We start from the raw sequence: 60,948 nt of genomic DNA, 5'->3' as shown, positions 1-60,948 counted from the left end.
GTAAGCTGACTGAAAAGAGGAGCAGAGCGAGAAGACAGAGAAGGTGGAGGAGAGATGCACAGCAGAGCTAAAACGGATGAAATTTTAGAGGATGCAGAACAGGAGGAAAGCTGTCAAGAAGGATGAAATATTGCTGACAATGTCCTTCTATGCTGGCCTACTAAGCGTCCTCTATTCCCAATACTGGCTGCCATGCACTTGGAAAGGGTTTTTTTGCTTTTCTAAGAATACTTAATTCCTCAGGTGGGAACAGCAAGAGATCTTTGTTGGAATGTAAAATCATTCTGTTTTTATTAACTGAAAGAGACTTTGAGGGGCTTGATAGATGCTCACCCCACCAAGTGTACTTACCATACGGCTGGGTCGTTGTTATGTAGTAGGCTAGCAATGCCATGACTGATTGTCAGCCCAACACCTCCCATCTCCTTTATGATCAAAATCAGGACAGCCACAAGGGGTTGCAGTAATTCTAAACCTCTAAATAAAGCTTTTTAGATAGAATCAGTGTTGGTAGATACAGATAACTGTGAGTGATTGACCAACAAACAACAGTCATTTCCTATGAAAACTACTATAGCTTATGTAACACTTCCAGGAAAAACGTTGCTGAGTTTATCAGACAGGGTGTACGTATCGTGGCTGTCCTCTCCCTCTTCCAGGGAATGGCCCCATTGGGCGTCCTCCTGGCCAGGGCTGTCTTGGCTGAGGGTACGGTGCCCAAGTGCCTGGTGTCAGTGGCCGTGTCACCAGTACGTGTGGTGGTGGGATGAATGCTGCTCTTCTCCCAGCAGTTATTGGGCTGCTGTTCAGGGCTTCTGTTTTTTCTTGTTTCCCGACAGGGCTGGCTTGACTGGGAGAATCAGTTTTCTTGTCTAAAGTAAAGATTATTAATATTATTTTCCTGAAAGCAAACGCTGCCTTTCTTCCTCTCCCCCACTGGATGCTGTTTCTTCTACATGCAGCGACAGTCTCTGCTATCCAAGTACTTCTTGCATGTTATTACCAATACATTTAAAATACATAATAGTCCTACAAGCCACACTAGCTCACTTGCGCCTTGTCGTGGTTATAGATAATTACTGATTTCAGTCTTTATTTTCAGTGCACCCCCAGTGTTGCAAACCATTTCCATTTAAGTGAATGCTCTGCGTCTGCTCCCTGATCAAACCTGTAACAGGTTGGCCAAAGTTTTCAGCTTGTTTTGGCCTCTCCAGGAAACAGCCACCCATCTAAATGCAAGAGGGCTATGGTGGAATTAATTTGATTTTCTAATCTGCACTGAGATAAAATCTTTTGCATTTGTTGCCCTGCTTTTTACAAATGAGAGCAGAAGATTTTGGTGTTCAAGAAAGCTATGGTTCAAACAGAGTTTGGAGGATCTGTCTGATGCCAATGCCATGTCCTGTGCATTTCTACCTAGACAGGGATCCCCTACCAGAACCTAGAGCATGCATTTATGTAGGTTGCTCTCAAAGTAATGCCTCATACTTGACGTCATGGAGATTACCTCAGATACAAAGAGCACAATAACACTATTTGATTGAGCAAATTCCCATCTACAAAGCACTATTTCTCAACCACCACTCCACCACTGGCTAGGTATTTTCACCATCAAAGAACAAGAGCCTGCCTGGTATACTCGCCAAAATCTGCACCAGCAAAGGTGACTCACTGTCACAGTTGCCACTGCTGAAATGCACCACACACTGCCTTATTTTGCTTACATCCACTATTTGAACTCCATAAACGTTTATTCAATGAATGTCAATGAGTTTCATTTTTTCCCAAGGAGGAATTCAATGACACACCTTTGTTTCAGATGCACTTCTATGTCAGATGCCATTTTGTCAACTTCCCCTCTAATGCCATCTATTGCACAGCAACAAAATGTAATGGACTGTTGGTGGGAAGATTCAGCCTCTGCTACAATACCACCAGCACTGACCTCTAAGATCATGAGTCAATGTAATAAAATAGGAGACATTACTTTTGGAGCAGCCATTTTCTATGCCCTGAGACCAAGGCAGTCTTGAAAAATGCCTTCGCCTCATTCATAACAAGTTTTCCAATGAACATCTCAATTAAAAAAAAATAAAATAAAAAAATTCTGTCTCAACTAATCAGTCTAGAAACAATGCCGTATCTTCAGCATGTTTCTGAATTAATTATTGGTTTCATGACTAGTATGACCAATAGCTGGGAATTGATTTGGATTCCAGTTTCCATGTCTTGATGTGTTTGGCATAATGTAGTCTAAAAGTATGCCCTTCCTGAGTGTCCAATGGACTTCCATAAGGGGACAAAATCTAGTCATATTCATCTGGTCCCACACAAATTTGTATTGTCCTAGTTTCGCTGTATTTCCCAGTCACCACTGTAAGGCAAAAGAGATTTTTTTTCAGGGGAGCTGGGGGGGGTTGTTTAGTTTTTACCTTCTGCTTGTTTGGGAGAGCTTTCACTCTTTGTACTCGGTGCAAGTAAATCCTCTATATCTTGCATCATGGAATTAGTGCTGGCTTTGTTGTTCCTCTTGTTTTTCTCTTCTTCACGTTGCTGCATTGATGAAAATCATGAGTTTAGTATGAAACTGAGGATTTAACCTGTGAAGTGGTGGCCTGGTGTCATGCTAAGTGGCTTTGCTGTGATGAATGCCAATGAATCTTTTTGCCAAGTTCAAAGTACTGCTGAACCTTGGTCTAGTGATCAAGATCTCAAACAATTTTATGGAGAGAAAGTACACCCTGGGCAGGATTGGGAAGCCTTAGAAGAGATGGTTCTGCCTCTGTTAGGGCAAACCATGTGCTGCTAACATAATTTAAATCTGCCTGACTGTGTGTTTCTGCTGCTGCCTAGCTGCCCCCACAGGGCTTTTGGTTTGTTTTAAATTTGTATCTTGGAGGGTATATTGAAGGACTGGTGATGAACACCAGAAGAGGAGGAAGGGACAGCAGCATGGCTGGGGAGCAGTGTCAGGCTGCCTTCAGTTTTACTTGTGCATATTTAGGTCTTGAAAAATTTCCATTTCTATGGCAGAGGGAAAGGAACATCAGGGAGCTGTTTCTGAGCAGGACAAGCACGCTGTTAGGGGAAGGGAGGGGCTTCCTCTCTTACATAAAGAGAAAGCCCAGACAGATGCCACTCCAGCTTCTTCCCTCCTCAAAAAAAGGGCATTTCCTCGAGACAGGAGCCTGCATGCTGGAGCTACGGTATGCAAAGGGCGCTTGTGGTCTTGCTAGAGCTGAGAGATTCCAACCTGCAGAGAGGCCTCTGTTCTGCTGGGCAAACCTTGCAGGCTTTTGGGCAACAGTAGCAGATCACAGTGACCTCAATGGGTTGTCACACTGAGCCTCTTTCAGTCTCCCACAGCTCAGAGAGAAACCAATAGTATCAAGTCAGCAGAGCCATGGCAGTGGGACAGCATTGTTGTTTCTTGTGACACACTATCTGAACAGAGCTGCACTTCTGTGGGTGTTCCTGTTCTGCTTCTAAACTTAATCTACATTACTTTTGGGGTCTCTGCATTGTGGTCCTCTGCATGGTGCAACCTCACTCGGTTCTGGATGCCACAAGGTCCAATCTGACCCTGCAAATTCAAGTCATTACCTCTGTCTGTATCTTGCTTTTCTCATCTGTATAGCAGAGGCAGAGACATCAGCCTCCTTTGTAAAGGGCTTTGAGAATTACTGGTATGTTACTGCCATGTTGTTATTTATGGATCTCTGTTCTTCAGCCTCTACAAAATCAGGCTGCTGTGTTGCTAGGCTTATCATTGTTCCTGGGAAAACTCAGGCTCCAAAACATTACTTGAACTTAGAGGTATTTTATTTTTGTAGGTGGAAAGTGCAGTTTATAGGAAAACTTATTGTAGTTCTGATATCTGAAATAGAAGCCTATTATGGGATGGGACCACTCTGCAGTTAGTCATTAAATGCCATCAGAGAGGAATGAGCTAGCATTAAATGCATCTTCCTCTTGTGTCACTAACACGGTCTGAAGTGAACAGTAGTTTAAAAGCATATGTTGCACATCAAATTTGAAGTGCATGTTATTTCAAGGATGGCTTTGCTGGACAAATACTTACCAGTTGCATTTTCTTCTTCAACTCTGCATTGGCGCGCTGGTATGCTTCAGACACAGCATTTAGATAATAGATAGCGAGGCTACAAAAATAAATGTATCGCTGCAGTAATGGGATCAAGGAGAGAGAAAGTTTCATTGAGAGAGAACATAAAATTCCCAAAGCTGCTGCCTTTCTGAGAGCACAAAGTGAAGCCTAAACTTCAAAATTGGTTTCCTGCAGGATGTGTTGCCCCCCCCGTTGTGCATAGTGAGCCTATGCACAAGCATCCCATGTAGGGTTACATATAGGGCTTAATTAAACTTGACTGCTGAGCCTGGACTACACAATCACTTAAAGACTCATAAAATGGTGTGGCTTGGAAGAGAACTTGAAGATCATCCTGTTCTACCGCCAAGAACACAGTCATCTTTCTGAGCTGCAAGTGCACACTGTTGGCTCACATGAAGCTTTTCATCTACCAATACCACTGAGTCCTTCTCCTCAGGGTTGCTCTCAATCCACTCTACTCCAAGCCTGTATTTGTGCTTACGATTGCCCTGACCCAGGTGCAGGACCTTGCATGTGGTCTTGTTGAAATTCATGAGGTTTACACAAGCCTGCTTCTCAAGCCCACCAGCGTCCCTCTGGATGGCATCTCTTCCCTCCTGTGTTTTGACCATGCTGCACAGTTTGGTGTAACCCACAAACTTCCTGAGATTGTACTCAGTCTCACTGTCTGTTTCACCAAAAAAGATGTTCCAGTTCCAATACAACCTTTGAGAGACATCACTTGTCACTGTTCTCCACCTGCACATCAAGTCATTGACCATAATCCTTTGATGTGACCATCCAGCCAATTCCTTATCCACAGAGTTGTCCATCTGTGAAATATGTTTCTCTCCAATTTGGAAACAAGGATGTTGTGTGGTACAGTTTCAAATGCACTGAGTGGGAAGAAGGAGTGGAGAAGGGCTTGAATCTACGGTTTAAATTTTAAGAACCATCCCTTATGCAGTTTTCCTACCAGCTATCTCCAGACTGCCTTTAGATGCTCAAGGCTTAGGAAAAACTCAAGCTGCCTCAGGGCACAGACAGATTAAGTGCCCTGAGCCAGTCCAGCAGCTCAGCTCTGCTAAATAAAAGAAAAACAATCCTTCTGCCTCTGCCTTGTCTGGCTTCCTCTACCTTAGCCTTGGTCCTTGGAACATTAACTGGTGGTGAGACTGGCGTATTCTCTGGGTGAAAACCAATGAAGCAGATAAAACACACAGGTCTTTGCTGTGGCTTACAGGAAACCAAACATGAGACAGAAGAGGTTACTCAGCGAGCTTAGAAAAACATAAGAAACTAGGAAAAACAAGGCAGAGGAAGGCCTTGAACCCATTCCTGTAAGGCACACTGTTCAAGGCACGGTCCGCCAGTTGTAAGTGAGCAGAGATGGGAACTAAGGGCAAGCAGGAGCCAGGCTGGCATAGAAACATTGGCTTTTGTTTAGATTCCTTCTGCAAAAAAGGCATGCCAAAAGGGAGAGGAACCAGCCATGCTGGAAGAAACTGAAAAGTGACTGGGATCAGAGAGGGCATGCTGGCTGCCAGTCTTTGGCACTTGATGAGGTGCGTGCTTCCAAATGTTCCTATGTGTTTGAGGCTGTCTCACCCAGTAATGTTTTGGTTGTCAAAACTGTCTCCTCCAGCTTTTGTAGAGAGCTTTTGTTCTTAATTATAAACATCATCTGCTCAGTGACTTCAAGCCATTCCTGGGAAAAGCACCACCCATTCAAGTTCACTACTATTGTGTGTGCATGCGTGCGTGTGTGTTTTTAATAAGTGGAAAATTCAGGTTAGAAAAAACAGTAAGTGGATTTTTTAAAATCAGGGTTGCCTGTCAGTTTCCTGAATGCAAAGCTCTGGTGCAGGTTTAGCATCCTCAGACTGGGCTAGAGGGTTTTAACAGTGTATGTGCAGCCATTTGGGCTCCCAGGAAGAAGATTGGAAGGGGATGCTTTGGATGGTCTTTCTGGAACCTTTCAGCTTGGTTCTGTCTGGAGGAAACACACTTACTTCTTTTTACCTAGAATTAAATCTACAATCAGTCTTGATGATACAGGCGCTCTGTCTCTCAAAAAAAACATTTTGGATTCTTATTCTTGTTCTTCTGGAGGATTTTTTTTACATATTATCAGACTGATTGCTTGGGAAATATAAAAACAATTAGTAATCCACGGCTTTGAGGCTGCCTGCACCACAACAGAAAGAACAGCAGAAAGAAGGAAAGCCAGGGATTACTTATATGACTTATAGTTAACCTACTTTCTGAATAAAATGGTGAAAGACACAGAAACCTAAGTTTCTGGCCAGTGGTAGCAATCAGTTAAGGACTGCAAGCAAAAAGGAACGTTATCTTGCTCTTCTGGCAAAATCTAAATTGAGATAATTTTATCTCTCTGTATATTTAGGTCATTTCCAGTTATATCGTGAGAGGCTGCTGTGGATTGTTAAATAGGGCCGTGCTTCTAGATAGAGGCATGTGACTTTTGTAGGTGAAGATTGTGTATTAAATGGGATTTCTTCAACTGAAAAGTTTCCAGGATGAGAGAGAGGAGAAAAAGCCTCAGAAAAAGTCCTTCTATGGAGGCTACTTTCTTCCAGGATAACTGGAAGTCCAGTATCTGATATCCTTCAAAGCTGCACAGGCCATGCATCTGGGTAGGAAGCAAGGATGTTTTAGGTGGTATCTCTGTTGGAGCTGGAATCAGGACAGAGACCAAATGGTGTATCTAGGAGAGATGGGCCCATGGGAAGTCTGCAATATATATATGAGGAGTAGCCCAGATGGGGAAGGGCTGATAAAAGGAGCATCTTCAGCAGGTAAATAAGATTTCTGCCATGTTCTGACCCAGCTGTCAGTGGAGTAAAGGGTTGGAGATTGTTGCTGACCAAAACGTTATTTTCAAAGATCTGTCACTTATGTATGTACTTACTTATTCATTATTTTTGCATCGAAGGCCCAAAAACCTGACATATAGCCCTTTTGCAAAGGTTACCCATTTGGGTTGGGTTAGTTCTGCAGTCTTCATACAAGCTGTAACATCTAGTAGTGCTACTGTGAGGCCTGTGGAAGCTCATAGCTTGGCCATACTGGATTTGTGACATTAGACTTCTTGTCTTCTGTGTGATTCATATCAGATTCTTCTAAGTTTGGGATTGGTTTGCATGTGTTACAGTATCTAATAATCTTTATTTAGGTTAAAATGAGTATGGACTTTGAGACAGGGTGAGGGACAATAAGTGATTTTCAGTTTAATTTGGATTTTTCTCAGGCTGTTCCTGTTAGAAACTCTGTAACACATGAACTTACATTTGATTTAATTTAATGGCATTATCTTCAGTGTAACCTACTCACAGTGAATGGCCACAGTGCCCGAGAGAGATCAGACCTGAAGCCAACATGATTGTATGCCAAGGGAAGTGTAGGAGAGGCAAGCCTGTAAAATATGCTTTCCAAACCCTTCACTATCTTCAGCTGTTTAGTCTGCCGTGTTTGAAGCTGCCAGTAAAATTTGGCCACAGCTCTCCCACTCATTTTGATAGCTCTGGAAACCTCAAGAGTAATGCCAAAAGTCTCCTAATGTATATCTGTAAATAAATAAAATGAGAACTGCCCTGGTTCTGATACTGCTGGAGGCATCAGGGATCAAGGATGGCTTCTGATGTAGCTTCAAAGCTGAAATGATCTAACAGCACTGAAACAAATTTCAGATATATTACTCGCAAGAATAGAAGATACTCTCTTCATATTTTTGGAACGTGTAATTTTTGAATGCCCTGGCTTGGCAGTGCTGTGAATACCACCAGCTGTGACAGAAATTGCTTCTCCACAAGGCACCAGGCTGACACTACCCATTTAGTTCCTACTGGCTACTGAAAATTTTTCAAATGGAAGCTGTGACAACTGTGAGGCCTTTGTCAGCAATATGTTTAATCTACAACGTTGTGTTTAATTGGGTTGGGAAATTAAACGTTGGGAAACTGGGTCAGGCAAGGACTTGGGGAGCAGGAAGTGTGTCTGTCTTCATCTAGACTGTTATCTCAGCAGATGTATGTAGACGTTGCTAAAATCCCAGCCATTTTTAGAACTTCTTCCTCACCTCCCACCATATTGTGATTGTAATATTGCAAGGAAAACTTACACCATGAGCAGAATTGCGGGAATGATTAGTCCTGGATTTGCCACATAGCCGAAGATCTTGGCAACAAAAAGTGGGAAATCAAGCTCGATGGTCTCTTGAATGACATCATACATCCTTTTCTTTCCACTGGAAAGACAAATGGTCAGTTAAGGAGTGTGGAGAAAACATAGAGGGACACAGTAACTCCCAATTTAATGATGCTAAGTAGCATGTTTCCTCTCTGTCAGTGAACATCATCTTGCTGTTGATCACCAAGGATTTGGAAGTAAAAATTCTACTGAAATGACTTCATTCCAAATCATCTTTTTGTCCATTCCCCCTTGACCAGCCCCACCACTGATTATAGGAATAATCTCTGCTAAGCCAAGATCCCTTGATCCCAAAGATTGTACATTTATTTCAGTAGGCAGCTCCTTTATGAATTCTATCCATTTACCATTCTGGAATGTATAAAAATCTGCAGATTGCAATAATCATACATTTCTGATCAATATCTTGTTAGATGTGGCCTTCTCACATTAGAGATGACTTTCCTTATGCAAATTCTGCCTTTCTGAAATGATGAACCAACTTGAAGAACTGTTAAGCAATGACAGAAATAGCAAGCTGTGATTATCACTTAATAGGAAACTCAGCAAAAGAGTCATTTCAAATTGGATTGATAAAGCAGATGAGGGTATTCTCTGTGAAAGTAGAACAAAACTGAAAAAGCTGAGAATTTGGCTGGATTGTGTAATTGACCTTCTATCCCAGCACCTGTGAATTCAGCCCATGAGTGCTATTCCTCATTTTTAGGCCTTCTTCCTCCTTGCAGTCCCTTTGGATTCTGCTCAAAAAGCATTGGACTCTGTCTTTATAATGAGAGACAAGATTAACTAGATGGGGTTCTAGCTTCCTTGGCTGCCTTAAGCCTAGGAGAGTTAAGCTTTCAGTCAAGTTATAGGTGGAAAGTTGTGCTGAGGGGGTGAAATACGCTGAGTGGATTTTGAAGAAGAGACATAGAATTAAAATAGCTCTCTCTCTTTTCAGGTTAGTCATCTCCAAATGATAGCATGCAGGCAACTAGCTTCCTGTCAGGTCTTCTGACATTGCTGCTAGACACCTGTCCTCGTTACAGAATAGAGGAAATTTTGGTTTCTTGCCTTTCTCCCTGAGTCTTTTATTATCATTTTCTATCAGTGGATAGATAACCCACAGGAACAATTTGTTCCAATCTGGCTCCGTACTGAGTCAGACTCAGTAGGACCAGGAAATGGTGTTACTCGATCAAATTAGACTTTATTGGCATGTTAATCCAGTCCACTGAATGCTCTGAGCAGTGCTCATCTGGGAGAGGAAAAAAAAATAGGCTTTTCTTTTTAAAAGCAGCCACTCTTCAGACCTATTCATTTCCTGCAATTTTCCATCAAAATTAAGCACAGCTCATGGCATGGGATTTCTTGGTTACGTGGAAGATCTTGGAGGGTTTAGAATCCCGTTCTGCTATCACAATATTGCTGGGAGACTTAAGGCTGTGTCCTGCTGTCTCCCACACCTTTAACTGGTGTGTGATGGGGAAGCACCTTGTAGAGGAGGGGACAAAACACCTGGGCTTGCAATGGAGAAAAGCAGATGAGCTCAGAGGAGGTAGAGTGCTCCCAGCAGACTGTGTACCTCTAGAAGTGAGCAAGGCTTATGGCCTCATGATGGAAATTGAAGGTATTAAACCATCTCTGCTGGAGACCAGGCCTTCAAACTTTGTGGAAATAATCCTTTGCACCAAACAACAAACAGGTATTTTTGATATTTTGCTACTACCTGAATGGTCCGCAGTCAAAGGAAGGAGGCAGGGACATGATGGTGTAGGCCACAGGTAGGAGGCTGAGGAACAGGATCAACAGCAGCAGTCCCATGTAAAAGTTGTTAGACTTGGATGCTTTGAATACTCGTGCATGAGGAACATTGCTACTCATGACAGCCCAGCACTGAAAATACATGGAGGTTAATAAGCGCAGCACGTTTATACCCACGAGCCCTGGTGCATAAAAGGATCCCATCCTGAAAAGGAAACAAGAGGAAAAGGTACCAATTTTTGACAGACTGGAAGGTTTTTTATTTTCAAAGGAAGAAAAAATGTTGTTAATCTGGTGGAAGTTTGCCCACAGCTAAAGCCTGAGTGGGCTGGTTTGTGATATCCTTGTACTTTTCGAGCAGAAGTGCCTGTGACCATTTTATAGTGACCACACAATGAGCACCAGACGGGTCTCAAACCTTGTTGGCTGCAAAGAAGGATTTGCAATTTGTGGCAAAAATTGCGTGGGGATAGCTTAGAAAATGTCAAGTGGATGTACTCAGCAGGGAGGCATCCTTGAGTCTGCAGAGATGTTGAAGTAGAGGAACATTGAACCCTGGCAAATGAAATCTTGTTCCCAGAGGAAGTGAAGGTCTTTGCGTGGTTGCCTTGTGCTGTCAAAAAAGCAGCTCTAGTTTGGGGCGATTTTGGGCTGTGCCTCTTTTGCCTGACGTGCTCAGCTGGCTCCGTGGCCACCCTTGTGCTGACAAGGTGAGCTTGCAGCTGTCCCAGAACCCTTCGTAATCTCTTCCTCCAGCTCTTAAGTCATTTTGAAAGGATGAGGAAATTACATTTTTACCAAAAAATGACCTTAGAAAGTGAGACTAGGGCAGAGTTTCCAAAACGGTTCCCTGTTTCAGTAGACAGCTGTTCTTTGGCAACTAAACTGACAGTTTTAAATTTCTGCTTTTGTAGCCAAGCACAGAAGGCAAAACAGTGAGAGAAACTGAAACCCAAACATTCTAACTCCACAGGATAGCTTTTTTTCAATAATTCAAAAACAAAACATGAAATTATCTTACCAAATCATTCCTTGATTGAAGACCAAACCCAAAACATTGCCACTGATGTCAAACTCTGCATAGGAAGGCTGTGTGGGAAGAGAAAAGAGTGCAAAAAGAAATGAATATGTTGTTGCCTGCTTATTGCTTGCTATTGCTCTGGATGTAAGGACACTTATTCAGACACGCTATGAAGGGATTTCTGGGAGGGCTCCCACTGTGTGCATGCTGCTTGAGAACAAGAGCTATGAAAGCAGAATTGGAGTGATTGTGTCGTGGGCCGCTTCTCTTCTTTTGGCATGCTTAAAATCGCATAGATGTATGGAAGTTCTTAGAGTTGCTCCATGTTTGTATCTCCTCCTTACTAATAGAGGCAATTCCAAGTGAAGGAGTCATGGCACAGGACTGGATTTTATGCCAGCTGTTGTATCTGGCTGCAGACTTGCAGTTTCACCACAGTAAGATATTGAATATTTAACCAGCCATAGTGATGAGCTGGCAAGCAAATGATACACCAGATATGTATATGCGTGTCCTTAGATCTTGGGGTAGCAGGCTGCTGTAGAGGAGAAACACAGAGCATGAGAAGGGAAAACTGGAGGAATACTTAACCTGGTCAGTATCAGGTGTTGCACTGTGTTGGTCAGTAGTTAAAATACTACCTTCTGTGAAGTGACCTGTTTGATATGAGTGCTAAATTCAGAACAGGCAGCTCTAATCTACTGATAGTACTTGTCATTTTATGTTATTGTTCTCCCAGGTTTGCTGTCATATAGCTACTGTTCTTCATGGATATGCTTTAATACATACAAAACTCAGGTCAATTTTGGCAATTTAAACTATAGTAAAGTTCTGTTTTCATGAGCAACATTTATTTTTCTATTACAATACAGAACATAGTTCTGAAAAAATGATGGGTAATGACCTCGTGTTTGAAAAGTCCAGTGTAGCATGTCTGCTTTTGACCCACTTTGCATGTACTTCATACTGTTATGTTTTATAAAGTTGAGTTTTAACAAGAGTGACTTTTATGTTGAAAACTCAAAAGAAGCTTAGTCAGAGCCGTGCTGAGTTGAATGCTCACAGCTTTGGGAAGAAATGGGTACAAATATTACATTTTTTTCTTTCTTTTGATTCTGGCCCACTTTGACCTTAAACCTTTGGTTAGATATTGATACTTGCTTGTTTTTTTTGACATGAAAGTAACGAAAGTTTTCAATGTCTCTTGGCTTCTGCTTTGAGGGAAGTAAAGTCTCTGTAGGAAGGCCAGATTAAGCAAAAGCCCTATTCACTTCATGCATTAGAAAACACGTATATAATTGTGCAGTATCCCATAGGTTGGTTTAGATGGCTGCTGCCAAAACATCCTGTTTCATTCCTGAGCAGGGGGGTGAAAAGGATAACCCTACTTCAGCTCTGATGGAGTTATATGTGTAGCACCAGGAGTAATCTCCCAAAGACGTAGGAGAAAAAAAGAACAGTAAGATCACTGTAATTCTATATTTCTGTAACTACGATGGGAGCCACATGGCATGAAAGGAGAGTTTATCTTCTGCCAGATTGCACTGCAAACCCTCTAGCAGTGCTCCATGTTAAGGGCTGCAACATTATTCTGCTGCTTAGTCCTAGTAAGTAAGGGCCTTGCCCTGCTCCTTCTGAGCTTGAGTGGATTAGATGGCTCATTTGCAAAAGGCAATCTGCTGGAGCATGTTAGTTGGCTCATCTCCTGGTAGATGCTGGATGGGTCTCCTATCTGAGTGCAACATCACCTCGCAGCTTGCTTGGGCTGAAAGCCAGGGAGAAGGAGAGGGGGAAGTTCTGAAACAGATCTTTTCCATTTCACTGAAAGGTAGAAAATGGATAGCTATGTTTGTTATTGTTATTATTATTTTATTATATATATAAATCAAGGAATGCCTGCAGTAAGAAGAGACTTCCAGCTATTTGTAAAATGGGAATCTTCTTAAGAATGAAGAAAACCCTTTGTGGTATTTCCAAAGGTTGTTTTGAGGAAAGAATAAAAATAAAATATATATATATATTTTTTTTAAAAAAAGGTGTTTAACAAAGAGAGGCAAGGGGATAGATAGCCTGGAGGAGGAAAACAGAAGCTTACATGAGAACAAGATCTGTGAGCACATGCAGAGGGAGCTGTCAGGAAGCTCTGAATTCCATTGTCCACCAGAGGAAATGTTCTCTGCCTCCTCCAGAATAAATTCAAAGAGCCCCACAGGCAGCAAAATGCCCACTCCCAGTTCTTCTTGTCTTACAAAGGCCCAGTAAGCACTTGCAAATCTCACCTCATCGCTCTTCTCTAGACCTCTCCTGGAAACCCTTCCAGCAGGATGGGTAGCCTGGTGCTCTTATATAATTGCATTATTTCCAGGTATTTGCTTCTCTGTCTTAATCCATCTGTTTTTGTTTGTTTGTTAATAATGTGAAACAATGGACCTTTTTTCTTGTTTTTCCTGTTTTTTCTGTTTTTCCTGTTTTTCCTTTTCTCCTTTTCTCCTTTTCTCCTTTTCTCCTTCTCTCCTTCTCTCCTTCTCTCCTTCTCTCCTTCTCTCCTTCTCTCCTTCTCTCCTTCTCTCCTTCTCTCCTTCTCTCCTTCTCTCCTTCTCTCCTTCTCTCCTTCTCTCCTTCTCTCCTTCTCTCCTTCTCTCCTTCTCTCCTTCTCTCCTTCTCTCCTTCTCTCCTTCTCTCCTTCTCTCCTTCTCTCCTTCTTCATTGTTTTCCTTTGTATTTGTGCAGCTCCAGTGCTGGCACTTTTGGTAATGTAGCCTTTATGAATATAAAAGGGTTCAGCATTCTTGTGTGTTATGCATGTGGAGAACAGAAGGAAGAGTTCCTTGTTCTGCTGCAGCAGAAATAAGGCCAACCTCCAGCACAGATCAGAAAACTGTGTTGTGAGTAAAGCATCCTACTTCTTACAGAGTACAGGAAGATATGAGGCGTTGAGAATTGGAACTTAATATAGATGGACTCAAAGTTTTGGGGTTATAATGACTGTATGAATAATAAGTTATTTTTTTTCAATTCATCTTCATGTTTTCAAGTTCTGCTATGGGAGAAAGAACCCTATTTTTGTAGGGTATTTTCTCGGATCAAACCGACTGATCCAGAGAAGTGATGCAGAGACTGCCTACATCACTTATCAAGAAAGACCAGATAAAGGCTGGAAGCATTCAAAATCAATCCATTTGCCATATTTGAACATATGGCCCTAAATTACTTCTGGCTTCTCAGCTATAAGACCCAACAGGACATTGACTTACAAATCCGGCCTCTAGGTCCCAGCACCAACAATAATTCATGAATCTCACGAAGCAAGCTCGGACGAAATCTCCCACCAGGATGGTTACGAAGGTCACTAGGATATCAGACACAGTGAGCCTTACAATCTCCTGCAATTTAAAGCAAGGAAAGAAACCATTTAGCTCTTATAATTTCAGTAGCGCATTCAGGACCACATTTTTTATTAAGACATTTCAGTTTTTATGACAGTAACCTTCAGAAAGGCATGCTGTGTGCAGATGCCCTACTTGTTTTCAGGCACTCAGCAGTGCCTAAACTTCACCTCTGTGGTTGGGAACAACGAGCTGTGTTATGGCTGTTCGCCCTAATAGTTGATTTAGTGTTATTGACTGCGCTCTGTGTTGTGGCAGCACGTAAAATGAAAGCACAAAGCCAGTGCTGCAATAATGCTGGTGTAGAATATACATATGTGGAGTATAATTTCAATTGTGCTGTCAAAAAATCTCTGTATTACTATGGTTTGATGTCTGTGATTGATGTCTATTCTTGCTGGAGTTTCTATTCTGAAGAACTGCAGAACTTCTTGGTGCCCAAAGCAGAAGAGTTGAAGGGTGATTTCTTTGTGGAAAGTGCTACAGATCTGTGTGTGTTGGAGGTTTCATGGCCATAGATTGAGAACCGTGGCCAAGGATTTTTGTTACCTTGGAGCTACTATGTGAGAGTTGGGAAGGACAATGCCATTTGCAAGGAAAACATCGCTTCTGGAAACATCAAAAACGTCAACCAAAAAAACCTGTCCTGAAAAATCCCAGAGATTTACTACATAACAAATTGCTTACAATGCCTACGGTTGTCTCCCAGCAGGGTCCCCTGGGCACGTCTGCAGGGTCGAGGGGAGGAGGGGTAGCTGTGCTGTTCTCCGTGGATGAGTTATAGTGGCCAAACAGTGTCCAGCGCGTGATGTTCTTCACGACGTCCTCTTCAGCCAGCTGCAGTGGAGACACATCTCAGCCAAAAATAAGTATATGGGATCTCCAAAGGATGCTAACGGGTTCCCCTCTCTTCTCTGCTAGTTACTACCCCTAATACAAGAAACTGCTTACAACAGAGTTGCACCAGAATGTAAACTAACAGCCTTCCAGACCAAAAGCAGTGAGTTTTGGGGAGCCAGCAACTTGTTCCCTGCACATGGAAGAGCCATGAGCCACGGTGTGGGGGCCACAGCAAAAAAGAGAGCAGGACTGTCAATAGGTATGTGGAGGGACCTCTGTGCAGTCCTTTCCTTGCTTTGTTCATTGTTCTTCAGGGCTGAGCAAACCTTCTCGATTCCTCTTATTCTTCTCTGTTTAAAATGGAGTCATTTTTTTTCTGTGGATCAGTTAGACATTTATCCTTTCCACCAGTTATCTGCCTGCAACACTCTACCGGGATCATGCTAAGGAGGGGAGGGCAGGGGAAGAGGATTATAAATCATATCCTTAGGGTCTGCATTAACAGAAACTGCAAATGGTGTCAGAGAAAAAAGTCAAATTACCTTATTAGTCTGTGATTACAGAAGACTATAGCACCTCTTTTTTTTGTGTCTATAAAAAGAAATTGGAGGCTGATTGGAGACAGGCCTATGAATTTGTCCTTGAATCCCTGACCTTAACCTGGTATTCCCAAACCCAACTCAGCCCCTCTCTGGGATAAATAAATGTTTGAGAACAATAGGGAAGAGAGAAGGAGTTGCTGCAAAGACGAAGAGATGGGCTGCGATCACCCTTGGCTCCAGAAAATGCTAGGAAACTTGGCTTCTCATCCCAGCCCTTACTTTTTCGTTGACATCATCCATCAAGGCCAGAAGGAATGTGTAGAGGTTTCCCAGGAAAAGGGCAAAGATGCGCCCCAGCTGCCACTTCAGACCGATGCGTGGATGGTAGTTTTCGAGTGTGGCAATAGTTTCAAACAGGGGAGGGCAAAACATACCCAGCAAGGACATCACAATTTCAACCTGTCAGATGAGAAGGTTACTGCTAACAGCAACAAGAACGACTACGTTAGTATGAGCTGTTATCAAAATTAGGTGTGCTAGCTGTTCCTACAGCAAGGCCACTGCTTCCACCAGGGAGAAAGCTGACAAACATCTTTACCATCAGCAAATGACTTTCTATTAGAGCAGTGTAGCAAAAGTGGGATAGGCATGTAATGGGGAGAAAGTTGTGTTATGTGATAGCGTGCCACCAAATGAGTTTCTGCTCTTTCCTATTAACAGCAACCAATTACAGTAATAAGGTTTAGACCGAGGAACACATGGAGCTGCCAGCAAATTGTCAGCAACTCTCTGGGGCTTCTTGAAGGTTTTATGAAGGAGAGGGAGCCAGAATGAGTTCAACTCCCAGCTTGGCTTAGTGTGTCAGCTGCACAGCTCCTTTGGGAGCACTTTTGCCCTTATCTCAAAGGGATGAGCTCTGAGGAGTTTGTTCTTGGTCAGTCCAAGCTCATGCATATTTAGTTTCCTCACATCCTTCATGCTATTGCCTGCATCAGCTCCTAGTTGCTTATTTTAGTTTCAGAGGAAGCATGAGGCTTGGCTTGTACTTGTGCATAGAAATAATTAGTTGATGCTAATGCTTATTTGCTGCATTCAGCACCTGTGCTTTTTTGATAGGCGGTTATAAATGTGAATGCAAGTGCATCAAGGACTCAATGCTGCAGTCCAAGAAAATATGTCCTAATCTCATTTTCGTTTGCCTGTGAGGTGCAAAGCATTGGGTCGCTGTGGTCAGAGAGGTCACTGACACGTCAGCATTAGCTGAGGCATGACTTGCAGGCTCTGTCTTCTTTTTTTTTTTTAAGCCATCCAGTGCCTGTTGGCCCACAGAGGACTCTGTCTGTACAAGCAACAGCAGGTTCTATCTCAGTCACTTGTTTTTTTTTTTTTATTTTTCTTCCCTGGATGGGGAACAGTACCCAGCATTGTGTATGTGCAGATCTTATCAACAGGAAAGTTGCAGTTCCTAGTAATTTGTTTTTCTTTTGGAAATGTTGGCTCAAATAAATCAAAGCATTTTGTGACCTGTCTCAGAGTTTTCTGAGGGAATTAGGGGAAAACATTATTTTGAATTTGATTTGACTTTGATATATAGATACATGGTAAGAAATTGTGCATTGAAATTAAGCCTTTCAGTAGGTAGAAACAACTTTTGTATTTCATTCCAAAATCAGATACAGAAAGATTTTTGACGACTGATTTTTTTTCTGCAGGTTGTAAAACCTTTTTCTTGTTATTCAACAGAAATGAAAAAGATTTGCGTTTAACTTTGTCTGATCTTGGATGTTTTCAACACCCAGAGAGCTTTCTAGTACAATAGGCTTTGTGAGCATTAATATGCAACTGGAGATTGAGGCATTTATATTAGTAATGTGATTGCTGAAGTTGCATTTTTATTGCTATTTATTGTGAGAGCAGTTTCCCTGCCTGAGTTGTAGATTTGCCCCAGAAACTCTCAACGAGAGCAGTCTTCTTCCTGGCTAACACAAGTATGAAGTTACAGAGGGACTTCAGGGCATGGAATCTCTCTGCTTTGGATGCCATCTTCAGGCTGGTGCAAAAATTATGCTACTGTTCAAGGAATGTCTTCATAGCAGTAAACTGGAATTAAATTTTCCATACCTCATTTCTTTCATACCATCCAGCATTCTGCATTTTTGAAAACGTCTGGGAGCGTTTCACCACAAAATAAATGAGGTAGCCGCTGCCACACAAGCAGCATATGATGAGGACGTTGGCCAGGACCCGCAAGAACCTCCTCAGATGGATGTTCTCGTCCTTGTTGCTTTCTTGCTCATCCACAATAGATTCCTGGAAAACCAGAGATGCTCACAGAATTGGAGTGTGTATGTCATAACACTGAGCCTAAGGCAACATCAGGTTGTTTCCTACCCTACAAAGTGTAAATTAGAAGTATGATGACTATATTGAAGATGGTACTTTAAGAGAAATTTCTACAGCTAATGTCTACTCAGGATCCTAAGCCTTAGCTGTGTTACACTCCCAAATTTTTTTCATGCATGTTAGCAAAAATCCTTCTGGTTTTATCTGTGTGCAAGGGTGCCATCAAGTCCTTATTCTCTGGCGTTTTACACGGAGCATTAGCTCTGAATGAGGTTAAACTGGATGAAGTTACTTTCCAGATCAAGTAGCTAGATGCTGACTGACGGCTCTTTTATTTATTGCTTTCTCCTTACATGAGCTGGTATGAATGTGTAAAGGAAAGCGTGGAGCTGACGGTTGTTGGACCAGCTATTCATGCTTTCAAGAGATGCTGGGAGCATTTCCAGAAGTGAACAGAGAAATGCTGGTTAGGGATTACCTTGAAGCTGGTGGTGATGGATGCAAACTTGTTGTCTGCTGTCTCTGGGTTGCCAATGAGGTAGTCCCAGCTCGTGAACATTTTCCAGCTGAAAACAAAGTTGTCATCATCCCCATCTGCTGTGCTTTCATTGGCATTGCGTGCCATCCTGTGAAGATTTAGGACAATCTGAACTGTCTGTTGGGGTTGTTGGAGGTACACAACAGTAACAATAACAATATTTAACAATATAATAATAATAATATTTAACAATATTAAAATCTGTATTGTGTAAAAACAAACAAACAAACAAAAAAAGACAACAAAAAAAAAAACCTACTCTGGATAAATGAAAGCGGGCTAGGGATTGCTTCCACCACCTAGTGCATGAAGAAAGTCTATTACAGCACCTCTGGGCCCTGGGGTAGGGTTAATGATAATGACTACTTTTGGCTAGTTAAATTTAGTCAAAAACCACTGCTGTTGTCTAGTATGCTGATTGAAACACAGCATTTTAGTGAGATTTTGGTAGCTGCATACAGTTGGAGTCAAAATCGCTTGCAGCAAATCATGCAAGGAGAAGCAAAGGATTATTCTTACTAATCAGCGTAGGAACTGATATGGCTTCTGTTGTTTCCTCTCTGTTGTTTGGTCCTTGAAATCCTTGTGTAACTCCTGCTAGAGCTCCTAGCACCAACCCCTCAAGAAAGATGAGACAACAGATGCTGCTATTTGGTGGTAAATATACGGCAAATCCCCATGCCCTGCTCCAGCCAAAGGCTCATGTGGCTCTTTCTGCTGTATAGCAGTAGGGCTTGTTTTGTTAGCAATACAAATCTTTTGGCTTCTCCTTTCTTGCAAGGGAAGAATAACCTTTCCACAGTGTGGCATCCATACAGACAGAGGGGTTTATTTTTGGCAGAGGCAGGCTCAGCAGCAGTTGCAGCTGCATCCCTGCTGCCCTGGCACCTTCATGTACAACTTCTGTCAGCGAGGCAGCCCTGTAGTAATGTTGGAGGAAGGGATGAAGCAGACTAAAGAGGAACCCAGCAGGCATGAAGCTGCTTTTTGTGCTCTACGTGTAGAAGCTGGACCTGGCTGAGGGCTGTGCTGTGCTGCTGGAGGAGCCCAGCTTGGAAATACTCCCAGTGGGCAGTGCAGGGGGGCAACTCTGCCATACTTACGATCTTATAACAACCATCAGGCTGTAGCCAAACACGCTGATCCCAACCATGAAATACGCCATTGGCAGCCTGTATTTTAACCAGCCAATTGTCCGTTGGTTGTTGTAGTAGCCATAAAAGAGAGCTGAGTATTTGATGTACCCCTAAAGGAAAAGCAAACACAAAACTTTGTGAAAGCCATGCGGCTGTTGCTCTGTATGAAAGAGGTTTTTGGTGAAAATTGAAAACTTAAGGCAAATCAGCTTGGCAGATTTTTTTTTAGTGTATCATTTAGAGTTGTTTGCTGCCCCGTCATCTCTGAGAACCACTGATGTGCCCTGCTTACCTTCCTCCAAGAGAGAAAAAGAGAGGGGTTGCGTCAGAAGATACTGGATCAAAACTAACATCCATTTTTTTGTCTATTGCTGTTTCATCCTTACCAGAAAAACCTCCTTATTGCTCTTTGTGTCTTAGCCCACCTGCTTCTCTAAGTCGGTATCAAACACTCAAATCTTGTAGAAATGCTGTATTAAAGGGGCTCCCCACCATGAGATGGAACTTTTCCTGTCAGCTGGGAGGCAGCAGATGCTCGGTACCCTGCAGATTTAATTCCTTTTACTGGCCACCACCTGCTGGGCAAATTCAACTAAAGACTAAAATCAAAGTATTTCTTTTCTGCGCAAAGCAAGGCTCAGACACGATAACAACCACCTTGTCTCAACTAGACCTATTTTTTACTGCACAAACTATGGGACATTCAAAGAGTATGCAGATCTCCTAACCTGATTTCTCCCCGTTTTTCTGTTGTATCTTGTCCAACTTGGTATGTATCACTGCATATTTTGCCTTTCAGCTTGTAAGTTAAGCGTAGATGATTAATCTGCCCATGATAGTTGTGCAGGCTCTCTTCCAATCAAGGTTTTGGAAAATGCAAAATTGAGACATCGCTTGAAAAGTGTATAGAAGGCTGTGCACTGGACCTAGTTTAGAGGTGTCTCCGGTATCCCTGGGTGCAACATGAGCTGCACATTTGTCCTGCACCAAGTGAAATGTCACAGGAACAGGATAACTTCACGTGTTTTTCTTCTGGTGCTGCTGACTGCAGCTGCAGGAAATAGAGCACACCTGTGACTGACAGACCCTCAGTACATCTCCTTGGGATTTGGAGCATGTTATGTATAGTGTACGCTAGGGAGCTGTAGTGAAAAAATCTCCATGAAACATAAAGATGATGTTTCTGAAAGGCACTAGTGAAGGTTTTTCTCAGCTTGGAACTCCTAACCTTTATCTTTTTGGTTCATCAAATTGTGGGGACTAAAAAATGAATCTCTCTACACATCATCCAGCATGTTCTTTAAGCTCCATTTGTGAAGCATGGTGTCAAGGGAGATTTATTCCTTTTCTGTCTGGAAATGCATGATATGATCTCCTCCAGCCAAAGCATGCTTTTTCCTGGCTCCTCTCAAAATGTATATTTCAGTTTCACTGTATTGGCTCATCATTTTACACCTGCTCTGAAATATGTTTCCTCATTGCACCTCTTCTATGGACCACGCTGGACTAAGCATCCATTTATTTTCAAAGGGCAAGCATCTGTTCAAGGGCTTAATTTGACATCTTCAGACTGCAGAGGGTTCAGCTGTGCACCGATAGCCCATAGTTGAAGGTTGCCTTTCAAGCTTGCCAGGCGTAGCTGTACAGCAGGGGTTGGCAGGACCAAGAACTCAGTGTCAGCATGGCCATGCAGGTGGGTGTACCCAGCCACAGGAATGAGGTGGGCACGTCTTGGTAGCTACTCCTTAATGTGATGGTACAGCCTCATCCAAGATAACTTTTTTTTTACTTATTGTATATTTCATGGACTCTCAGTTAAAGTCAGCAACATCCCTTCACCCTGGCACATAGGAATGGCAATAAAGAGGAGATAATTCCCTTCCAAAGGCTGTGAGCACGATCTCACGTAGAGGGAAGAATTCAAGCCCATATATATATGTGCCTGCATTCTGGAGATCTGTACTACCTGCCATTCATAGCAGCCAGCATCTCTTCATCTTCTAAAAGAAACAGTTGTATTAGTGATTCAACTTGGGACAAATTCATTTCTGTATCTCCTTTAGCTTCGGAAGGGTTTTACTATGTACTCAACTGGTCTCTTGTGATTAACACTCTTGTACTTACCTCAAAGTCCCAAAGAACAGAAAAATCCATAGCTGTTGCTTGTTCAGCCCGAGGTACAGTTTTTCTTGGCATGCTCCCATACGGCATTCCCATCAGGACCTGGTAAACATTAATAACAGCAATGCATGTTCAGTAAGACACTGTACAGATTTTTATTTTTCCAGTATTTTTTTTCATTAACAAATCCCCTTTGATTTTATTTTGATTGGTTTTAGTATATATTTTATTTCTAAGAACCCGAAGAGCAGTTTAAAATATTCATAATTAATTACTAGAGGTATTCCCTTTCCTTGGTCACATCCATTGCACAGGAAATATTTTGCCAATGAATTACATCCCTCCATGAACGCTTCCAGTTTAAATGTCCTTAGTTTAGCACAAGGCTTCTTTGCTTGAATTTCATGGGTCTAATGCAATAAAGGGATTACTTTTATCTATTTATGCAGGACTCTTCCTTAGAGAGAAGTCAAGAGCATTGGGTCAAGCTTGCGGTAGATTCTCTGTTATAAAGTCTGGAATTGAAAAAACGGTTTTGAGGTGAAATGAAGGGCAATTAGGTTTGGGGAAAGAGAGTATGACAGAATGACACAAAGAACAGTTTTCATGACACAGCCTTCCTGATGGCACCATGCACATCAGGCCTTGCAGCAACTTCAGCAGCTAAGTCCACAAAGAGAGTATCAAGGGCTGTGGAGAGTTAGTAACATATTTACTAGCAGACTCTGGTGCCCATGCCAAAATATCTCAGCATTCTTAGCCCAGAAAGATCCTAGCATATCATCTATCACTTAGTTTTTAGGGCTATCTAGTTAATTTAAATCATTTATGATTAAATGTTTATTGCCCAGCTTCTCTCTATATTGTAACAGCTCTGTAGGCAGTGAGTAACGGTATGCATTCTTTAAAGACAAATTACGTAAAGCTATTTAGCGTTCAACCATATGCATATTTCTCCAGAAAATACATTTGTATTTATCAGTGCTAATAGCTATATCTCTTCATTTTGTGAGGAAACAGAGCTTTAGCTTTTGCTAGTGGCGAACAACCACATCAAGGAGAACAAAAGCATGGTACTCAGGAGGGACTCTGTGCTGCATTTTACTCCTAAAATTCTGCATTGAACGGAACAGATGCCACTGTTTGTGAATTGCACAGCCTTGAGGACTGTACCAAATAATTTAACCAGAACTATAATGGCTGTATTAAAAAAGTCATCAAGAAATGATCATATACAGTTGGCTATGAAATCCATTTCCTTCTCCAAGTACAGAGAGACATGCAAGAATCTAAAAATGGAACTCAGTCTTGTGAATCATCAGAATTAGAAATATAGAAAAGAGTTCCCATACAAAGGACTTGGTAAAGTACTTGGGACATCAATTTTTCTCCTTTTTAGTGGCTCCTGTTTCAGGACATTGTTGTGGTCATCATCTTGGGGTTGTGCCCCTCAGAGAGCCGAAAGGACTCCTGCAAGGGCTTTGCCATTGGCTCTTTTCATCAGAAACCTGGGCAGTTTTCCACAGTGATCCTATGTTAGAGCCTGTGAACGCTTGTGCCAAGGCACATTTGTCAAAACTGGATTCAACACATCTAGTGAGGACCGCATTGTATGTGATGGCTCTGATCTTTCATAATTACACAGGAATAACTGATCCTACATTGTTATTCTACCACAGTTTGTACAGTGCAAAGAGGTGAAGGAAATATTTGGAAGATTCCATACTGTCACTGAGATTTTCTTAATCTGTTAAAGATCGCAGTTGATTTCTTAGGGCACTTGCAGATCTGAGCTTGCAGCTAGGAGGATTCCTTGGTCACTTTAATCAAAATGTAAAAGTAGCCTCATGCTAGGTCTGTGAGTTTCTGTGTTAGCTGCTGGATGGGCAGAATCTTGAGTAGCATTTTAGGGCTACTGATTTCAATGCAACTTTTGCTCCTATCTCAGTAGCTTCCTTAGAAGTTTTTTTTTTTTTTTGTAAATAAACATCCTTGAGCATTTTGTTGTTCTAAAGCTTTGTCTGTTACAAACCCTTATTTAAGCCATCAATCTCATGTTCATATTAAGCAATTGGCAAGATATTACAGACAGAATTAAGCACTTACCTCTGGAATTATAACCAGTCCAAATATTAATCCAAAAAGGACAAGATTTACACCGTACATCCATCGCAGAAATATGAAATAGGAAGCAACAGAGGATCCAAAGTGACCTTAAAACAAAAGACACTTTATGGTTAGTAGTTTAGGAGGGTTAAACTGTCTTCAGCAAGACCTAGAGCTATCTACCCACAGTTCTTCCTCCATGTATTGCCAAAGACCCTCCAGATGGTGAAAAGAAGAAATGAAGGAGAAGGCTGGCGCTGTTCATGTGCTCATTTTGTGGCACCAGGGCCCATGGTGAGTGAGGACCTATGGACCAGAGAGTGGTCTGAATGAAAGAAAAGCTGCCTTACAAAATGCCTCATTGCCATCACAAAACATGAAGTGACTTCTACTTACTCTCCACTTCTTTTATCTTCATCTCCCAGGGTATGCACTGAGTTTTAAAGTTGTCAAAGTCTCTCTTAAATTTCACCCATTTCTGAAAAAAGACAAGACGGCTGTGAGCAGAGAGGTATGAAGAGGGAGGCTGCTTGGTCTGGAGGGAGTTTATAATGCCAGAACTTGCAAGCACTGCTAAAAGTGTGTGTTTAAAGTCCTGAAGTTGAAAGCAAAATCTATTCTGATTCTGATCTTTTGGACTACTTCAGAAACTGCTTTTAAGCCCAAAGCCCCCTAAATGTTCATGTTCGTTATCTGGATTTTTCCCCTTCTCAGCCTTTTAGAAAATCATGGTTGCCCTGTGATTTTACCATAGGAGTGGAAAATTCAGATCAAGCTCTAGACAGAAAGAATTAATGCAGAACCAACCCTGTTTAAAACAAATTTTAGTTTGATAAAATACTGCGCTTGGATCCTTCCTTATCAAACCAACAACAAAACTCCCATCAGCTCAAGCCTGGCTTCCTTTTGCCCTTCTCAGTATAATCTCCATGACAACGTGCAACTTGGTTACCAATACAGTCTTAAAATACTGTCCGCATTAACCAGGGGGATGACGTTTCACTGGAGTCCATGGGGTAATGCAGGGGTTTTGCATGGCCCCTCTTGTCTTTAGGGGTCTCACAGTTTAACATTTTTGGAGAATGCAAGCAAAAGGGCCGTGCTTTTTGCTTCTCTTCCAATCCTTCCTTTACTTCAGGGAAGGTGGCAATGAGATTAAGGCAGGGGAGATTTCCCTCTATTCTTTCTATAATCACCACAGATTTGAAGCTGGCTAGTATTTTTCTGAATGTGGGCAGGAAGATTGATCCATACATCTTTGTGTTTCTTTTGCAAATTGTGAGTTAAAAAACTGATGATAGTATGTTGAATATATAACCAGTTTGCACACTTTACAATCATTTCAGTGCTTACCTTTGCCATCATCATTTTATATGCATACAGCTTTTTGCCTTTCCCTTTTCCCAGGGCTCCCTCAAACTTTTCAACAAAAGCTTGTGCCTCCCTAGTTGGAAAATAAAAAAATGCAGATTATTGAAAGAGCAAAGGAGGTCTATAGCTTTTCACCTCTACCTCTCCAATCCCAGCATGTCTATGACAGTTCCTCTAGCCTAGTGCATTGGTCAAGAAGAAATTAACAATTTCTATTCAAATGACCCAAAGAGAACACAGCATTTCCCTCTGTAAACACCTCCACAGTCATACGGAAATGGCCCAACAGTATCAGAGAAATGAGTGTATGCTGGTCTGGAGTAAAGTCAGATTGGAAATTTAAATCAGCTTTAGAAGAGGTTTCCAAGGAAAACAGAGAGAAACAAACAGGGTAGATGGTATTGGGGTATGATGAGTTTATGAACAAAATTATGCTGTATATTGGTGCATTGAAAAAAAAAAACAACAAGAAGAAATTAAACTTAAGGACTTGGGAGAGCCTTTGCAATCCTAGGCTTGTGAGAAAGACAGACTTCTACCTGGTAGAAACCATCAGCTAGTTCAGTTCACAACCTTTGAAAAACCACTTGTGACTTTAATTGCAAACCTAATGTCAGATTTGGAAATGTTGAACACATTGTTTCACTCTCTCTATGCATTGCATTCCTCATCAGCACAATGAGGTTAATCCTTTCTTGTCTCATGGATGAGTTTATGCAACCAAAATGACTATGGATAATGCAGCCCTCAGAGAGCCCCCTGCACAGGCAGTGCAACAATTTTGGTTAGGTTTGTTGGAGGGAGGCAGTGATTACCATTATCCAGGGATAAGATGGAGGTACAGTGCCAAACGTGATCCTTGGCAGAATTTTAGATAGGGTCTTACCCCAAAGGTAGAATATGCCAGAATTAATACTCCTGTTTTTATTTGTTTGTTTGTTTTCTTTTCTTGCAAAACTTTAGACTCTGAGGTGTACAGAGCTTTATCCAGAGTTTTAGAAATAATTGTTGGTGTTCACAGCTCCTGATGCTAAGGGAAGATGGAACAGCTCTTGGCCTTGGGTGTGTTAAAGAGAAGCAGAGGCACATGGGGATTGCCCTCCTTTGCAGCCTATCACAGCAGCTCTGGGCAGCCTCTTGTCAAGCCCCATGTCCCTGTGGGGCTGCATGTACCTTACAGTTTCATTTTGGAAGCTGAAATTATTTCCTGGTGGAAAGGGGATTTCAAATCAGAAGACCTGGGATTTGCCTTTACATAGGAACCATTCATGATGAGCCCCTTCCTGTTGACCTGTGGGCAGCAGTTATCTTTGTTTTACAAACATCTGCAAATAATGCATTATTATTATTATTATTATTGCAAGCAGCACCATCTCAAACTCTGAAGTAACATGTCACCCTGCCGCTTTGATTTCTGTCTAACAATGGGCATGAATAAGCAAAGCAGGGCGCAGTTTGCTTTAACAAGTAGACTGACAGCAGCGAGTCATTTGGTTTTAAATACAAGGGTAGAATGACCTGGCAGTGGATATCAGTTGAACGGATTTGCACCTCGTCCATTCTCTGGTTACAGAGACTGAAAATCAAATTCCACATTTTAACTCTGATCCTTTAATCCCAGATAAGGTGAGCAGGTTCAGCGGTCACTTTTCCAAGTCTGGAGTGTTATGGTAAAATCAGCAAAAATGCCATGTTTGGGAGAAGCAAAGTGCAGCTGACAGCAGCTGAGGATGGGTCCCAGTACCTGAGCACAGAGAGCTTCTTCATCATTCGCCAGGGCTTGTTTCTCATGGTGGAGATGAGTTTTTTCTTTTGCTCCACTTCCTCCATCAGCATTGCAAGCTCTTCCTCTGACAGCGATTCCTCATCGGATGAGTTGGAAGAGTTGGAAGAGGCACTGAGAGAGACATAAAATTAAGGGTACAAAATGGAAAAACTCACAGGAGTTAGCATTGCCTAATGCTAGAGTTGGCTCTGGAGAAATGTTTTTCATGCTTTGGATAAGCCAGATGTGGCTTGGAATAGCACTGAAAATGTGAGAGATGCCTTTTAACCTTATTGTTTCCATAGAGAAACAAAAAATGTACCCTGATGTGAGACATTTAAGCTGTCTTGTTTAAGAGTGCTTTACTTGTAGTGTGAGTCTGACCCTGGCTGAGAAAGAATAATAAGAGAAGAACTTGGAAAGGGTTTTGCCACATGGCATTTCAAACTGTGCTTCCCTTTTGGGAAGCAGTAACATGTTTGCAGTTCATTGGTTTTGCTGTTAGGACCCGTATGCCTTGCGCTGATGATGTGCCCATAGAGCTGCAGGTCTGTCACCCAGCACTACTCAGGGATTGATGAATTACCTGTTTTTCCTGCCTTTCTTCTGTTTGTTCTCTTCCTCCTTTCCTTTCGTGTTTATTTTCTTTTCCTTATTTTCTGACTCCTTTTCATCTTTGGAAGAAGCCTTTTTGTCTCTCTCTCTTCCCTCGCCTTCCTTTTTCCCATCATTTCTTTTCATTCGGTGATTTTTCCTCCTAGAAGCTCTGCTTTGTTGAGGACAATCATCTTCCTCTTTGCTCTCATTTTCTTCTTCATTTTTCTGTGACTTTTTCCTTTCAAGTCTGTTTGCTCTGACTATTTCCCTGCGGGTCTGTTTCTTGGATCTCTTGTCCTTTACTTCATCTTCTGCAAGGGATAAAAACAAACAAACAAACAAAACAAAAACAAGGAAACAACGAGGACTTTGGGAAACAACTTTCTGTGCTGACACCAAGAGGATTCACCAGAGAAGTGCCAGCAGGATGCCTGGTGCAAACCCAGGGAAGTCATTGTGCAGGTTCCCATTTACTTTGGTGAACTTTGCATTATGCCCTGCCCACGGCCACATCCTGCACCCTTTTAAGACAGTGAGGCACATTTTAGCATGTGTGACCATTAGAAAATTGGAAATTAGTTACAAAAGCAAAAGACAATCCATCAGAGTACATGAGCACAAATATATCTTCTTGTCATGTAAGCGAACCTGGGCAGTGGAAACAGAAACTGCAGTCAGTTAAACAACGTGCTACTGCTTGATGAGAGGTCTTTCAGAGATATTTACTTTAAACTAGAGAAAAGGTACAGCTTAGGCAGGATCACCTTTTGGTTCTCTGAGTTTTTCCTTCTATAGGAAGTCTATATCCAGAGAAGAGAAAAAAGAAGATACACTTTTTGTTCTCTCTGGCATTGCAAGCTAAGAATCTAATTGGTACAAATTCTGAAGCACTTCCATTTTGAAGGGTTGAAGTGGAATTTGATTCAGTTGCAGAATATAATGGAAACGGGAAAAATAACTTTTAAAAAATTCCATCCCTTTTGCTACCAAGGAATTAAAATCAGTAGTAAGGTTTTCAGATTCTTTTGGTTTCTAGTTTTCCAAAACTTAACTTACGAAAATAGAATGTTCACATCAAAAATGGAATTTGTAGTTTTGGCATGGATTTTTTCTTCACAGTTGGAGAAATTGTGATGGAAGAGGGAAATTGGTTTAGGGTGGGATTCGGAGTAAAAGATGAGCAGCCTAAAAGGAGAAGAAAATGGAAGGAGAGGATTTACATTTTTTCTTTTGATGATTTTACATTTACATTTAATTTACAATAGCTTACATTTTTATTTTGGTTAACAGTTAGAAATTAATAACAAGCAAATCATTTTTGCTTGATAGTCATAAAAAGATAGTAGGAAATGGTAGTCATACTTGTCATTGAGAATGAGAAGGATCTTTCAACTTATTTCTTAAGGGCCAGTAGTTAGATTTCACTTACTATGTGGTAGTAAGTCTCAGCTAATCTAGATCAAAAGACAAGTACCCTCTTTGAAAAGTTGTTCATTTTGTGTAGTCAGATATCACTGTTTTCATTTGCAGCCTATCAATTACTTGGGTAAATGTGGAACATTCATTTGTTGCTTCTATCTTATTTTCTGGTTTGCCTGTATGGGAAAGGTGAATATGATTTATTAAAAAAAAAAAAACACAACACAACACTGTCTGTCATTTTCTAATTAATTCCTCATGCTTAGTGGATAGTGCAGACTGCACAGACATGACTGTGGGCCATTTCTGCAGTTGTCTATCCATTCATATCATCTATGCTGTTACGACCTTACCTCTCAGCTATCTCTCTTTATCTAGTGTTATAATCCTACTCCTTAGCTATTTCTCTTTGTTAGCCTCTCTCCAATACATTCTCATTTTTATCTTCTTGTGGTCAGGACTAATCAAGACACCCATGTATTTTAGTGGTGTGCATTGCAGGCAGGATCTCGGTGTGGTGCAATGCAGTTGCAGGGCAATGCAACGACTGTTCAGTTAGGGTAATGACCAAGGGACATGGGCTATAAGAACATGGATGAGGGGGTAGGCTGTTTAAGAGTATTGCTTTATATATCACTATTGTAAGTCAAACCTTAAGGGAAAAATCTGGGTGCTTACTAGCAGCTCACGAAATGGTTGCTGCTGTAGATTGTGCCACAACACAGAGAGAAAAATGAAAGATATCAGCTCTTGTGTTACAAGCAAGACAATGTTTTTAAATCTCTAGGTTACCTTCACTCTCTGAGTCACTCTCGACTTGTCCGTCGATCTCTATTCCAACTGCAAGACAAAGAACAAAGAGTAATTTCACTTGTTGCTGGGATTTGCACATGCAGTGCTTTATGCAGCGGGTTCCCAAGCACGAGACAAGGTTGGCAGAGCATTCCTTATTGATTACATATTGTATTTTTTTCTAAAGCAATGCTCTTAATGTCTCCTTTAATTTGGAAAATTGACAAAATTTCCCTTCGTGAGCAAACTGAAATTGCAGTATCTTTGAGAGGTGCAAAATGATAAAGTTGGAAACTCCCGAGCTGAAATCATTTCTCCATGATACCAACCATCTTCCATGATGTCCCGCAGTTTGCATTTCTTCCTCTTCCCCATGATGGCCTCTGCCTTCTGCACAGACGCAGGAGCCACTATGCAGCCCAATCATAGGTGGGTCACTCCCTGTTCCAGTTCCATGTGCTCCCCTCCTGGGCATGGCAAGCAGATGGGCACGTCTCACCAAGGCTGAGCTGCAGCATGAGAGCCGTGTGGGCACACAGAGCAGAGTGCAGCTCTGCCTCAGCCTACCCAAACACTTTCTCTTCTTCTCCCCTCTCCCTCTGAAAGGCAGCTGTCAGCATTACATTGCATTCCATGATTTAAACATGAAGGAAAGCCCTGGGGTGGATGCTTGGCAGTATCGTATGAAACACAGACACAAGTCACGTCTAGTTCTGGCATAAGCCCGGGGCTGCAGACTTTGAAGGTATCAGCTATCTTCATGCCATATTCTTTACTTCCCTGCCTCAATCTGTGTAGCCCTGTTGGTTTTTTTCTTCTGCACCTCGTTAAACATTTAAGTGCAGTGCCTCTCTTTGGTCCTATCATCCTCCACCTGTGGCCTCTGTAGGGGTCTCAGGAGTGAACAGGCAGAGAAGAGCTGGCAGCCAATACACGGGCTCTCTCTTTCCTTCCCTCCTTCTGCTCTGTGTGACCTTTGCAGACTCATTGTTCTTGCTAGTAAAATGGGATAGCTTTTCCTTCTAGGTGCTCCGACGCTTAATTAATTAATGCGAGACCCTCATTCGGAAGGTCTTTTTGTGCCACAAAGTATTGTGTTGCACCCTGCAGCTTGAGTCTTTCGATGGGCTCCATCGGTGATAGGTTTGTCTGAGTTGCCTCTGCATTAAAACTCAGTGTCTGCCCCAGCAACAACCTCAGGAGGGGAATTCAGCAGCAGCTTAACTTTCACTTGAGTCAGTGTCTCCTCAGCAGTTTCTGGGAGGAGACCTTTTGTTGCTGAATTTTGGTCCACAAACACCATTAAGTATTTTAAGCCTGATCTGATCTCATGGATAGTTTGATTTACCTCTGACTTCAGTGTAGCTCGCCTGAGCTAAATACATAATGTATAGTATGTGCCCATATATTATTAACTGGTCTGACCCTACAGGTTCATTGCACAGGGCATTTCCAGCATGCATCCCCACACCTTGTGTGGGTCTGACTGGACTTGAAGTCTTTGAAGCTCTTCCCCTTGGACAAGTTTCACCTATAGTTCTACCTGTTAATGCAGTGAGCTAGAAAATTATTGAAGATGTGATTACCTGGCCATTGAGTTAATACCACTCTGGGCAAGACAGAGCAACCTGCTGATAGCTGGAGGCTACTGGAGCAAGGTTTCTGCAGGCCACTTCAGGTGCCTCAAACCTCAGTCCGAAGTGTCCTTTGCCCAAAGGGAACGTCATTTCCCTTGTTAGCTGTAAAACAGGTTTCTGGAGAACAAGCACTGCTCTCATTGTTGGTACAGCTTCTGCCATGTGGCACCCTCCTCCTCCAGCATGGAATATCTAGCACTGTTTGCATGCTCAGGGCACACTTGGGTAAGCATCTCATTGCTGGAGGTATTCAAAAGGCTTTAGGAAGAAGCAAGCTGCGTTATCTGGTTTTCTACCCCACTATGTGAGCAATCATTCATCCATCATCTTGGAAGAAAGCCACGAGCTCTAGGACAGCTTGTGTGACTTGGCATCCCCACAGATCCTGGTTATGTGATTTTGGAAAGTGATAGGGAATGAAGATTCATTTTGTTGTGGATTCCTGTGTGTCTGTGAACTCCTTTCCTGAGAAGCAGTGCTCAGCCCCCAGTGCAACTGCTCATGGGGAATGGAACTGAATGCGTGGCCAAAGTAATTCTGTGCTGAGTTGAAACTCCTGCCCTCCGATATTACAATCTGCACTCCTGTTTGCAGGGGTGGTGGCAAAGTTACGATGTTTTCGTGGCAGACATAGGTGTTCTGGGCACTTGGAGGAAATCTGCATTACTCCTGTCACACCTCTTGCTGCTTAGGAGTGAGATACCACCATACTGTAGGAGAGGATGTTAATGGTGAGTCCCAGTGTACAGGACAGAGCATGAATGTTATCTGTACTTCATGTAAGATAATGCATGGGCATGGCTGTTTAGTTGCTCAGCATATTTGCAACAAGCTTTGTACAGATGCTGCTTTCCCTCCACTGCACCAACACTGCCAAATGTAGCAAAGTTGACCATGACCAAACAGCACCCTTTCAGGCTGGGGAGCAGCATTTTCCCTTTTTATAGGTGGGAATCATTGTCTTTCACGCTGCCAGCTTCACTGGAGTCACTCACATGGAGAGAAGGAGGTGCCTAATCACTGGCAACTTGAAGAGGGAAGGGTTGTTAAAATAGCTGGCCAACAGCTGAACCATAAGGTGAAATCCCAACTTGTTTTTCAGATTTGACATATTATACATCGGTCCCGTTGCACAAGAATTACTTTTCCCTTTGCCTGAGAACCTCAAATGACCCTAAACAAAAAAATTGCACCCCAACTGATGCTGCCTTCATTCTCCAGAAGTAGCAGTCCACCTATGGCAGTTTTGCAGCCATATGAGAAAGACAAAAATAACTCATGGTCCTTGTCTTTGCTGACACACATTCTTGCAGGGAGAGGCTGAGGGGGAGCAGGCAGTGCCAGGTAATGGGATTCAAAAGACAGGCTGAGATGGTGAGCCTGGGAAACCTCCAAGGAGCAGGGTTTAATGCAGTGACATGGTGACATGCAATATGACACCCAAGAAAAATCTAGTATGGTTAGGCTAACCAACAGATACAACTGCCTTGTTTTCCCCATTTTCATTATATTTGTATGTGCTTGACGATCTGTAATTATGCTCCAGAATTAGGCTGGTGGAGAAATCCCTTTACCTCTGTGCTATCTTTGCCCATGTGGTATGGTATCTGTAGTGCATTTCTGATAGGCTGGAAGCCAATGAGCATTGGTTAAAAAAAAAAAAAAAGAGTAAAGAGAAAAAAAACAACAAAGAAAAAAACCACTAAGCCATGATATTCTACAAAATGCTGTATTTGAAGTAGAAAAAATGTGCTTCATTTCATGTCCTTTTGACACATGTCTTTCTGTGATGGTGGAAAGTGCTTCATTAAAAGAAATGTACACAAAAACACTGCAACAAACACCAGTATGGCAGGCCTGAGGGATCACCAGGAGAGACATCCCGTGTGCTCTGAGAGAGGTTGCGCAGGAAGACCTTCCACATTGGTATGCATGCATCAAACTGGTGGCAGATCCCAAACCAGCTCCGTGTAGGGCTGACGTTAGCTTACATGTCTGTACGGTGGGGAAATGCTGCTGGTCTCAAGCACCAAATATGCTATCGTCCTCAGCTTATGAGTTTGATTTTCCTGAGAGGATAAAGTGTCTTGCATGGTTTATGATTTCTTAGGATTACAGACTGGGAGGGATTAATGGATTAGTCTGTTACCTCAGAGTTACTCCACACAAGGTATGAATAAGTAATGCACAATCATGAATCCAGCTATTACTTATGTAAATGTCAGGCTTTTATGCAGAATGTGAGCAATTTGTGGAGTTCTGGAGCTAACTTTTTGGTCCTTCACCATTTAGTTTGTTTCTCCTCACGGTGATGACTAATGCTACACAATTTGACAGTCTCCAGCTTTAACATATAAGGACATTAGTCTTCTCACACACCTCCAAGTGTTAAATAAAAAGCAGTTGTGTTATGGAGAGAGGGTAACTGAATCCTGGAGGCACATACAACATGCTCCTAAATGCTTAATGAGATAGTGTTTCTTTCTTGCTTGCTTTCTGATTAACATAGGGCTTTAGCTAATTAATCCATGGATTACATTTGTTCAATATTCATCTCATCTATAAGTAATCTTTACTTGAGAAGATCTTTCAGTAATAACAATAATACCTGAGCTGCATGTGGATATTTTGATGAGAGACAAAAAATTGCAAAGTATAGGTGCCGATTCTAATGACATATCTGAGGCAGACATTTGAAGTCAGAGATCATTTCCCAGCATTGACTCAATTCTGCTGGACTGTTAAAGAAAGCTACATGTTTTGAGTAAGGACATAGTCATGTTTTCAAGGGTCTCTCAGACATGCTTGATAAAATTACTTCCAGCTCAGCTGTGATCCAATCTGTCTGTTATCCAAAATCTGCATTTTATTTTACAAAACAAATTCTGACTAAGCGATGGATCTGCAGCCTGGGATACACGTTAAACCCAAGCAGATGTGCATGCAAAGGTCATCCTCATCCCCATGAAATCCCTGCCATGCTGCAGTGCTGCTCTGTACCTTGGTACTTGGAGTGATCTCAGGTAAAGCAGCTTGAAGATGCTCAGGGAGCAAGGATTCACCAGCAGTGCTCACTGTAAATACATGGGTAGGCAGTCTTGTTAGTTTAACATCATCTGGCAAGGAAATTTCTCAACTTTTTGCAGTCTCTGAAGATAATCTCATGCAGAATAGTGGGCCTGGGCTATGTCAAACATAGATCCTGTGCTGTTGGTGCACTATGGGCATTTGTTACTTTCAGGGACCACTGAAAGAATGTGTGTGAGACTAATCCTAAAGTGTTTGAGATGCTCAGTTTAATGCCTAGCCATCTTGTGCTTTGCCAATGGAAATAACCCACATCTGAATAATTGCAAGCCAGGGTAGTGAGCACAAGGTTCTCAGAGGCAAGCCATCACTTTTCTTTCTTTTCTTTCTTGCTGTTATTTCACAGTGTTCTCCTTTTGGCTTTCACTTACCTGATGCCTGAAGGCACAGCTGGAAGTTTCCTGGGAAGGAGTGCAACAAGCTCTGGACATGCTGTTAGTCTGTATTTCTGCTGAAGAACAGTTACTGCTGGAGGGCTGCTAATTCAGGTGGCCTGTCAGGAAGAATTAAAGAAGAAGGAGGAAGTGCACTGGCAGGTTCTGGAGCTGTGCCAGGCAGGAGAGATATCGTTGAGCATCAGTTCAATCACAGAGCACAGCCCTCAGTCTTCCACTTCTTACCGTGTAGAAGCTAGTAATAAATGTTCTTGTTTTTTTTTTTTAATGTTTGTTTGTAATGACACATTACCCAGTTGTGTGAAGGGAGACACTCCCTTAGCAGCAGCCTCATGGGGGAAATTCTGCAGTTATTAAGACCCCAGCCTAGGACACAGGATGGTGTCCGCCTGCTTGCAGCTGTCTTTGCTGACCCCACATCTCACATTAAGAATGTATTTGGAATTATCTTTTTCTTGGGCTTTCCAGTTCAGTTTTTAGAGGGAATAAAATGCAGCATAAAAGCAGCATCAAAATTGTGCACAAACCTCACACAGCATGAGAGCAAGCTAAGACAGAAGAAAATCAATTTGTTCGGGGAAGAGAAATACAATCTTTAGGCATCTTAAATTACTCCCAAATGCATTTATATCATTAGATAGTCTCAGTTATACTCTGAGTAATGCACAAGTACCACTGATAGGAATTGTACCCCTACTGCTCCTAAGAAAGAATTGCTTGCACGCAGTGTGCTCCTAGTATAGTCTTAGCTAGGTCAGATCTGGCCTAAGTCCATGATGACATACAATATGTCACAATGTCTTCTAGCCATTATCTAGTGGCTGGTCTCCCCAGGAGTGATTCACTCATCAGTCTGGTTTGTGATGGAAGGACAGAGTGTTGGATGATCTTCAGAGCCAAAACCAGCAGAGATGACCTTTTCTGTTGGCCTTCTCTGTTGATCTTGAAGCACAAAGGTGGCCCAAGCTTTTCCAGGCCCTTGAACAGCTCCTCTTCAAGGAAGAGATATGATGAGGTGACATGGGACAGGACAGTGCCTCATGGGGTAGGTGTGCTTCCTGTGCAAGATGAGCCCCAGCAAAAGGTAGATAATAGCATGGCTACCAGGCTTTCATGGCAGAGGAGTAAGATAGCTTGGTGATCTGCAGTCCCAAGCAGTTCCAGGGAAGCCTTCAACTGGATATGAGGAAGAGTTTCTTCATGGAGAAGGATGGTCAGGCATTAGAATGGTCTGCCCAGAGAGATGGTGAATTCCCCATCCTAGGTGTTGAAGAAATGTGTGGATGTGGTGCTTAGGGGCACGGTTAAGTGGTGGGACTCAGTAGGTCAGCTTGGACTTTATGATCTTGACCACCTTTCCAGCCTCAGTGATCCTACAATTCCACGCTCCATGCAGCTGAGGTGGGTGAGCCCAGTGCAGTGCAATGGTACCTCCCTCTCGTGGCAGCTACTTTGCGTTGCAAATTGCTCCATTTTAGCAGATTTGCCCTCTCTTCTGGCTGAGGTGGCACGTTTGTGTATTTATTTTTTTCCTTCACGCTGTGTCTGCTTTCTGTCTCATTACTGAGTCAGCAGAGGTTTCATTAGCATCTGATTCAGAAAGAAATCTGGTGCGGTAGACCAGGCGTGGTACTGAGTTGAAATATCACAATTAAAAAAAGTCCTTTTTATGCTTGCCATAATCTCCATGGGTGTTTCTAGAGAGAAATATCTGTGTTTGTAAAGCATCGTCACATTTTGCACCCCTGTGCCTCCAGTGGTGTTATATATGTTTTATTAAGAGAATATGCTCCAAGTGAGCACCTCTGGGCTGATGGGTCTTGTGGGACTGGAACTACAACCAGGGCTGTGTGATGTATGGCTCTTTAACGTGGCTGCCAAGCTGAGAAACTAGAGGAAAAAAGCTGCTTTGCTTAAACACAATCTGCATTTCAAAACTGAGGATTTTCTCAGTTCATTGAAACATAAAAATAAAGGAATTAAAACAAAACAAAACAAACAAAAAAAAAACACTCCAGAACTTTAGGCCAAGGTTTTCCTTACTTTTTGTATGAAATATCACTCAATTAGAATGATGCTCTTTTGGGTGCTTGCAGTAGAAGGACCAAGACTGCAGAAGTGTAGGTGGAAGGGAGGTACGTCTCTGCCCTCCTCTCCAGACAGTTCTCTGGGCCAGCTGCTTGTTTTCTTTATGAGAGCCAAATACAGATATCATTTTGCATTCTGCCTGCATGGTTTTGAGACTTTAATTCTCATATTCAACACCACATGTCTCTGTGCAGGGGTGCCCGTGTCAGTAACTTCTCTTCAAATACTTTGACTTTCTGTCTGAAGTGAAAGTGCTGAACAGCATACTGAGTAGCTGTTGGGAAACGTGGGGAAAATTTTGGGTGAGGACTGCAGTGAATGTATATTTTAAAAGTACAGTATTTATTAAAGCCTTCAAAGTCTTCATCTTCTTATCTCTCAGGCAGAATTGTAATTGTGATTCTGGCCATTCTGTGATTCTGTAATTCCCAATTAAGTCTCAGCCTTGAAAAACAGAAGACAAGCAAAGAAAGCATAACAGGGTTCATGGGCTTGAACATTCATCATATCTTAAATTACATGAGTACATAAAGGTGAGGTCTTTTGTAACATATTGTGTTAGGTCCTTAATAGAATACTTTTTATACTTTTTTATTTTCCTCTCATTCATTTTTTTAAAGGAATAATTGCTAAACTTCTTACTATTCAAGGATATGTTGTTTTTTTTTTTTTTCCTTTCAATTAATCTGTGATTAACAGAATGCAGGTGGGCTTGTGATTCCTGCTCAGTAACAAAATCAAGATGGAAAATATCCTATGAGAAGGAGTAACTTACAATCACTTAGTATAAATATCTTGAGGGAAAGCCCCAAATAATTAGGGGAGGGACTAGAAGGAAATATGGAGGTTGTGGTCCAGCAGGTTGAGGTAGTGATGAGGTATGACCCACAGCTGAACAGGGTAAACCACGCAACCTGTGGAGGGAGGCTGAGCTCGTGGCCAGAGGTGAGTAATATGCACAAAAATGCAGGTAGATGTGGAATTAGAGATAATTTGGATATTAGAGATAAGTGTGTAGGGGTTTGTTTTCAAATAGTGGAATAATCCAGCTCACTTCAGCTGTGTTATCTAAGGTGTAAGTTTACAAGCTGTGAGAGTGAGGCTCTTATGGAACCCAAGGGAAGAAGTGATGCTCTGGTGCTTTCTGATGTATACCTACTGATGCTAGAAAAATTTGTTTAGTAGTATCTGTACATCTTGCTGGGGTAAGGAAAAACTTCTGGGTTGTCTGCCTCAATTTTTTGAGATTTGTTTTTGTGATTTTTTTTTTTCTTCTTTCCCTCTCTTTCACTGTACTACTATTGTAGTATGTTATTAAAAATTAAGGCCAGTTACGTGTCCTGAACAAATCCTATTAAACGCTCATTCATAGCAAAACATTTCCCAAATTAGATGGAAGATTTTGTTGCTTTGTCTTATGTGTAAATCAAATACCTACTCAGCTGCAAAGGAAGAAAATCTCTGACAGGTTACATGCTTTTGAACTTCTAGATATTTTCATGCATATCATTATAAATGTCTGTGTATTATTAAATACCTGCTGTGAAAACATGCTAGACAAGGGCTAGCCTTTACCAGTCCAGGCTGTGTTGCTGCTATAACTGGCTTGTGAAAAGTTGCTGCTCTTGTTTGCACTTATTTAAAGTCATGGTATATCTTCATTCCCTTTGTTGGATGACTTGTGAGAAAGATCATTCTCTTTAGAGATGCAAGAAGAGTTAAATCTGTTACTATTATAGATGCATTTGTATGTAAATATACCTGTATGTGACTGCCTGTGCACATGTGCATATCTCTTTTTGTTCAGACTCCTGTAGCGGTGGTGTCAATAGGCTTTGCTGTGCTCCTGGGATGATAGCTAACCTTAAGCTATAGCTCTCAGAATACGTGAAGATATTACACTCCAGTTACCAAAAAGCACCTGGAGAGTCTGATTTCCACTGATTTAAAAGACAATCTGTACTTAAAGTTCTATGTTTTAATGTGCTAGCACAGGAGAGCAGTTAAATGTGTAGGAAACTGTGCCTAATACATTGTGGACCTGCATGGAAATAACCTACTTGGAGCTCATATACCATTTCAGAGGAAAGGACAGACTTTCCCTGAGTAGCACACAGAGCAGAGTCAGTTCTTTTCACGCTGTCATCATCTTGTACAGTTTTTCATCCTCGCATTTGTGTGTGTAGAAAAATAACTGGGATGCTGTTGCTGTCAACTAGGTAAAAATCACAGGAATCTCAGGGCATTCATCGCTGAAGATTTCAGCAGTCCCAACTTGGTTGTATTACACAGTAAGTTCTGTGCTAGGGCCAGATGCTCTGAAACTTCACATCCAGCATTAAGTGTATAGTGTAAAACATATCTGCATGCCTATTCTACTGTATGGCTGGGAAAATAGCATGTCCACATTCTTCCTGTTTTACAAATGTTCACACTGACTTCCACTTCCAGAGGATCCATGTGTTGGGGAAATCCAGTGTTGAATGATCTGGCATGGATGAGGTTTTTAGTATTGCAGTGAAAGTTGTTTCCAAGTTCCACAAAAGGAAAAAATTGCGTGATGGTGTGTCCAAGCAATCTTTTCTGTTGTCTTGGATTTAATTTTCACGTGGGACAAATTGTGATCTTCCAGCAGCTGAAGAAGGCAGGGGATGGGCTAGCAGAATGAACACCTGGTTCTGGCAAACACCTAAGAAGTGGTATGATAATCATGGGGCAGATTAGCACTAGATATTATTGATTTCCCCCAACTGTTGTATTTCAATTTGTAGTGGTGTAAGAAGAGTCAATTTTAGCCTAATGCTTTGAACTTTATCAGGTAGATGGACATTGGCCTGGTTCATAGGGTAGTTCTTTGATCAGATACTTATTTTGACTGATTTTGTTAAGTCACTGAAGAGTGAATTTGAGATCATCTGAAGCAACTGTTGTGAGGACCCAAATGCGGAAGTCAGAAAGACGGGTTACTCAAGGAAGAAAAACTTCTGTTGCTAAAGCTTCAACCTCTTGTGTGGGTGACAAAATGGGTTTTGTTCTTTATTTGTTTTTGGCTTTTTCCTGAGGCAATTTATTAGGAAACGTACACTTGCAGTGACACTGTGTGGTCATACTTTTAGCCTAATAACATGCTTGTCAAAATCAATGCTTTGGCCATCAAAGAAAGTGAGCAATCTGTTTTTATTTACTAAGACCAAAACTGACAAAATCCTAAGCTCTCTGATCTGAACTCAATTGGAACCCCACTTTGAACAGAGGGTTGGACTACAGACCTTCTGGGGTGTCTTCATCCTTTGATATTTTATAATTGGAAAATACTACGGGCTTCTGAGCTAGTGGGATCTCTCCTGCAGGGAAGGAAGAAGAGGCAGATCAGACTTAGTCTAGTACATATATATTAAAGGTTTAGTTTGAGGTCTGAAATCCCTCTTTCTCTTTACAAAAAGGATGTTAGTGCTCTCTCTGACAGAGAGAAATTCAGACTGCACCTGATTATTTTTTTTATTATTTTTTTTCCACAGTGAATGCTTTCCCCACATCCCCAAGCACTAGGCTGTTTGTTTTTCTTGGCTTTATGGAATACTTAAAGAGATTTTGTTGAAGCTTGCACATATGAAAGAGATTTGAAAGGCCTTTTTTCTGACCTGCTAAACTCCGTGTCCCTCTGGGGCTTACCTAAGATTTGAGCTTTTAGCTTATTAAGCTATGCTAAAAGAGCATGGTGTGGCATTTTAAGTTACAAAAATGGTACTATCCTTCTATTTCATATTTCTGAAGGGAAGTAAATATGAAGTGTTCCTTAAGAGAAACTTAAATTTACTCTTGCTTGCTACTGGGAAAATGGATCTGAAGTATACTGAATGATGAGTTCAAGGAGGTCAGTGACATTTTCTATTCATTATTCCTGTTCTATTTTCTAAATTATTATTTTTTAATGGCAATCTTTTTACATATTTAAATAATTATATATCACCATTACAAAGACTTCTGCCTGTGGAATGGGTGGGGTGAGGATGCAAACTGGTTAGAGCCAAACAATCTTTTGAGATCAGCAGTATTAGCAGTCTCTGATTGCGGGCAACAGGATACATGGGCGAGCAAATGGAAACGCTGTCTTGTGCCAGAGCCAGGAGCAGGACAGGCTGTCCCCACCACTCCTCCCTATCATTTGTAAATTTGTTGCTAGGACACTTGTCTGGGGTTTGGGAAATCCAGGCTGAGGGACCTACCCTGTCTGAACTACGTAGACTGAGTGCTTGTAGGTGCTTCTGCTGCTCCTCACTTCTCTGAAGGTTTTGATTTCTTTCTCCTAACAAATATTTCAATAGGAGTACCATCAAGAAGATGTTACAAGCTTTCACTCCCTGTGCTAAAAAGTGATGTGTTCCACAAAAGCCTGTGTATCATACCACTGTAGTGGTGTGAAAGCAGGTGCTCTGGTTACCTTCACCGTGAGCGGGAAGAGCTTGGGAAGTCAGAGCATAAAGTGTGAACACTAATAGAGATATGTACAATGCAGGGATGTCTTGTGAGCTGGTCAGGAATTTTTAATTTTGCGTTCTTGTAGTGGTGGGATATATTATTGCATTATATGCATTCACTTCTTCCTAAGCAGCTTATTGTGAATTCTGGCATGCATACAGCCAGCTCAGCATGATGCAGACATGCTTGGAAACTTTTTTTTTGGAGCTTGCATAAATGCATGAAAGAAGTTATTCTTGAAAGTTACTTGCTGTAAATGCATATATCATGCTTGTGAAAACAGGCTTATGATCTGTATGCAAGCATGAGAATCTACATGAGGCCAGAAGGTCCAAAGAGTTTAAATCAATTAGCTGGTCTGGGCAGCTAAAGACCATTATTGTTTCTGTTCACTGGAAACTTGGCTGAAACTGTACTTATAGAGATCCATGCTGCCTTGCATTATCTGTGTGTTCTCTTCCGAAAATGTGTTCTAGAGATTCTGTCCAGAGCACCTCTGCTAATGCTTGTTTGAATTCAGAGTGAAGTCGGTGATTTCAGAAGTATTATTAATAATTTGTTATAAAATATTCAAATTCCATGGTTAATTTAGGCCCTTTTTTCAGTATTAGGGAAAACTGCAACACAGCTTTCCAGCCTGCATTTAAATACAGAGACAACACACAGAGAACCAGTTTGGTATGTGGAAAGTTAGGGGTGTTAGTTCTCTCTCTAGGCACTATAATACTTGTACACTTGCATCGGTGTGATCATCATCAGTCACTTTCCCTCCCAGCACCATATGAAACAGAGAAGTCTGTTCTCCAAAACAAAGACAAGTTGAAGATTGCTTTGTTGTCTTGTGGTGCTTGGGTAAAAGGGCACATGGCAGGCTTGGCAGCAAGGTCATGGGTCTCTGCGGGCTGACCAGGCAGCACAACCCTGATAACTGCTGCCACCAGGGCATGGCCTATGCCTGACCTCTACCATCTTCGAGGCTGTCAGCAGAAAATCAGAGCCTTTCTCTCTGGCTGTTTCCTTTGACTAAAGTGCTGAATTTTAAACTAGCAGCCTGGCTCTTCTTGCTTATCATAGAGGGAGTATTTGTGATGTTGTTGCTTTGATTGTCTGACGTTTTATTTCTAAAATGAAACAAAAATAACTTTGATGCATCACATGTGTCCTATGATGAGCTTTCTTATCTTCAATAGTGAAAGACTGAGCATCTGGTTGTAGTTCAGAGCACTTAATGCAGATGCATCTCTTGGGAGAAATTTCTGTTTGGCTTTTTGCAGGTGGGAGAGAAAGAAAAAAAGGAAATTATTGGAAAGACTCCAGCAACAGTCTGCCTTATTTTCTCTCCTCTTCAGTTGTTTGAAAATAATTTATGGGGCGGGCAAATTGTTTTTTTGTTTTGTACAGGTGCTGCCATGTTAGACCACAGAAAGATAACATACTGCTGGTGTGAACCCACATTCGTACCTCTGCATACTACTTAAAATAGGAGAGGGGGGAAAAAAGGCAAAAATGACATGGCAATGCATGGACACAGGCTTTTCATGCTTCCAAACAATACTAGTGTTTTCTTTCTGCTATTGTACTAAGGAGCTAGCCTGGTTGGAAGTGCATTATACCAGGAACAGAACAAAAAGTCTTTGCCTCAAAGAGATTTGGGTCTAAAGGCAAGTGAGGGCAAACCAGTCATGCAGCAGGAATATCTGTAGTGCTAATTAATAAGGGCGGCCCTAGAACTTGACCCTGATCAGCTGCCATCATGGGAGAGTGGAGTCAGTCTGGTGGCTGCTTTTGACACCCAATATCATTTCTACTTCCACAGTGGTGTAGATTATGGGATGGAGGGTGGACAGGGATGGACTGCTTGGAAATGCAGGAGGGGATAGTTGTATTGTGGTTAACTTTCCACAGTAGCTAGTGCATGTAGAAGAGTAGCATTGTGGTCAGGCATGCTGACCTTAGCTCAAGCTGATAGTCATAATGAGAGGACACACATCTGCAGGATTGTAAGAGAGAGGCTGTGGGCTGCTCTTCTGTGTATGAAGCCTTTCCCAGAGCACTAACTGCACTGTGGGTTTTGGATGCTGAGCTCAGGATTTCACCACAGTCTACACGTAGTTCAAGGTCACACACAATGAAGCCAGCATTTCGTATTTTGAAAGTCAGCACTGAAATTGTTGAAGAAAATAGAGTAAATTAGGCATTTGCTGCTAATTTTGGAGAGTGACGGGCTCAGATGCTGCTGATCTGAAAAGGGGAGCTCTTCCCCTGTGGAAGGTTGGAAACACATTTGAGAAACAGTGTATGCTGGCCACGTCAGCACTATATGTACAGTATTTGTGATAGTCAGCTTTCATGCTTTCTTTCACAGTCTTATAAAAGGTATAGGCTTCTTGTTAGCTAACAAAACATGTTGTGTAGCTTAATTAATTTCCTAGGGGAGGGAAAATCCCTGTGGATTTAAATTATGTGACGACTCATGCATTTAAACAAACACTGTAAGCACCAAGCGGGCTGTGGAAGATCTCTTGACTCTGAGTTACACAGGATTGCTTCCATCCATCTCCTCAGCACTCCAGCACACATCACCTGCACTGCCTCCCGGTGCTTTATATTGTGAAGGAGATAATGCTTTGTACCCAGAAGCTGCTGTTCCTCCTCCACAAACATGTCTTCGTGACAACTCCGCTGCCTTCCTAAGCAGCTGGCAGCTGCCTAGCATTCACTGCATTATTAGCAGTTAAATCCAAAGCTGCCTGCCCCAGGAGGTTCAGAAAAAGTGGAGAGAGCATTTGTTAATTTGCCTCTGCATGGCTGCATATTTACCTCTAGCCATGTTAAATATGGTTTGAGATCATCAGTGCCATGCAGCTGTTGCCACGTGAGGGGCAGAATGCATGGAGCCTAGGGAAGCCTGCCTGCCCCACTGTCCTCTTCTGGTGGTTCATGTCCAAAGCTGCTATTCATTCTGGGGTTGTGCATGCTGCTCCTTGTAATCCCACTTCTGTTTATCAATTAAGTGATGGAAGAGATTTCTCTGATCAGTGGCTAAAAGTTGAGTTCTTGGGGTATTCATTCATGGAGACACCTGAATCCAGTTTTGCATGTTATTTCACTCCAGTTAATAATTAAACATGTCATTTAATTAAACACTTTTAATAATAATTAAACATTACATACTCCAAAAAAGAAGACATCTATGGCCCACTAGAAAAAGCTGAATATTTTTGCAGAAACCTGCATAAATATAGCATATGATAGATTTTAAAAATAGTCTATGTGGGATTGGCATAAATTCTGGATCTGTGCAGCTCCCAGCTTGTTAAGAAGCAAGAGGTTTCCAGATCTGGGATGCTGCAAATCAAAACGAATGAGCAGGGAGGTGCTTAACAAGTTAAAATCCCATTGGATCTCTTCATGGAGGCTTTCAAGTGCAGGTGGAGGCTGAGGGCCACCAACACCTGAAGAACCTCTCTTGGCACAGGGTCTGATTCCAACTTCCAGCAACACAGGGACCAGTAGTTTAAAAGTCGAAAGAATCACTATAATCCTTGAATCTGACTTTCCCTGGCAAGTAGGTAACAGAATTTCATTTTTGTTATTAGCTCATGCCTGAAATCTTTGACCCAACTCAAGTTTGAAATGCCCTGGACTTTGACTAAGTAAGAACCAGCACACTGAAAGTTACCTTGTTGTCTTGATCAACATAAAAAAAAAAAATGTGTTCCTTTCATTTAATCTGTGTTTGGTCAGATAGATCTTGCTGTCAGTTTTGTTTGTTTGTTTGTTTTTCCCCCCACTTTAAGGTAGAACAGTTAAGCAGGTCAAGTCTAGGTATAATTCTGGGTAAGTTCTGTAGTTTAACTGCCTCTGTCTTAAACTATAAGGTCAATTTTTTTAATTACTATTTTTTTTTTCCATCTTACAAAGCTATTGTTTTTGCTAACTTTGGTCAATTAATAACTATTTGTCATGTGGGTGGAAGAGGTAAACTTCCTCTTCCACTGTCTCCTTTGGTGGTGAATTTGCATTTATTTCCACTTGTGTGTTCCTTCTCATCCACCCAGATCTGTGTTTGCTATCTTTATTAGTGCTATGGTGTATATGGTTCTCCATCTTACTTTCAGCTTTGTGGAGTTGGGTGCTCTGTGATGGCAAATTGTGGCTGAGTGACTGTGCAGGCAGTCCTGTGTTAATCTCCATATAGTCCTGATGTCATCATTAGCAAAAACATGGAGATTGTAAGGATTGGGTGGGTGATGCTAACTGACTAAGCTACCTGCTTTATGAACTGCATAGCATCCCCTCTGGACTGCAATGCTTTGCGTTGAGTTCTGCTCTTACAAGATGAACTAAACTTGAAGCAGCTTTGGAGGTGATCAAAATTTTAGAACTTTAACTCCATGCCATCCTTACGTTCTCCCTCTTTTTTTTTTCTTTTTTTCTTCATTCTTTGTCTTAATATGGGTACAACTGGGCCTTTTTTGAGCCTGTGTGCTATAGAAGGGGTAGGTAAGTTTTTTTTCTCTTCCTGTGACACATGAAAGGAAATGGATGGATGCTGCTTTTGCACTCCTCTGTGATCACATCCTCAGAAGTGCCACCTCACCAAGACAAATCCAGCCCTCCCATTTGGGACTAAGTGGCAAATCGATGCAGAGGGCCATGAAACAAGCTCATAAATTAGTCTACTTAAAAGGCTGCACTTTACATATTTAAGGATAATTGGATCATCTAATTGATGACTAATACATTGAATGACAAAATCTCAACAGGAAAGTAGCCATCTATGTTCACCTCCTATCCTTAGATTAAACAGCAGGAAATTCTAATTATTTCTCCCATCATATCCTACTGGATGTGATATGGAAGCTGGATTATTTTCTTAATGTAAAATGGTCTTTCTTAACTACCATTATAATGGCATTAAGGAAACAGATGTAAACAAGAGACTTACTATTTATGTGGACTTGTGTATGACATGCCAAGGGCATCATTTCTATTGCATCCTGGCCTTGTTCAGCAGTGAACTAGGAAAAAATAATGCCACAGCTTCTTCTGTGAACAGTTCAGCAATCCTATTTACATGGAGAAGGCTTTTGTCATTAATACATTGGCTGAATCAAGCTGATGACAATCTTGAAAACAGATATCTATTTTGCACAGTTCTGTTTCCATGACAGTAGCCAACAATTCTGTGATGAGGATAGGAAGGCAGCCTTCCCTTGTGGAGCACCTGATTACCTACAGTTATCCCCAGAAAATATTTCAGATTCCTAATCGTTTGCTATTCCATGCAGATCCAGAAATGGACTCTCAAAAATTCTATTATTCTTATCAAAGCATGCTGATTATAAGAAAGAGCTTCAGAATAATGTTACCTTCCCACTTTCATACCTCTCTATAGCCTGATCCTGAGATATGATATACAACCTTCAATTAGATGAGAATTGGCAGAAAGTTAGAAAGTGGGAAGGAAGCAGAATAGCAAGAACCTGAAGTTTCTATGCCTTGAGGGCAAATGAGCAATCTTGCTGGTAGTCATCAGTATTAGATAAGTAGTATATGATATAAAATATCAATGACTTTCTTTACCGTCTTGTTTTTAATCACTATGTGGTGTCCTGGGGGACTGTGTGTTCAGCTACATAAGCAGATGTAAATAAAAGTTAACAATAGGAAGCTACTTCTGTCTCCCCTTGCTGATGCAGTGGGCTGACTGATGCTGTGTAAGTCCTACCCTCTGTCACCCTTTGGGGTGCTTCATCCTTCCTCGTGCTCAGTTGTTTCAGTGAAACAGATGTTCTCTTCCATGAGTGGGAATTCACAGATCTGGACAGTAGCATGGGGAAAACAAAACAAGCCAGAAAACTCCTGTAGGTTGTTTTTATTTATTTATTTTGTGATTCGAGTCGTCTTTTATTTTGATTTTTCTCCTTTTTTATTTTTAAAAGTAGTCAAGAACAACCATGTGACAATAAACTGAAGAAAGGATATTTCAGGAACCAGATTCATCCAAGCAGATTATGGAGACAGGATGGTATACCCAAATATTGTTTTTCCAGCCCGGAAGCTAAGAATGAACAGAATAATAGGAGTTGAAGAAAAATCTTATTTGAGAGCGTTTAGGTTCAGTTGTGTTTGTATTCAGAAAAAAATAATCAATAAGAACTCTCCCCTCCAACTTTTTCTGGATCTACTAAGTATGTCAAGCAAGCAGGATGATGCTTCTCTTTCTCTTCCCATTTTTCTGTATATATTTTCTCTCTCGCCTCTTTTTATGTACAACTAAGCTTGACTTCCATCCAGCTCCCAAATAAAACTAACTCAAACCTGTGCAATAATATCTAGACAAGCCGATGGGGTCCAGTTTGCTGCAGGATGTTCTAGTGCCTAAAGCTACACCACTAAGGCTAGTCTTCAGCTGTCTCCCAACCTCTCCTCTTGCTGCAGCACCTGACAGAGCTCAGGCACGAGACAGCTTACTATGCATACCACCACTATTTTAGAGCTAGTGGTCTTCTCACGCAATAGCTTCCTACCTCTGTGCGCTTTGTATTACATTATCTGACCCCAGTGCCATTCCTGGCTACCTTCCCTTATCTCCCAGTTCTATAACCAGATTTGAGTCCTCACACCTTCCTTTCTAATAAATGGCATCTCACTCTGACTTGCACTGTTTTTTTTTATTTTTATTTTTTAACGTCCATTGTTATCTTCCTGGTCTTTGTTGCATGTCTCCAAGCTCCATGCTGTAAAGTCTCTATTCTCCTTGTCTTTTCACATCAAGCTATTCCAACTGATTTATTTCCTCCTGTTGCTTTCAGTACTTATTATTCTCAGTCCACCATTGCTTCTTCAGCTTTAAAACCCTTACTTCTCCCAAGCTGAGGTTTAAATGTTTTCCCTTGCTTTCTCTTCTTGCATATTCTCTGCCCCTAGATCTTGCTTTTGCCTTCCAAACTGAATTGGCATGGCTGGCCTTTTTCATGCTTCCTCACCAGGTCCCGGTACCTTTTCCTCTCCCGTCCTGGTTGGGAGAGGAGCTGCAACAGAAGCCAGCTGCCACCTTTTGATATAGATGATTTTGAGTAGCGGTGCGTCTCCAGCCTCCACAATATAGTCTTGCCAGTCATCCCTCCATCTCCCACTTTTGAGTGACATTTCTTCCTGAGATATGAAACCTGCTCATCAGTTTGTGCAACTTGATTGCTGTTAAAGTAACAAGGAACCATGCTGAGTTGCAACTCCTGAGGAGTCAGCCCCTGCTGCTAGTATATTATTTAAGTGATGCAAATGTTCAAAGTGGTTGCCTTTATGCTTTTCTTCTCATAGCTGTCATACTTTCTCTGTAGTGATATGATATCACTTAAATATATTTAAATTATATAATCCTTGAGAGTTATTTACTCTTCCTTAATTAATGTTAGACAGACGTATGTGAAAATCTTGTGAATAATGGTGAATTTGCTTCTCACAAGTGTCAAGTTAAGCATGGCATAAATAAGAAAAACTGGGGGACACTTCTGCCACTACTTAGCATTGATATTGAGAGAGTGGGGCTTCACTGCAAACCAAACCACCTGCAAAATGAGAGCTCCCAATGTGCCCTCATGTATTTTTTTTTCTGGAAGTGCTTCAGAGTATCCATCTTCTCCCAAAATGATGCAAGGTCTTGTGGGACATGGGGCAGAGCATCTGCCCCAGCAACCCCGTGATAGCTGCTTACTGGGCTGTGACAGCAGATCCCTGCAGGAGATGGGGAAGCCTTTGCTGTATTTTCAAGCAGTCACAAGGCAGGCTCTTGCTTTTGTGAAGTGAAAGGAAATTGCTCTCTGAGGGGCAGCCTTGGGAGCGTATATATATTTTTTTTTTAAATGAAGAGCTCGTTATGAGAACAAGTGATGCCATAGGTAGAGAATGATGGGCTTGTTGTCATGGAAACCACTCTTTGTACTTGAATAGCAAAACCAGTAATTGCTGAAAACCTACACTGTGTGTTTGGAGTTTAGACCTTTTTGCCGTGTAGGTTTTGTGATTCTGCAAGAAAACAAAATCCCTGTGGCTGCTATGTGTTATTCCTGGCCTGCCTCAAGTGCTGTGAAGTGATACATTAATGCCATGCCTTCAATTAAATAGAGGCTTTGTCCTGCCATGCCAAAGATGTGATCCTGTGACTCCTGCCTTTGTTTTTGGGGCCCAACACCCATTCTTTTAGGAATGATAATCTAAACAAGGGCTACTGGCACTGGTCACAGTTGTTGGCATTGTTAGATTATGTTGTCTGACTAAGATGTGAGAAATGTAGGGGCTACCCAGTTATGATGTGTTTGACTCATGTTCTCAGAGTAATTTATATATAGCTTTGAATCCCTCCCTATGGGGCAATTTTGGAGTGAACTCCTGAGCCAGGCTCTTCCTGTATCTGTAGCTCTCCTCTTGGGGGCAGCATGAGAATTGACACTGATCTGTAGTCACGGTGCCAAAATAAATAGTATTTTGTATTTATAATAGAAACCTGAAAAGGTATGTTGATTTATATGTAAACATTTATATGTAAACATTGTGTTTAGCAATGTGATGTATTCAGCAAAATGATTTAATTATGACAGAATATAGTTCATGAGCATTTACTCCCTCAACTACTTTCAGTCGTAGTGGTCTTCCGCACCTTGGAGCTCCAGGGATCTTATTAAATCCTTTGCTTTACCAAATATATCAACAGCCTGAAAATAAACAAAAAAAAATGTTTGGAAGACAACTTGGTTTTTCTCCCTTCCCATCACCAACAACTTGTTTGTAAGATCTTTGTTTTCTTCCAGAATGCAATGTCTCATGAGGGGGCCGTTTCATTCTTGACATACCTTTGGTGTTTTTTCTTGTTTTTTTGTTTTCCCTTCTCCTTAAGACAGAGCAGATTTTTCTTGTTATTTTAACCACAAGGAATCTGAGAAACACAGATGTCAAGGTGTGGGTGCCATTTGAGCCACTAGACACAATCTGACAATGCAGAAGTAGGTGTTGTGATGAACGGACCACTAAAAAATTGCATCAGTAGACTTCTTCCAATTTCTAGTTTTCCTGAGGCATGTTCTGGGCATGCAAACACTTGATGTGAGTCATCACTCAATATCTTAGCACAATTGGTTCCACTTTTGCCATGCAGGTTTAATGTGTTTTGGTCTGGTCATTGATATGACATCTACAACTGTAGGATACTGCTAGTGAATCTATGAAGAATTTGTTTGTAGTCTCTTAAATTCATGTCATGTAGTTTTGTGAGTTTGAGGTTTATTATCTTCAAAGCATTGAGACAAGAGAAATGGCCTTACACTGAGCAGGCGACTGTTACTGAATATGGCACAAAAATAATCTCTGTATTTTAGCACATTGTAGGTAATCCATTTATTTCATGAATTGGCAAAGTTTGTAAATTGGAATTTATCTTTGTGTTTCTCTGAAGAAGAAGGTAGGAAGAGGCAGGATGGAGAGGTTCAACATTTCCTCCTCCCCCTTATTCTGAAAGACAAAAGGACTGTTCCATGTTTTGTGACTCTTTTTCTCCACTTTCACATTAAGAATGCCCATTCCTTTATGGTTATTTACAGAAACATGCTTATTTCCAATTTTCTGGGAGCCTGTCTGGGGATAAGCTGACCTAAATTGGCGCCAAAGTAGGTCCTCGATGGCAGGTCCCCTGTCCACCTTCTTTCAGAACATCACTTTTTTTTTTTTTTTTTTTTTGCCAACAAAATGTTACAGAAGATGTCAGCTTTGCCAGGAAAACAAGCAAAACTCCCTGTCACAAAACCACGAAGCTAATGTGAAGCAAGTGATGGTCTGTTCTTTCAACTGTGCCCACAGTTGGTGGCTGGAGCAGGCTTTGTTTCTGAGGGTGATTAACTTTGATTTTCCTCTTCTACACTGTAATCATTGCCTGCACACAGGAAAGTCATCTTTTAGCCTCTAAATCAAGATGGTTACGATCCTTGTTGCTGAGTTGTTTCCAAGCTTTCAGTACACTGTTGTAAGTTAGAGAGATTCTCATACAAGTTCGTGCAGGGGATGGAGTTAGAATCAGGCGGGATTATTTTTTCACGCCTGCATGGGATCCTAATGCATCAACTGTCATCTTATTTAGGACTATCTGTACCCTGATGTGCCTTTCTGTATATAGCAAGATCAGGGTGCAGACAAAGCTGGTGGTAATCTATCAAGAAGGCCAACCAGTATTCACTTGTTAATATCTTTGCTTATGGGAATAACAGAGAAACTTGAGTGACTATTTATCATGCAGTCGCACAGTTTGACAGAGATTTCCTTAATTTCTGCAACCAGCATCCCTGATCTTGGGGGACAGGATTAATTTCTTACATGGGAAGACACAGTGTAGCATCCTGTGACTCCAAGTCCAATGCGCAGTATTGCTCCTTTGTAACACACAGTCTACGCTCAGTGGCCTTTTTCATTTTACTTGGTAGATGAGGCAGCGACTCCAGTGAGGATACAATATGATCACCTTTTATAAAGTGATGATTCTTCCTCTCTTGTCACCTTTACAGAATGCTTCAGCTCCTGCTCCCCAGTGTGAAAGGAGGCCTTTCTAAGGACTTATCCTGTTCTTGCACTGTCTTGGACGCTTGCTGGTGAATAAATCATTTGGGAATAGTGGCTCTTTGGTCCTGCACAGTGTAGCTATCCCTGTGTCTTATTTTCCCTCTCCTGACCTACAACTGCATACAGTCAGCACACAAAACAAAACTTTATAGAACCACAGGACCGAGCCTCTGCTTTTACAAGTGACTACACTGAGCAATCCCCACCATCAATGACTCTGTGTATTTAAATGCACAATCTGGTGCTCTTTATTGTTATATTTCCATTAGTCCTGCCTTTGATGCTGCCTAATTTATTTAGGTAATTTTATTATTGTCTTCCATGCTAGCAGTGAGTTTCTACTTTAACATCTTGGTAGGAAATGTGCTGATGACGCAATGTAATTAATTAAAACACTGATGAATGTGAATAGAAAAAATGAAAAGATTGATCTATAATGAATTCTGCTTCTAATTTTCTTCTGGCCTGATGAAACCTTCAGCCCAGCTGGTGGCAGTCACTTTAACCACTTGAAATTTCCTGCATTAATTCTTAATTCATTTAGTAAACCTCTGTGGTAGCTTCACAAAGAAGTGCAAGGAGGATGCAATGTACCAGATCTCCTTTCTCTAGAAAATAAGATTTTCATCAAAGAACAGCAAGAGGCTATTCTGATGTAACTGGGATTGGAAAACTACATGCTAAATATTGTCTCTTTTTATGTCTTAAGTTACTCTTTTTTTTTTTTTTTTTTCCTTTTTTCTTTTCCCCCACCACAACTTCTTCTGAACCTTTGTGTGCTGTGAGGCTAGATTATCACACCTTGAGGTTGTCCTCAAATCCCTCCTTCTCCCCTTTTTTAATAAACAGTGTTTTCTGTGCTTCCATGCTGGACAGCTTTCCATGATGGGGCCGGCTGTGCTGCCCTTGCCTCTCTAACGTGTTTATCCTGAACAGAAATTGGCAAAACCATTTCATCTTAAATGTTTGATGGAACCTCTATTTTTCTTCATCCTTGTGGCCTCTTACTTCTAGCAAGTCAAATACTCTGCTCTTCTTCCCTCTGGGAATCATTTCCCACAACTTTCTACCACGACATAGACTGAAAACTCCAAGCAGGACTTCTTTCTTTACCCTGGATGCGTGGAAATGTCAAGCCTCTTGCAATTCAAAGGCTGAATTTTTCTGTTCAGCTTGAATTTCCAGCAGTTCCCTTTATTTCTCTGTTGTGCCCACAAACTAACACTGATTTATCTCTTTAATCCTTTCGAGAATTAACCCAGCATTGCTCCATCTCAGACTGTTTCCTAGAAGCAGCTCTTTTATATTGCCTTCATTAGGTGACCAAAAAAAGAAGTTTAAATTCAGCATCATCTCTTGTTGGCTGTAGTGACAATGCAGTCTGTTGTCTGCCAACTCGCATTCAGACCCCTATCTCCAGCACAAAGAGCATATGGAGCAAACTCTTCACCACTGTGCTCATCTCAACAGCCAGGCTTGAAATTTGCAGATGTTCAGATCCTCAACGGGACAATGGCACAGCAATTATGTCATTAGAAGTTGTTTTAAAGCAGTGTGTGGAGCCGATCATTTTCCATGCTGAGTGTTGGAGGGTATTGTCCAGAGCAAAGCATCTCAGGTTAAGGGCAGGAAATAAGGTGATTCAGTGATGATATCCAGCAGTGAGTATGCAAAATGTCACAGCTCCTTGGCAAGGCTGCTGGAGCTAAGTAACACCAGTGATTAAACTATCTTGAGACTGCCAAAGTTGTGAAATATCATTATGGTAATTTGGTAGAGGTGATAGCATTAACTGAAGTCTAGGATGACTTGTAGAATTTGTCTGATTAGGGCAATTTGTGGATGTAATTATACTTTGATTCATTATGACTTTGGCTTGGAGCACTTAATTTTATGTGTTTATTTAATTTTGCTTTGCAATTGAATGTCTCATATTGCATATACCTTATTTAGGTTCATAAGCACTTGAGAGAAAGAAGATGTAATTTTTACACTTGCCTTGGAAATTTTGGTACACTAGCTGGATTTTTCCAAAGCTCTTCTGTGATTAAGAACAAAAAGCACTATTCACTTCTGGGGTACTTGGTGTTGGCTGAACGCTCCTGAAAAGTCCCCTGCATTACCCAGTGATGTATGAATACTTATTGCATTCAAAGTACCTTATGGCACACACAGAGAGGGATCCACTCCAGCACAAGAAAAGCATTCTCATCTCCAGGCAGGTCTGGCTGCTTTTCAGGAAGCAGATGCCTTGTGATTCCAAAGGCACAGAAAGCCTGGCGCATGTACTGCAGCTTTCTGGATGATGGAGTCACGGCACGCCGTGCAGGGCACTGGGCATGCTGTCAGCAGTAAAACTGGTCCTTTGTGGAGAGATTCTGTGTCAAGGGGGAAGTGCAATTGTCTTTTGCTTTTCTTTCCTTTCCTTCTGGAGCCTCTTGAAATAAGAGATTTCAGGGTGCTATAAAGCTAAGGCATTCTGTTGCTCTGAAATTAAAATTATGTGCTAAGGCAGCTTGCACTATGTGGATACTTTTTAGAACTCCTCCGGTTCAGAAAATTCTTGTTGATGCTTTCAGTCTACTTTGTTTCTACTCCAGATGAAAACTGCATGAGATCTTCAGTTAAAAAAAAAAAAAAAAAAAAAAAAAAAATTACTTTTGCTCACATTGTTCCATAAGCTGGGAGTTTGGCTCCTTGAATTAAGGGAATCCTCTACGCTATGAGGGAAGAATTTCTCATCAGAAGAGTCATGGAAAACACACCCACGTATCTACTAGATCCTGCACGTAGCCAGGGTTGCAGCCCTGGATCTAGTCCATTTTTCTGCAGAGTAGTTCTTCTGCCACTTCTGTAACTGAGTATCTGAGAATGAACCAAGAATTTACGTTTGCTCTGGGACTGCTTTGACTGAAGCTGCAGTTCCAGGGAGTTGCTAACTTGAGGTCCTTTGGCCATTCTTCAGAGAGATGGATCAAGAGTAGGAGTTTTATTTTAAAGTATTTGGATTGGTATTTAGATTCCTAATTTCAAAATCTGTGAAGGAACCTGGTTCCCAGAAAAGATATACTCAAAACCATTTTTCAAAATCATTCCGCTACCTTAAAAGGTAGGTCAAAATTTAGTACCTGAAAGGTGGAGGCATCTGAAGTCAAGAAATTTTGTTCTGTGTGATTTTTGCTTTTTTTTTATAGAGCAAAATTTTCTGCACAGAAGTCATTTAGTAGAAGGGGAAAGAAGAAGGCAGAATTCTATAATGTTCTCATAGAGGTATCATCCAACCTCATGTGAAAATCACACTGAACAGTTTAGTTCTACATTGATGCCCCTAGGTAATAATTTCTCTTAGGAGCATTTTTATGGTCATACAAAAAATGTTTCTACTGGAAAAGAAGATCAAATAACTCTAAATCCTAGTTTCAGAGTATTTCAAGCCTGGGTCTGAAATTTGCTGGATTTTCCCCTTTGTTGCAATCGCCAGTGGTTTTGATGCATGGGGACAAATTGATGCCCTCGTGTGCCATCCCTGCCACTGCCACCTCTTCAGCAAGGCATACAAGCTCTGCCTGTTCGTATTCCAGCAAAGAGAAAGGCACTTGGCTGCAATGTCACTTCCTCCTGTCCTCCTCCTTGTTTGCTACAAGTTCAGTAAAACACTGATGGTAGGGAAGGATGTTGTTATTCCTCCTGGAGAGGTTCTCACCACCTGGCGTGTGGTGAGGCAATGGGTTCAGTTCAGCATGGTGGACCTCTCTGATGTGATCGTTACCTTGAACAGTTGTGTAAGTTTGCAGCATGTGGCTTCAGTGCCTGCATTGTTTCTGCATCCCCTGGTCTTCTTTCCTGGGAACAGGAGGAGAACCTGGGTGTGTTTGACTTGAGACCATGGACTGCTCTCCTGACAGATCTGCTGCTGGTAACGTTTGCATTTGACTCACATAGCTGCCTTTCTATGTCCATTAGAGAGATAAAACCTACTTTGAAGCATGCTGTTATCCAGTAACTCCCCTTCTGTGGCTGTGCCTATGGACGGCATTCCCCTAACAGCAGTTTTTCATATGGAGGACTTTTGTAGAGACTTTTCCGCATCTTCCCCAGACTTTTATGTCCTTTGAAAACATGGATGGTGAGCTCTTCTCTGAGGTTGCATGGGGCACCCTTATCTTCTCTGAGTAGCTGTGCCAGGGCCTCACTGCTTTCTGAGTAAAGAATTTCTTCCTAACATCTAACCTAAGTCTCCCTCCTCTTAGTTTAAAGCCCTTTCCCTTTCTCACTATTCGATTGCCAGTTTCTTCTTCACATGTTCCTGAAGATACCTCCCATATTTAAAGATGTAATTTTGCTCTGTTTGTTTCTCCTGATATCATGCCCCATGAGAGCAAACAAGCACTTCATCAAGGGTTGTTCACCACCAGTTTTTCTACATCTCCAAGTTGATCTGGTCTCTGAGAGTCTGCATCATCTTTGCTGGTTTTGATCATACTATTCATCATGGAGTCATTACCTTCAAATTATCTTCCTCCCTGCTTTCCAGGATCTCTTACTTTTTAGGACAGAGTTCTCTTGTAGTTTTTTGCAGACGCAATTCTTCATTGAGTCTGTCAGCTATAACTTCTCAGGTTTTCTCCCATTTGTCAAATTTGTAATCTGAAGTTTCAGCTACTGACACCACTTTACTTGGCAGGATCTGATGTTGCTTTCTGAAGGCTTCTGTATCTGTGGATTTTGTATAGTTATATAATCTTTACCAAGAAATAGATCCTAAAAAGTAACTATGGTCTTGATGGCAAAACTTTCTAGTTAATAATGAATATATAGTTTTTATGTAACACTGAAGTCTCATATATTTACTGGTCAAAAAGAATCTCTAAATACTAAGAATTAGTGAATCCAACTCTCCAATGATTAAACAATCAGAAGCTAGTTGAACTCAGAAGTGGTTGATGTGTGTTGCAAGATAATTGTAGAACAGTATGGACAGAGTTCATCCCCTCTGAGCTGTTGGCGCCTGAAGTATTGGGTTTACACCTGAACTAGTCATTTTTGGCTTTGTTTCTATTTAACAAAGAGGAGCTGATACTTCAGAAGTAGAATTCAAGCTTGCCATCACGCAGACATCTAATGTGTGCCAGGGGTTCTAGCACCAGTGTCTTGCTTTCTGTAGGTAAATCCAGACAGTCACAGATATCTTAGTGAGCCTTTGGTGTTTATTGCATTTAATTTCTTTCAGTATTGATGTAACTTATCCACTTGTAATGTAGTACATATTGTTACATTTATTGATTATAATAGTTATATTTTGAGTAAGCTGTGTTAGCTCTTTGTCCTTCTTCTATGTAAGGTTGTGAAGAAGGCTTATTTCCCCAGTGCAGAAGTGTATTTCTTGAGATATCTTCATTGTGTGTGAAGGATGGTAGAAGGAACTGACTCTCTTTTTCCATAACATGGTCAAGAAATAAGCTTTTCATTGATTGTGGCAAGCAGGGAACTTGGGGATATTAGCCTTCCTAATCTTTGTGAATATCCCCAAGCAGATACTAGCTTATTTGATAACGGTTTAGCTAAGAGGCATACAGCTAGGCAGTGGGCTGCCTGGATGTGTGTGCTGTCTGTGGTGAGGGAGGACAGTCCCAACGGAGGCCCTGCTCCTTCCTGAGAGCAGCAATGCCTCTCTGTCAGTGGAAAGTTCCTGATGCAAGCCAGCAGACCCTCAAGGGAGGTGGGGGAAGAAAGAAAACAATTTTTCAAGGGATCTAGAGGAAAATAAAGGAATTGTCACACCAGAAAGATACTAGCTTGGACCAGAAATCAAAACTGGAAGAAATGTCGCACCCTGCTAAACATGACTGACTTCCACAGGTCTTGAATTTGAGAGTGGCCTTGTTCTATAGCATAATCGCTTGGGTTCAAACAAGATCGTGCTTTAGTGGACTCATGCTTTAGAGGACCAAGAGTTAACCGTATCTCTTATGCGCCATTTCATATTCAAAATAGAGGACTCTTGTTTATCTTATAGACATGTGCTATGACAGCATTACCACTAGGTGTGGGCCTCTTTGTTAGGAAGCTGTTCAAATTGTGGCTTGGTGAAACTGCTAAATAGTCCTCAAAAATTCCTTTTTGACCTGTATTGTCCTGATAGGTGGCCTCTGTGAATGAAAGGCTAGCAGGAGTCAGCTGTGATGCAGAAGAGTTGATACCAGTATCCATGCATAGCAGTTGTTGAACTGAGACTGACCGCGCTCTGCTCATTACATGTGGTGTGGAGTGGTTTCTACTGTGGCTGGGCTTCTGCTGTTGTTTTAGTTGTGTGACATCTCACCTCAACCACTCACTGTTCTCATATATCCGTCAGCACCCAGGGTAGGGCACAAACGAGAGGAATTTTTTTTCTTTTTCTAGTTGAAATACCACAAAGATGTACACTCTGTCCTGATTTATCCAGTATTCAAGGAGTCTTGACTTTATTCATGATTTCAAAACACATGGCCAGAAAGTATGTTTCAACAGCATATGTTCTTTTCCTCTGGCAGAATAACAAGGTTTTTCAGGAGCATAGCAATTACTTGATCTTGGCTAATCAGTGTGAGCCTTCCATCTGCCCTGTTAAAAACGTAGATGAAAAGCAAACAAATAAAACTATGACGGCTGTTCCACAAGAAATATCTCTTATTTCATTCTATTAGTCCACAATGTCAGAGGCAGATGTTGGCGATACATCAGTAGAAGCTGGACCTTCCCACCGATATCCCATTATGTTTTGTTATTCTACAACAGATGGCAGCAGAGGGGCAGCCTGACAAAATGGCATCTGACATGGAAGTGCATATGAAGCAATGGTGTGTCACTGAATTTCTCCTCGAGGAAGAAACATTACCCAGTGGCGTTCATTGATGTTTGCTGATTGTTTATGGTGACCCAACAGTGAATGCCAGTGCATTTTGGTGGTGGGTTGTGCATTTCAGCAGTGGCGACAGCAACTGTGGGTCACCTCTGCTGATGCAGTTTTGATGAGTGTGACATGCAGGCTTTTGCTCATTGTGGGCAAAAAGGCATAGGTAACTGGAGGTGACTGTTGAAAAATAGCATTTTGTAGGTGGGGATTTGCTCTATCAAATAGTGTTCTTGTGCTCTTTGTATCAGGAGCAGTTTCCATGGTAATAAATAGGAGGCATTACTTTTGGAGGGGTCTATGTAGTCTGTAGGCACTAAATCTTCTTTCACGTCTCAGTACTCAGAGGATCACATCTAATTTTACTAATAACAATTTGTTCTGGTGTTACATGAAAGCAGGCAATAAAAATCAGCTATTTGGATTACAAGTGCACTCACCAGCTCTGTGTTGTTCACTGCTTAGCTCCACAGATGTGACACATACGCTCCAAATCTTCAGTAACAATAATGTTTACTGCAAACAAGTCAAAAAATTCACCAGCAACATGTAAATAAGAGCAGTAGCAGCAGATGTCCATACAAAACCAATATCGTGCTATCCAAGTTTCATTTTTGGCCATCTTAGACAAGCTATTCACGTGGAAAGATGATTGCATCTACAAATCCATGTTAAAACAGTGAAGTAAACCTGTTCAGCTCAAATTTTGCCACCTTGGATGTTGCTGCTCTAAGCACAATAGTCCTTCCGAAATTTATCATTCTTAGAAATAGCTTTCTGGTACATGGTTCTTGGTAGCTCAAACTGCCTAGTTTTTCAGTTTTTAACACAACCTTTCTCATTTTCCAGTTTGTGACATTGCTTAGCTGTTTTCCCACATACCTTATCAGGTTCTCCCTCTACATCTTATTGAAGCTGACTCCACCTGGAGGCCACATGGATAGGTGTGCAAAGTACACTGAACAAAGATTTAGAAAAAAACTCATGTCAAGAGACATAATATGCAACTTATTCTGACAAAGTGTTTAACCCATATGCACAAGGCATGTCTCATCTTGTCAAAATCTAATTTCAGCATCTGAACTTGCACTAGATGTGGTTAAGTAACAGCATAGAGAAAAAATAGTCATGCATATTTTCTGATCTTCAAATCTGCATGAAAGGTCATCATCAGTTACCATTTATAATGACCTCTTATAGGCAGGTGGGGTGACCCAAACCACTCTTTGTTAAACCTAGTTACAAACAAGGAGGAAGCAAGGACTCCTAGATAAAGCACAGAAGGAAAGAGTAAATCCTAAAGTAAAACATCTGAGATAGCTAAGATGAAGGAATAAGCTTCACTGAGATGTATAACAGAGCACTGCTGCAGAATGACTGGAGGTGTTCTGGAGTTTCCCTCCTGGGAGATCTCCGAAGGCCACCTGGACACAATCTTGGACACCCTGCTCTGGGTGGCCTGGCTCTGCTGAAGCAGAGATTGGAGCAGGTGGACCCAAGGTCCCTGCCAACTTCAGCCATGCTGTGATTCTTTGACTGTATATTAGAATGAGCGGTTAGTAGCATCGAGGTTGACTCTCTATTGTATTTGTGTAGCAAAAATAGGCTTGGCTGCATGACATTCAATATCGTTACATCAATTTATACGGAGAACAGGACTTAATACAGTACAGAAACCTCTAAATTAAGTGCTGTATAGTA

At 41.5% G+C, this 60,948-nt stretch overlaps 1 protein-coding gene across 1 annotated transcript; it reads right to left on the bottom strand.

Moving 5' to 3' along the window:
* Positions 1-615: 615 nt before the first annotated feature.
* Positions 616-30,433, bottom strand: TMC2 (transmembrane channel like 2). Its single transcript, XM_085227073.1, has 20 exons — positions 30,388-30,433; positions 30,059-30,106; positions 27,837-28,158; positions 27,230-27,382; positions 25,468-25,558; positions 24,511-24,592; positions 24,115-24,221; positions 22,012-22,110; positions 19,855-19,997; positions 18,692-18,839; positions 17,992-18,180; positions 16,150-16,329; positions 15,176-15,325; positions 14,357-14,485; positions 11,103-11,170; positions 10,047-10,286; positions 8,250-8,375; positions 4,082-4,160; positions 2,433-2,553; positions 616-872 (listed from the first exon to the last, which is right to left on the bottom strand). Exons 1-20 carry the CDS (start codon positions 30,431-30,433, stop codon positions 616-618), a joined length of 2,778 nt encoding a protein of 925 aa, XP_085083199.1.
* Positions 30,434-60,948: the final 30,515 nt, after the last annotated feature.

The sequence above is a fragment of the Meleagris gallopavo genome, chromosome 6, assembly GCF_905368555.1.
Source record: "Meleagris gallopavo chromosome 6, MGAL_WU_HG_1.1, whole genome shotgun sequence".
Lineage (NCBI taxonomy): Eukaryota > Metazoa > Chordata > Aves > Galliformes > Phasianidae > Meleagris > Meleagris gallopavo.
The sequence above is the reverse complement of the archived record's forward strand: the minus strand, read 5'-3'. Positions and strand labels throughout refer to the sequence as shown.

What these genes read in the sequence shown, in the direction of transcription:
- TMC2 (XM_085227073.1), bottom strand. Translation starts at nt 30,433, where the DNA reads ATGGGGAAGAGGAAGAAATGCAAACTGCGGGACATCATGGAAGATG. An exon ending in CCATCACCACCAGCTTCAAG is followed by an intron (nt 18,181 to 18,691) that starts GTAATCCCTAAC and finishes CTGGTTTTCCAG; the next exon opens with GAATCTATTGTGGATGAGCA. An exon ending in CCCGCAATTCTGCTCATGGT is followed by an intron (nt 4,161 to 8,249) that starts GTAAGTTTTCCT and finishes TTATTTTTGTAG; the next exon opens with CCTCGCTATCTATTATCTAA.